Source organism: Zeus faber (assembly GCF_960531495.2).
Source record: "Zeus faber genome assembly, chromosome: 12".
NCBI classification, from domain to species: domain Eukaryota; kingdom Metazoa; phylum Chordata; class Actinopteri; order Zeiformes; family Zeidae; genus Zeus; species Zeus faber.
In genome coordinates, this window is record NC_137196.1 from 32852143 (window position 1) to 32918731 (window position 66589).

The 66589-nt window shown below is 44.6% G+C and overlaps 6 protein-coding genes and 1 pseudogene across 12 annotated transcripts; 3 read left to right on the forward strand and 4 right to left on the reverse strand.

The window, feature by feature from the left end:
* Window positions 1-350: 350 nt before the first annotated feature.
* On the reverse strand, window positions 351-10400 carry dnajc1 (DnaJ (Hsp40) homolog, subfamily C, member 1). Its single transcript, XM_080011633.1, has 12 exons — window positions 10215-10400; window positions 7459-7560; window positions 7339-7385; window positions 5011-5176; window positions 4836-4906; window positions 3969-4062; window positions 3387-3462; window positions 3132-3286; window positions 2827-2946; window positions 2654-2702; window positions 2177-2556; window positions 351-1678 (listed from the first exon to the last, which is right to left on the reverse strand). The coding sequence occupies exons 1-12, from the start codon at window positions 10371-10373 to the stop codon at window positions 1613-1615; spliced, it is 1485 nt and encodes a 494-aa protein (XP_079867759.1). The 5' UTR covers window positions 10374-10400; the 3' UTR covers window positions 351-1612.
* Window positions 10401-10704: 304 nt separating this feature from the next.
* On the forward strand, window positions 10705-25757 carry LOC307238237 (tumor susceptibility gene 101 protein-like). Its single transcript, XM_080011154.1, has 7 exons — window positions 10705-10791; window positions 12203-12293; window positions 19572-19637; window positions 20706-20872; window positions 24869-24969; window positions 25144-25178; window positions 25528-25757. The coding sequence occupies exons 1-7, from the start codon at window positions 10747-10749 to the stop codon at window positions 25749-25751; spliced, it is 729 nt and encodes a 242-aa protein (XP_079867280.1). The 5' UTR covers window positions 10705-10746; the 3' UTR covers window positions 25752-25757.
* A 21-nt stretch (window positions 25758-25778) lies between these two features.
* On the forward strand, window positions 25779-33885 carry LOC307238235 (E3 ubiquitin-protein ligase RNF31-like). 3 transcript variants are annotated; one of them, XM_080011149.1, is made up of 13 exons: window positions 25779-27300; window positions 27414-27475; window positions 27547-27735; window positions 27928-27997; window positions 28304-28402; window positions 28698-28787; window positions 29680-29785; window positions 30379-30497; window positions 30624-30737; window positions 30931-30964; window positions 31164-31278; window positions 32330-32498; window positions 33755-33885. In XM_080011149.1, exons 2-13 carry the CDS (start codon window positions 27426-27428, stop codon window positions 33812-33814), a joined length of 1215 nt encoding a protein of 404 aa, XP_079867275.1. In that variant the 5' UTR covers window positions 25779-27300; window positions 27414-27425; the 3' UTR covers window positions 33815-33885. The 3 variants fall into 3 exon arrangements, with proteins under 3 accessions (XP_079867275.1, XP_079867273.1, XP_079867274.1); XM_080011147.1 differs by having other exon boundaries at window positions 25781-27300; window positions 27815-27997; XM_080011148.1 differs by having other exon boundaries at window positions 25781-27300; window positions 27815-27997; window positions 31182-31278.
* Window positions 33886-35804: 1919 nt separating this feature from the next.
* LOC307238236 (inositol monophosphatase 1-like) lies at window positions 35805-46899 on the reverse strand. 4 transcript variants are annotated; one of them, XM_080011150.1, is made up of 9 exons: window positions 46848-46899; window positions 44269-44353; window positions 40215-40348; window positions 39664-39768; window positions 39242-39287; window positions 39024-39132; window positions 37476-37584; window positions 37179-37330; window positions 35805-36086 (listed from the first exon to the last, which is right to left on the reverse strand). In XM_080011150.1, the coding sequence occupies exons 2-9, from the start codon at window positions 44329-44331 to the stop codon at window positions 35935-35937; spliced, it is 870 nt and encodes a 289-aa protein (XP_079867276.1). In that variant the 5' UTR covers window positions 44332-44353; window positions 46848-46899; the 3' UTR covers window positions 35805-35934. The 4 variants fall into 4 exon arrangements, with proteins under 4 accessions (XP_079867276.1, XP_079867277.1, XP_079867279.1 ...); XM_080011151.1 differs by having other exon boundaries at window positions 46839-46898; XM_080011153.1 differs by having other exon boundaries at window positions 46823-46885.
* A 170-nt stretch (window positions 46900-47069) lies between these two features.
* Window positions 47070-50362, forward strand: cUnh7orf25 (chromosome Un C7orf25 homolog). The gene is given in 3 exon segments (XM_080010687.1): window positions 47070-47133; window positions 48893-49583; window positions 49585-50362. Coding segments are annotated over 2 exon segments (1329 nt in total). The 5' UTR covers window positions 47070-47133; window positions 48893-48903; the 3' UTR covers window positions 50234-50362.
* Window positions 50363-51093: 731 nt separating this feature from the next.
* Window positions 51094-52279, reverse strand: mplkip (M-phase specific PLK1 interacting protein). Its single transcript, XM_080010744.1, has 2 exons — window positions 51886-52279; window positions 51094-51505 (listed from the first exon to the last, which is right to left on the reverse strand). The coding sequence occupies exons 1-2, from the start codon at window positions 52201-52203 to the stop codon at window positions 51356-51358; spliced, it is 468 nt and encodes a 155-aa protein (XP_079866870.1). The 5' UTR covers window positions 52204-52279; the 3' UTR covers window positions 51094-51355.
* A 12672-nt stretch (window positions 52280-64951) lies between these two features.
* On the reverse strand, window positions 64952-65916 carry LOC307237787 (eukaryotic translation initiation factor 2 subunit 1-like; annotated as a pseudogene). Its single transcript has one exon. The product of its transcript is annotated as a eukaryotic translation initiation factor 2 subunit 1-like (transcript).
* Between the last annotated feature and the right edge of the window lie 673 nt (window positions 65917-66589).

A 66589-nucleotide genomic window follows, 5' to 3' on the forward strand; every position in this document is an offset into this window, starting at 1 on the left:
TGCTCTGTTGGTGTGAGGTCTAGTAGAACCTGTAGCACCTCTCCCTCCAGTGGCAGGGCCAGGTGGACGGCAGCCCCTTTGTCTCCCCATCAGCTGTACCTAGCTGCCAGCCCTACCTGGGTGAGAAAGGACTCCCATGGGGCCCCCCCACTGTACCTTTGCAGCTTAGCAGGGGTTCGAGGCCATGATTGACGGAACCCCAGGCATAGGTATCGCTGGTGGATTCATTAATTCATTCCATATCCCACTTCTGACACCAATGTGGCGAGCTTGCGAATTAATTCTGTCAAGACAGAGCATTCTTTAAGAAGCCACCGCCTGCGTCCCATACACCACACGTCCAACAGGGGCAGCTTCCATTTATTTTCACAAACAATAACACATAAAACCCCTGAGGTCACAACCGGCTACGTCAGCCAACGTCACGGTCCTGTCCCAGTCAGTAACAACGGTCAACGCTGTCTGGGTCACACCCCAACACCAACAACACAGCCCAACACCAACAGAATATCCCCAACAATTCAAAACCCATAATAAAACACAATGGAGACATAACATCTCCAGACCCATAATCGTTTGCACCCACATAACCAAAAGGTCTGGGGCCCACCGCCTTGGGTCGCTACAATATATATACATATTTATAACGATCAACATTAAACCGCTGACATACATATACACACACACATACACACACATACATATATATACATATATATAACGTATGTATGTATACACACTGTATATACACACACACATACTGTACATACACACAGCGCTTCTCCCTGGAGTGCTTTATCTCCTCTACGTCACGTTCAAGTTGGTGTTGGATGTCAGGTGGGCGGGGCTGTATGTGGGCAAGGCTAAATGCATTTGAAAGATGAGTCCAGTCTAAACGATAAGCCAAAGAAAATAATTTCTAAATGGAATTATTAAAACTATCACTTCCCCATCAAGTCACCGCTGAGGACGACCTGCACATTGCTCTTTGACGCCTTTACAACGAACCTCTTTTACTACAACTTAATGGAGTTACTGTTATTATTCCACTTGCAGATTCATTCTTTATCCTCTGCTCATTTTAAAGACGTGTTCACTACCATGGCATCGTTTGGAGTCATTACTGCGCTGGTTCCAGTTCCGCTTCATTTTAAATAGTTGTGTAGACAGTTTAATACATTTGTTTTGATATTGTGTTCAACTTCACCAAATATTTAGAAAATATAAAGAGTGCATTTGAATACAGTGATGGTTTAATGGAGGATGAACCTCAACTTGATTTCAAGACTTTAATATAAAATAAACTGAGAAGATGGAGCCATGTTGAATAATTTCCCTGCGACTAAAATAAAAGTGTTTATTCAGGATCCCCCTCAGATGTAAAAGAGATAAAAGTATCCCAGCATGCACTGGGGGAGGCCAAGGCACATGAGGACAGCTGTCGCTGTCCATCGGAGCCAAACCCAGAGATGCATGCTGGGATATCCACCCCTGACCCAACATCCTGGTCCTTTAGCAGAACTAGCTCCATGATGGAGGAGGCCAACCGGGTCCTGCTGATCGTCACGGTAACTGATGATGAGGGTGGGGCTTCACGGTAGGAAACAGGAAGTCAGCTCTTCTGCTTCCGCTTCTGGATCAGTTCCGCTAACAGTTTGTATCGGATCATACAGTCCTCCTGCCAAACAGCACATCATCATCATCAACAACATTAGTATTATTATTAAAATTATCATTATCATAATCAATAATATTATTCTGATTATTATTAGTAGTAATAACATAATTATTATTATTATCATCAACATCATTATTATTACCATTGTTATTATTATTGCTATTATTATTATCATCATTATTATAATTATTATTATTATTATCATCATCACCATCATCAATATCATCATTATTATTATTATTATTAATAATATTCTTAATATTATTAATAATATCAAATCTCTTACCACCCGTGGCTCCCAGACTGACAACAACCTTCTATCTAAAATATACTTTGAAATCTTTTGTTTTTTGACATTGTATTAATGTGGATGTGAGATAAAAAACAGATATTAAAGTTGCATTATTCAGAAGAACGGAAGATGTTTCAATAAAGTGTTTTTCTGATTTGATATCTATCTAAATATAAATGAAAAGGGTGTTGATTATTGATCAGCACCTTGCTCTTCCCTGGAACCATCTTGGCGATGCGGTCCCAGCGCTCTGCCGTGCCACGGGGGTTCTGTTGTAGCGCCGTCTCCAACAGCTTCTGCTGGTTCTGTGTCCACACACTGTCCCTGTGCTGCGGCTCCTCCACCTCCTCCACCTCCTCCTCCGCCTCCTGGTCCTCCGCCTCCTCCTCCTCCACAAAGTCTCTCTGTCTCCTGCTCTTCACCCGGACCTCCCCCCCTGCACCTCCGGCGGTCTTCCTGCACCTCCTCCTGGGATGCTGCACCACCTCCTCCCCTCCACCGTTAGGAGCGCCCGCTAGACCGTCAGCGCCTGGAGGAGGTTTGGACGGAGGTGGTCCTCCTGTCAGCTCGGCCAGTTTGACCATACCTGCAGACAGAGGGACAGCATGTTAGCATGGCTGCTTCCACCAGCCCTGAACCAATGAGGCGTTGCCATAGTAACAGCGCGGTGGGGGATATCTCACCTGCTGCGCCGCTTACGCTGTCTTTGACCTGCTTCACTTTAGTCGTCACCTGAAAACAGAGGTCATTGAGCTCTTCAGTTCCACCTGTTCTACTGCAGGTGGAGCTGTCTCCAAACCCAGTAACTAGGGGGGGGAGGGTGTAGTCTACTTCTTCTACTGTTTCCTCCACTCACATCAGCCACTGCTCTTCCCAGCTCATGGGCGATCTTCTCCCAGCGTCCTGGGGTTCCTCCTGGGAATCGAACCATGCTCCTGCTGAGCATGCTCAGATCCTCCTCCGTCCACTCTGGGCTCTTCATTCATAGCAGTACAAGTACAAGTACAAATTACACACTTCAACAGGAAAACAGTGTGAGGCTGCACTGATAAACAGAAACCATCATTAGAGCCACCATCACAGTGGTTAAAATTTAGATGAAGGTCCACCAAGCGCCCCCTGCCCCAAAGAGGCAGCATCACGCTCCACCTCAAGCCCTACCTGCTTCCTGGAGCTCCGCCCATGGAGCAGCCACTCCTCCAGCTGCTGCTCCACCTCCTGGATGGAGCTGGTCTCGTAGCTCTGAGAAACACCCTCAGCCACCTCATAGATCGGAAACTCCACCTTCGGCTTCTTCACCTTCACCCTCTTCTCTCCTACAGGTCCATAGCAAACAGGAAGTGACATACAGGAAGCAGAGATGTGATTTCCTGTCGTAGGTTACAAAGCCTTGTGACAGGGTGAACAGGGTCTTACTGGGAGCCGCCTCCTGCTCCTCTTCTCGTTCTTTCACCTTCATCTCTGCATAGTCTTCATAGTACTGCTTCACCTCCTGACACACACACACACACACACACACACACACACACACACACACACACACACACACACACACACACACACACACACACACACACACACACACACACACACACACACACACACACACACACACACATTAGAGCCTAGACTGACAGAGCGACAGACAGGGGAGCAGGTAAACAGGGGGACAGACAGACAAAAGAACAGGTGAAGGACTGACCGAGAGGGATGAACAGACAGGCAGAGTGAGACAAAGAGGGACAGACAGGGGAACAGGTAAAGAGAAGGAGAGACAAACAGAGGGACAGGCAAACAGAGGGACAGACAGGGGGACAGGCAGACAGGGGGACACGCAAACCAGGGGGACAGGCAGAGAGGGGGACAGACAAACAGAGGGAAAGAAAGGGCAGGCAAACAGTGGGACAGACAGATGGACAGGCAAACAGGGACAGACAGGGCGACAGACAAACAGAGGGACAGACAGAGGAACAGGTGAACAGAGGGACAGACAGGTACCTGGATGGTGTGCGGCAGGGACTGGATAGACAGGTAGATCCAGATGCTGAGCTTCAAAGGCAGAATGTCTTGCCAGTGAGGTCGGTCCTGAGCCCTGAGGAACCAGAACCGAGTAAAACCAGAACCAGGTAGAACTAACCAGGACTGAAACTAGGTAGAACTAACCAGTACTGTGACTAGGTAGAACCAGAACTAGATAGAACTAACCATTACTGGAATTAGGTAGAACCAGAACTAGATAGAACTAACCAGTACTGTAACAGGGTAGAAACAGAACTAGATACTTTCACTGTCAGGTCTATTAACTTTTGGAGATGAGCTTATTGCTTAACAATCTTTGTTGGCGTGTACAAGCACTTCCTTGTGTTCCCTGCTTCCTTGTGCTTTAATTTCCTGAAGCCAGAAGGTTTGTCTGCTGTGCTTTGCTTTTTTTTTTTTTTTTCTCATGTCCAATCACAGTCTTCCAGACCAGAGGCTTGTGCTATTCTGTTGTAAACACGCCCACATCGACACATTTTAATCAACTTGGCTCAGACAACAGGAAGCTTGTTATAGAACCTAGAAGCACGATTGTGGCGCTGCCCCTTGCGGCCGCCTGCGCGAGCACTGTGTGTTGATTACGCACATTTTAGTATTTTTCAAGCTTATAGAGCTTGTGCGTAATCACCGGGCGTCATGACATTTCACTGCATATATGTACGACTGTATGTGTGTGTATGTGACAAATAATTTCTTGAACTTGAGATAGAACTAACCAGTACTGGCACTAAGTAGAACCAGGAGAACTAAACAGGACTGGAACTAGGTAGAACCAGAACTAGACAGAACTAACCAGTACTGGAACCAGGTAGAACCGGGCACACACACCTGAGTTCCTCCAGAGGCTTGGAGGTCATCTTCTTCTTCTTCTCCTTCTTCTTCTTACTCAGCATCTCATCCTAGACAGAGTCAGCTCATTTAGAGAACATGTTGACTTAGCCATCACCACCAATACCCAGTAGTGTGGTCCCAGTAGTGGAGCAGTACTAGTGGCGGAGCTCACCAGCTGTTTCTCAAGATAGATGGACCAGATGACGGCGTAGTGGCCCACAGTGAGGATGAGGAAGAGGAGGAAGGCCAGCTCGCTGTTACTCAGCTTCCTCACTCGCCGGTAGTAGAACACGGGCTGCTTCCAGTCAGGGAGGCCGTTGAGCAGGATGTCATCATACCTGCAAACCAGTACGGCATGTTAATACAAGTTACTACGCGTTACTGCAGGTCAGCAAAGTTACTGCAGGTTACTACAAGTTACTGCAGGTTACTAAAGTTACTGCAGGTTACTACAAGTCAATACGTGTTACTGCACGTGATGACAAGTTATCGCAGATTACTACAAGTTACCGCAGATTACAACAAGTTACTGCAGTTACTGCAAATTACTGCAGTTACTGCAAATTACTGCAGTTACTGCAAATTACTGCAGATTACTACCAGTTACTACGTGTTACGGCAGGTTACTAGAAGTTACTGCAGATAACTACAAGTTGCTACATGTAACAGCAGATTTCTATAAATGAATAAGTGTTACTGCAGGTCTACATGCTACTGCAGGTTGCTACAAGTTACTGCAGATTACTACAAGTTACTGCAGATTACTACAAATTACGACGTGTTACTACGTGCTACTGCAGATTACTACAAGTTACTGCAGGTTACTCCAAATTACTATGTGTTACGACAAGTTACTACGACAAGTAAGTGCAGATAACTACAAGTTACTATGCGTTACTGCAGGTTACGACAAGATACTGCAGATTACTACATGTTACTGTGTGTTACTACAAATTACTGTAGATGACGCCAAGTTACTATGTGTTACTGCAGGTTACGACAAGTTACTGCAGATCACTACAAGTTACTGCAGATTACTACGAGCTACTATGTGTTACTGCAGGTTACTACAAGTTACTGCAGGTTACTAATGTTACTGCAGGTACTAATGTTACTGCAGGTTACTAATGTTACTGCAGGTTACTAATGTTACTGCAGGTTACTAATGTTACTGCAGGTTACAACAAGTTACTAAGTGTTACTGCAGGTTATTAAAGTTACTGGGGGGATACTCAAGTTGCGGCGGGTTACTCAAGTTGCGGCGGGTTACTCAAGTTGCGGCGGGTTACTCAAGTTGCGGCGGGTTACTCAAGTTGCGGCGGGTTACTCAAGTTGCGGCGGGTTACTCAAGTTGCGGCGGGTTACTCAAGTTGCGGCGGGTTACTCAAGTTGCGGCGGGTTACTCAAGTTGCGGCGGGTTACTCAAGTTGCGGCGGGTTACTCAAGTTGCGGCGGGTTACTCAAGTTGCGGCGGGTTACTCAAGTTGCGGCGGGTTACTCAAGTTGCGGCGGGTTACTCAAGTTGCGGCGGGTTACTCAAGTTGCGGCGGGTTACTCAAGTTGCGGCGGGTTACTCAAGTTGCGGCGGGTTACTCCAGTTGCGGCGGGTTACTCCAGTTGCGGCGGGTTACTCCAGTTGCGGCGGGTTACTCCAGTTGCGGCGGGTTACTCCAGTTACGGCGGGTTACTCCAGTTACGGCGGGTTACTCCAGTTACGGCGGGTTACTCCAGTTACGGCGGGTTACTCCAGTTACGGCGGGTTACTCCAGTTACGGCGGGTTACTCCAGTTACGGCGGGTTACTCCAGTTACGGCGGGTTACTCCAGTTACGGCGGGTTACTCCAGTTACGGCGGGTTACTCCAGTTACGGCGGGTTACTCCAGTTACGGCGGGTTACTCCAGTTACGGCGGGTTACTCCAGTTACGGCGGGTTACTCCAGTTACGGCGGGTTACTCCAGTTACGGCGGGTTACTCCAGTTACGGCGGGTTACTCCAGTTACCGCGTGTTACTCCAGTTACCGCGTGTTACTCCAGTTACCGCGTGTTACTCCAGTTACCGCGTGTTACTCCAGTTACCGCGTGTTACTCCAGTTACCGCGTGTTACTCCAGTTACCGCGTGTTACTCCAGTTACCGCGTGTTACTCAAGTTACCGCGTGTTACTCAAGTTACCGCGTGTTACTCAAGTTACCGCGTGTTACTCAAGTTACCGCGTGTTACTCAAGTTACCGCGTGTTACTCAAGTTACCGCGTGTTACTCAAGTTACCGCGTGTTACTCAAGTTACCGCGTGTTACTCAAGTTACTGCGGCTTACTACGGCTTACTACAAGTTACCGTAGATTAATACAAGTTACCGTAGATTAATACAAGTTACTGCAACCTACTTCAAACGTGGTTCTCAGGTCTCCCTGCTTAAGAACCTGATCTCAACTTCAGAATACATGAATATACAGATTACAGAATACATAAATGTAAGCATATGCTCTGTGTGTAACTAGCCTGTGTCTTCTCTCTTCATCCTTGAGTACTTCATAGATTGACACCAGCTGAAAAACACAACAGTACTATAAGTACACATAGTACTCTGTCAGTACACACAGCACTTGGTCAGTACACTACCTGTCTGAACTGAGTTTCAGCGTTGGGGTCCTTGTTCTTGTCCGGGTGCAGGACTAGAGACAGTCTGCGGTATGCCTTCTTTATCTCTGCTGGGGGGGCATCCTGAGAGACAGACAGGTGGACAGATATCAGCCAGAGCGTCCTGAGACACGTGGAGAGACATCACCTAGAGCACCCTGAGAGACGGACAGGTGGACCCAGGGGTTATTTAGTTCACAATTCACTAGTTATTAGTGCAGCCGCACTGCGCGCTGTAGCATGAAGCTGTTACTATGTTTGGTTAGTTTTCTTAGTGAATCGGTTGGCAAGTTTTGTTAGTTAGTTAGTGTTAATGGGGATGGTAGCTCAGGCGGTAGAGCTGGTGGTCTAGTAATGTAAAGGTTGCTGGTTCGATCCCAGGCTCCTCCTGCTAGCATGCTGTAGTGTCCTTGAGCAAGACACTTAACCCCTAATTGCTCCCGATGGCTGCGTCCGTCGGTGATTGAACAATTGTAAGTTGCTTTGGATAAAAGCGTCTGCGAAATGTAATGTAATGTAATAGTTGGTCAGTTTGGTTGGTTGGGTTAGTTTTGCTAGTTGTATCACTGCTAATTCAGAATTTATTTTCTGACCGATAGCCAGCCCTTGTTTACTGATCCTTTACCTTTATCTGACAACATTAAAAAAAATTATAAATAAAATATACATCCAATTGCACAGCCAAAGAGCTGTGGAGCCCGGTTAGGGTTATTGACTGTTTTTAGTGGTTTTAATATGAGGAACATGGGCGGGGCACGTGCGCTCCCTCCTCGTGGAATATTCACATTGAACAACTGTTGGAGAATTCTCACTGCATGGTTGGTGAGGTTAATCTGCCCGCTACATGAAAACAAACAGAGAGTATTAAAGATATTTATTTGGCAGAATAAAGAAGAGGATACAGAGTACTTTAAAACAGTGGTCTGATCAATCTGCCCATGCTTCTGAGAAAGAGGGCTTTATACCGATAAAAGTTTGTGTGCAATTGGTCAGGTGTCATTTACAAGATTATGGCCCTCAGTCATATCCCCCCGGGTGTTACACTGATTTAACAGTCAAACTCCGGCGAAGGATAGAATCTTAATACGCTATAAAACAAACCACAATGCTGTGTCAAGCCCCCTGAGGGTTATCCTTATCTTCAAACAAGGCTGAGTGAAGATAGAATGTGATCTGGTCTTTACAATACGGTGTAGCATCATATAAAAGAACTCTTCATATAACCTCAGAGAGACTCAATAAAGCCCAAGGCACTGCTATTGTCCTATATAGAACATGTGAAACATCATTCAAAGAATTGAATCCCAATCTGATTCCAATGACATCCTTCTGAGTCGGGTACACAGCCCTAGAATTAAATAACGGGACACACAAGAAAGAGATTTGCGGTAATGAGCTCAACCCTGCGGTGACATCACATGACCAGTGGTATAATGGTAATGGTCACAGCCCTAGTTAAACAAATAGATTACTTAACCCATTTTTATTCTAACATGCAAAAACATCTTTTTTATTTTTTTATTTTTACACTTTCTTTAACTGATAGTATTAAACGGTCAAAATGGTTGTTGGTTAATTATTAACGTCCATAGTTAGTTGGTAAGTAAGTTTGGTTAGTTGGCAAGTCTGGTTAGTTGGTATGTTTGGTGAATTATTAAAATCCCTAGTTATATGGTAAGTTTGGTTAGTTAGTAAGTTTGGTTAACTGGTTACTTTGGTTGGTTGGTTGGTTGGATAGTGGGTTGGTTGGCAAGTTTTGTTGGTTGGAATTTTTTTAGTTGGTTAGATGGCAAGTTTGGTTGGTTCTGTTAGTAGCTTGCGTTAGTTAGTTGGTAAGTCTGGTAAGTTGGTAAGTTTGGTCAGTTGGTTACTTTGGTCAGTTGGTTCCTCTGGTAAGTTGGTTCCTCTGGTAAGTTTGGTCAGTTTTGTGAGTTGGTTGGCAATTTTTGTTAGTAGGTTAGATGGTAAGTTTGGTAAGGTTAGAAAGTTGGCTTAGGTTAGTTGGTAGGTCTGGTTAGTTGGTTACTTTGCTTAGTTGGTTACTTTGATTACTTGCTTGCTTTGTGCCTCTGGTTAGTTGGTAAGTGGGTTGGTTGGCAAGTTTTGTTAGTTGGTCAGTTTTGTTAGTTGGTCAGATGGTAATTTTGGTTGATTGGGTTAGTATGTCGCTTTGGTTAGTTGGTTCCTCTGGTTAGTCGGTAACTTTGGTTAATTATTAACAACCCTCGTTAGTTGGCAAGTCTGGTTAGTTGATAAGTTTGGTAAATTATTAATAATCCTAGTTAGTTGGTTAATCTGGTTAGTTGACACGTTTGGTTGATTATTACATCCCTAGTTAGTTGGTAAGTTTGGTTAGTTAGTTCCTCTGGTTAATTGGTAAGTTCGGTTAACTATTAACATCCCTTGTTAGTTGGTAAATCCGGTTAGTTTTGTAAGTTCGGTTAATAATTAACATCCCTAGTTAGTTGGTAAGTTTGGTTAGTTAGTTCCTCCGGTTAATTGGTAAATTCTATTTATATTAACATCCCTAGTTAGTTGGTTTACCGGTTAGTTGGAAAGTTCGAGTAATTATTAACATAACTAGTTAGTTGGTAGGTTCGGTAAATTATCAACATCCCTAGTTAGTTGGTAGGTCTGGTTATTTGGGTACTTGGTAAGTTTGGTTAGTTGCAGCTAGCGCATTGAACAGTCTGTATCAACGTCGCAGAGAGCCGCGTCAGCCACGGCCACACCGGTACCTGCTGCACCGAGAGGAAGCTGTAGAAGGTCTGCGGAACTTCCTCCACCAGGTCGAAGAGCTCCAAGTCGGAATCCCAGCTGGCGGCGGGGCCCAGCATCCCCAACAGGCAGCACACTACGGCCAGGCGGCCGGAGAGAGACCAACGGGTGGGGAGCATCTTCTCTGCGGCGCCAGTGCATCCAGCTAGCACGGCTAGCCTAGCCTAGCAAGGCAATGACGTCACAGGGGGCGGGGTCCCAGAAACACGGCTACCTATCAAAGTAAAAGCCAAAGCTGCTCCATTCCGGACGTTATATTACGGATGTTATTTCTTCAAACACAACGATGTTTATGGGAATCTGAGTCAAATGAGTTACAGTTACGTCTCTAACTGTTAAAATGTTCAATACAATCATATTCTAAGATTTTTTTCTTTACTGTCAGACAATTACGCCAGACGTAATCGACTTTTACTTTGAAAATTCCGTGTCAGAAGTCATGTCGTCGCTAGCCGCTAGCCGTTAGCCGCTAGCCGTTCTACAAAGTGGAAAATGTCAAAGATTCCTGAAGAACTTGAGCATCAAACACTGACGGAGGTGAAAATACACTTTAAAGTGACTGTCCAACCGCATTTCTATTATAATTGTAATAATAACTTTATGTTCATGTGGACATTAAATGTGTAGTATGTGCTTTTATATATGAACTAGTCTAAAAATCTTACAAGTTCAAGTTCAGGAGATTATTTGTCACATACATACACATACGGTCATACAATAGTTAATCACTGAAGTTCATTTCAAATCGTAGTAACTTGAGTATTTATTTCGTTCATTTATCTACCTGCTAAATAATCCGAGTTTAATTAAAAAAAACTACTTATATAGTTAAGTTCTTTATATACAGTGTACACATCCGTGTATATATCTATACACGGATCAGCCACATTAAACCACCACTAATAACCAGTAATATTGTGTAGCTCCCCCTCGTGTCCCCAAAACAGCTGTGACGTGGAGGCATGGACTCCACCAGACTCTGACCTGGAAGTTGGAGGTGGGGCCCCCATGGATCTTGCTTGATGTTCCAGCACATCCCACAGATGCTCCATCGGCTCGGACCCTAACCCTGCCCATCCTCATGATGTAGAAGAAAAGGTGATTCATCTGATCGCCACCTTCCATTGCTCCATGGTCCAGTTGTGATGCTCACGTGTCCATTGAAGGTGCTTTCAGGGGCTGACGGGGGTCAGCATGGACACTGTGAGCGCTCCCATACGCAGCAAGCTGCCAGGCACTGTGTGTTCTACACCTTTCTATCATAGCACCATTCACTTTTTCAACACTTTTTGCTACAGTAGTTCTGCTGTGGGATCCAACCAGACAGGCTAGACTTCATTTCCCACATGCATCAATGAGCCTTGGGCCCCATGACCCTCTCACCAGTTCACCGGTCGTCCTTCCTTGGACACTTTTGGTCGGTACTAATCACTGCATAGCGGGAACAGCCCATAAGACCTGTGCTTGTGGAGATGCTCTGACCCAGTCGTCCAGCATCACAATGTGCTCCTTGTCAAAGTGGCTCAGATCCTTACGCCGCTTCAACACATCAACTTCAACAACTGACTGCTCACTTGCTGCCTCATATAATAAGAATATGTAACACTATATATATGATAATAATATATAACAGTATGTATATAATAATAATAATAATAATAATAATAATAATAATTATATATAACATTATATATGTATAATACGTATATATAACAGTATATATATATAAAAATAATATATAACAGTATATGTATACTGTGTGTGTGTGTGTGTGTATATATATATATATATATATATATATATATATATATATATATATATATATATATATATATATATATATATATATATATATATGTGTATGTATGTGTGTATGTATCTATATGTGTGTATGTATGTGTGTCAGTGGTTTTAATTTTGTGGCTGGTTGGTGTGTATTTCTCATTAGTGTGGATACAGTTTTCCAGTAGAAACACTAAACGACACCAGAGGAGTAAGAGCAGCCTACCGTGACCTGCGGCTCTACCTGGACTTCTACTGTAAGTACTGTAAAATGGTTCTACTGTTTCTATAGAAGGTTTCTACTGTAAGTAAAATGTTTCTACTCTAAATTTGCAATGTTGCTAAGTACAAGGTTTCTACTGTAAGTACAAAGTTTTGACTGTAAAAAGGTTTCTACTCTAAGCACAAGGTTTCTACTGTAAATAGGTTTCTATTGTAAATAGAACATTTCTATTTTAAGAACAAGTTTTTTACTGTAAATAAAGGTTTCTAAGTACAAGGTTTTTACTCTAAATTGGTTTCTACTGCAAGTACAGCATTTCTACTGTAAATAGGTTTCTAAGTACAAGGTTTCTACTGTAAATAGAAATGTTCTAAGTAAACGGTTTCTGCTGTAAATAGATTTCCACTGTAAGTACAATGTTTCTACTGTTAATATAAAGATTCTAAGTACAAGGTTTCTGCTGTAAATAGGCTTCTAAGTACACAGTTTATACTGTAAATGTGTTTCTAAGGAAGAGGTTTATACTGTAAATAGAAGGGTTCTAAGTTCAAGTTCAAGAGATTAAGCTCTATAAGCTCTAAAAATTCAAAAAAATACTAAAATGTGCGTAATCGACAAGAGTACAAGGTTTCTGCTGTAAACAGATTTCCACTGTAGTACAATGTTTCTACTGTTAATATAACAATTCTAAGTAAGTAAAGGTAAGCTGTAAATAGGTTTCTACTGTAAGTACAGGGTTTTGACTCTAAATAGCAAGTTTCTACTGTAAATAGGTTTCTAAGTACACAGTTTATACTGTAAATACAATGTCGCTACTGTAAATAGAATGTTTTTAATTATGAGGTTTCGACTGTAAATAGGTTTCTACTTTAGGTACACAGTTTCTACTGTAAATAGAAGGTTTCTCAGTTCAAGTTCAAGAGATTAAGCTCTATAAGCTCTAAAATACAAAAAATACTAAAATGAGTGTAATCAACACAAGTACAAGGTTTCTAATGTAAATAGGTTTTCACTGTAAGTACAACATTTGTACTGTAAATAGAAAGATTCTAAGTACAAGGTTTCAGCTGTAAATAGGTTTCTACTGTTAGTACAAGGTTTCTACTCTAAATAGAAAGTTTCTACTGTAAATAGGTTTCTAAGTACACCGTTTATACTGTAAATAGGTTTCTAAGTAAAAGGTTTATACTGGGAATAGAAGGTTTCTAAGTTCAAGTTTAAGAGATTAAGCTCTATGAGTACAAAAAATACAAAAATGTGCGTAATTGACACGATTACAAGGTTTCTGCTGTAAATAGGCTCCTAAGTACAGTGGTACTTTGACTTACGAGTTTAATTCATTCTGTGATAGAGCTCGTAATTCAATCTGCTCTTGTAGCAAATCAATTTTCCCTATTGAAATGAATTGAAATGCCATTAATCCGTTCCAGCGCCCCAAAAACCGCCCCAATTTTTTTTGTTACGTGTTTTTAAGAAAAATTTATTTATAAATAACAAATATTGTATAAAAACATAATAAAAGAGAATGTAAAGAAATAAACTAGTTTTATAAAGTGTTTTTACCTTGGACATCAGGCGACGGTAGATGCTGGCGGAGGTGGAGGGTGGAGGAGATAGGCAGAGGAGGTTGGAGGAGTTGTTTTGTGCTTTTTCGGTCATTTTCGTTTGTTGCTACACTTTATTGCTGAACATAATTGCTATCATTTATTTATTTATTTTTTCACTGCACTTTCGCTTAACTTAAAAAAATTCGCCAATTCCATCACACGCACACCTCGCTCATGTTTTTCTATGATTTCATGCTTTAATTCAATTGACATTATCCGCTTCTTCTTCTCAGCACTTACTTTCTTAGGACCCATGGTTAGAAATTTTATTTTTGGCAAAATAACTGCACAAAATGCACAAAATGCGAGCACAAAGCACAAAAGAGATCCTTCCATGGTCAGGTAATGATGTGAACGAGTGAGACGCGGGATGCTGTCCAAATTCGTTCGCCACGCCAACTAGCGACGGCGTACCTGAAGCTCGCTCCTCGTAACTCACATTTTTGCTCGCAAATCAATACAAAAAATTGACGGAACGACGGCCTGTAACTCGGAAAACTCGAATGTCAAGCTGATGGAGCTAGGATTGAATGGTCCGCTGTGCACCTGGATCCTGGACTTCCTCACAGGCCGCCCCCAGGTGGTCAAGGTGGGGAAGTACATGTCAAGCTCCCTCACCCTGAATACAGGATCCCCCCAGGGCTGCGTCCTCAGCCCCCTACTGTACTCCCTGTACACACATGACTGTGTGGCCAGGTCCAGCTCCAACACCATCATCAAGTTTGCTGACGACACCGTGGTCGTGGGCCTGATCACCGACTGCGATGAGAAGGCCTACCGCGAGGAGGTGGCTGACCTGTCACTCTGGTGCCAGGACAACAGCCTCCACCTGAACGTCAGCAAAACCAAGGAGCTGATTGTGGACTTTAGGCGTGGATCACAATCGAGGACGCACGCGCCCTTGTGGATTAATGGGACTTCTGTCGATAGGGTGAGCAGCTTCAGATATCTGGGAGTCCACATCACAGATGACTTAACATGGACTGTTCACACAGACACTCTGGTGAGAAATGCGAGGCAGCGTCTCTACCACCTCAGGCAGCTGAGGAAATTCCGGGTCTCGGTGAGGATCCTCAAGTCCTTCTACTCTGGAGCAGTGGAGAGCATCCTGACAGGCAACATCACTGCCTGGTTTGGGAACTGTACTGCCCAGGACAGGCGGGCCCTGCAGAGGGTGGTGCGTTCAGCTGAACGTACCACTGGAACTACCCTCCCCCCCTTGCAGGAGTTATACACCAGGAGGTGTAGTAGCAGAGCCCGTAGGATCATGAAGGATCCTCACCACCCCAACAACGGACTGTTTCAGCTGCTGCGGTCAGGCAAGCGCCTCCGCAGTCACGCAGCGAGAACAGAGAGACTGAGACGGAGTTTCTTCCCTCAAGCCATTAGAACTGTCAATGCTGACCTCACCAGGGGTCCTAACTGAGCCATGCACTAGGCTCCACTACCTACTGTACTGTATGTAGCATACTGTACCGCATACTGTATCACTGTTCAGGGTTGTTCGTGATGCCGTATTGCTGCGCCGTACTGTTGTATACTGTGCTGTATTATCCCAAACACTACCTCACACTATTCACATTCACATGCCACTTTAATTCACATGCCACTTTAAATGCACATATCTGTATATACATAGGCATATTCCTTCAACCTATTCCATTTTATTTCAATTTATTTTTATTGTATTTTATTCTATATATTTTTTATCTTATTCTATAAGTATTCCACTTACTGTATTACGTTTTAGGAGTCAGTTAGTCGGTCTATTAGAAAGGAATTTTCTACTTTTTATTTTATTTTATTTTTTTATTTTTTCCTAGGACTTATTGTGTGCTATCACCGGGTGCGTTGCATTACATTTCACTGCATATATGTATGGAAGTATGTATATGTATGTGACAAATAAAAATCTTGAATCTTGAATCTTGAATGTTAGAGCACTCGTAAATCAAGGTACCACTGTACAAGGTTTCTACTGTAAATAGGTTTCTACTGTAAGTACAAAGTTTCTACTCTAAATCGAAGGTTTCTACTCTAAGCACAGGGTTTCTGCTGTAAAAAGGTTTCTACTGTAAATAGGTTTCTATTCTAAGCACAAGGTTTTTACTGTAAACAAAAGGTTTCTAAGTACAAGGTTTCTACTGTAAGTACAAGGTTTCTCCTGTAGATAGGTTTCTGGTCTAAGCACAAGGTTTCTACTGTTACCTATTTACAGTAGAAACCTTGTGCTTAGACCAGAAACCTTTCTATTCCAAGCACAAGGTTTCTACTGTAAATAGGTTTTTACTGTAAATAGAAGGTTTCTAAGTAAAAGGTTTCTACTGTAAGCACAACATTTCTACTGTAAATCGGTTTCTAAGTCCAAGATTTTTTACTCTAAATAGGTGGCTACTGTAAGTACAACATTTTGACTGTAAAAAGAAGGTTTCTAAGTACACGGTTTCTACTCTAAATAGGATTCTAAGTACAATGTTTCTACTGTAAATAGGTTTCTAAGTACAGGGTTTCTACTTTAAAAAGGTTACTACTGCAAGTCCAAAGTTTCTACTGTAAATAAGTTTCTAAGTGCAAGGTTTCTACTGTAAATAGAAACTTTTTTAAGTACAAGGATTCTGCTGTAAATAGGTTTCCACTGTAAGTACAACGTTTCTTCTGGGAATACAAAGTTTCTACTATAAATTGGTTTCTAAGTACAAGGTCTATACTGCAAATAGAATGTTTCTAAGTACAAGGTTTCTGCCGTAAATAGGTGTCTAAGTACAAGGTTTTTACTGTAAGTATGTGACCCACCGCAGCAAAAGCCGCCATCTCGCGCATTTCTAAAATTGCCAGGAGCAGCCAGATAAGTTGAAAGAACCTTTCTTGAGGAAAGAGAGATTTTTCCAGATTTGTTTCCTTTGTGTTTTTTTTATCTCTCAACATATTTTCAAAAAATTACGCGCCCCATTAATTATAAATTATTTTATTTATACATAGTGAAAAATGTTAAACCGTGGAGTTAAATATTCCCGTTAGATTAAATGGGGAAACGCAGTTCACTTACCGAGACGCTGAACAGCGCTGAACAATGCTGATCGATCGTTTCCTTTAAAACGAGCGTCCAGGTGAAGATCATTCCTCCATATTCCATGTGATGTGAAGTCACAATATGAAACCGTTTTGATAGAGTTCAACCTTGAAATCATACTACTTTTACAAACACACAGAGACAATGTTGTGGAGGGGGCATGTACCAACGTGTATCATCAAGTAAGAATTGCTGGCGTTACTGACATCACTTCCGTAAACAAGACGAGGATCCAGTTTCACCTGTCTGTGAAAGCTTTCAGTTCCCTGTATTGTTATGGATTAAGGGAAGCGGGTGGAGGAAGATCTAAATCATATCATGGACCTTAATCTGACCAGTGCAATAGATCTAAGTCAGTGTTAGCGCCGCGTACTGGACTTAATTTTCCGCGATGATAGTCAGTTCTCCGACACAGACGCTGAATCTGATAGTACTCCGGACTTGGAGAACATTTCAAAAAGCGGATTTCAAGTCCATGAAGTCTGTTGAGGTTTGTGATTGGCAGATTTTCAGAGACTCATAATTGATAGACTCTACATTTTGTTGTGTTGTGTGTGTGTGTGTGTGTCCGTACTTTTAACCTCCACAACAATTCCACATTTATAAAACATGTATATTCTTACTGTTAAATAAAAGCTTTTATAAAAACAAAAATAGTTTTGTGTTGTTCACACTGTTCAACGCTGTTTGTGATTGGCCCATCCAGCATTATGTTAAGTAGCCATGAGGCTTTGTTTGTCTGGCAACCCCATTTGCATTGTGGGAGCTGGCTGAACGAAGTGTGGGTAAAACTCTGGAGGTGATTATGTCGGAAACACAGTTTGCCACACCCTTGTCATTCTCCACTTTCAAATGATCTAAAAAAAGTCGAAAGCCGCCACATGACCCTAAAGTCTGCGGTGGGTCACATATGTTTTTACTGTAAGTACAACATTAAAACTGTAGATAAAAGGTTTCTAATCTAAGCACAGGGTTTCTACTGTAAATATACGTTCTCTACTGTAAATAGGTTTCTATTCTAAGCACAAGGTTCTTTACTGTAAATAGAAGGTTTCTAAGTACAAGGTTTCTACTGTAAATAGGTTTCTAGCCACAAGGTTTATACTGTAAGTAGAACATTTCTTCTGTAAGTACAAGATTTCTACTGTTAATAGAAGGTTTCTAAGCACAAGGTTTCTACCGTAAAAAGATTTCTACTTCAAGTACAAGGTTCCCACTATAAATTGGAAGTTTCTACTGTAATTGCAAGGTTTTTTACTCTAAATTGAAATTTTCTACTTTTAAGTACAAGGTTCTAGTGTACATAGAAGGTTTCTAACCACAAGGTTTGTACTGTAAATAGGTTTCTACTCCAAGCACAAGGTTTCTACTGTAAATAGAAGGTTTCTAAGGAAACCCCATGTGAGCACGGGGAGAACATGCAAACTCCACACAGAAAGGCTCCTATTTGGGAGATAACCCACCGGAGCACGGTGCCAACAGCGCCCCAGGCGGGAATCAAGAGGTGGTTTCCAAGCACAAGGGTTCTACTGTAAATAGAAAGTTTATACTGTAAGAACAAGGTTTCTGCTGTAAATTGGTTTCTAAGAACAAAGTTTCTACTGCAAATAGATTTCTACTCCAAGTACAAGGTTTCTACTCAAAATAAAAAGTTTCTACTCCTAAGTACAAGGTTTCTGCTGTAAATAGGAAGTTTCTACTCCTAAGTACAAGGTTTCTGCTGTAAATAGGAAGTTTCTACTGTAAGTACAAGGTTTCTACTCTAAATAGAAAGTTTATACTCATAAGTACAAGGTTTCTGCTGTAAATAGTAAGTTTCTACTGTAAGTACAAGGTTTCTACTCTAAATAGAAAGTTTATACTCATAAGTGCAAGGTTTCTGCTGTAAATAGGTTTCTAAGCACACAGGTTCTACTGTAAATAGAAAGTTTCTACTGTAAGTACAATATTTCTACTGTCAATAGAAGATTTCTAAGCACAAGGTTTCTACCATAAATAGGTTTCTACTCCAATTACAAGGTTTCTACTATAAATTGGATGTTTCTAATGTACGTACAAGGTTTCTACTCTAAATTGAAAGTTTAAACTCTTAAGTACAAGGTTTTTACTGTTAATAGAAGGTGTCTCAGCACAAGGTTTCTACTGTAAAAAAGGTTTTACTCCAAGTAAAAGGTTTCTCCGTAAAAAGAAAGGTTCTACTGTAAATATAACGTTTCTTCTGTAAATATAAAGTTTCTACTCTAAATAGGTTTCTATTCCAAGCACAAGGTTTCTATTGTAAATAGGAAGTTTCTAAGTACAAGGTTCCTACTATTTCTACTGTAAGTACAAGGTTTCTACTCTAAATGTAAAGTTTCTACTCTTTAAGTACAAGGTTTCTACTGTAAATAGAAAAGTTCTACTGTAAATTTAAAGTTTCTACTGTAAGTACAAGGTTCTACTCTAAGTACAAGGTTTCTACTGTAAATATAACTGTTCTACTCAAAGTACAGTGTTTCTACTGTATTTATTCTGGGTGTTTCTGTGGAGTTCATTGTAGTTTTGGAACAATATATTTGTTAACAGTATATGTTTATTGTCTGGTCAAGTCCAGTTTAGAGTCTCAAAGATGTGTTGTGTTGTTCTGAACCTGCAGGTTCCAGGAAGCAGAACAGGAAGAAGCTGCTCTACCTGACTGGGACCATCCCTGTTCCCCTCCACGGTGAGAACCACTGCTGCTTACCTAGCAGGCTGCTTGCCTTGCGGCCTGCTTGCCTTGCGACCTGGTTAAACTAAGGGAGCAGACTACATGATTCTGGGCTGATTTTCTGCTCACCGACAGGATTTTGGAGATTGCCGACCAAAGCTTCAGATCAGAGGAAAATCATTTGCGTTCCCGTGAGCGAAGAGCGTGTGCTGTGAACTGCATGCAGTGCAGTCCGAGCACTCGCGGAACGATACCAGATATCAAGCATGTTTAATATCTAGTCGTGTCGGGATCGAGTGGGGATCGAGTCTGGAGTGACGCAACAAGCTATAGCTAATGAGGGGGGGAGGGGATGAGTCGAGAAGGAGACTGAGAGACGGGAGTGCCCGGAGCAGCAGCCAGAAACGCTTAACTTACCTTTTTAAACTTTTCTTCTCTAGGTTTTTAATGTAAATCTTAAAATTTGCTTTTATTCTTTTTTTTACAGTGATCAAGAATCAAATAAAAAAATGAGTTATCCTGTTCCGCACATGGTATCGTGTCATTCCCGGTGTCAATTCTCGCGTGTGTTTTCATGATAAAACGTAGCTTGACCCGACAGACTCGTTGGGGATTCCTCCTTGTGAAAGATCTTGTTATGTGTAACCCCCTTTCACTGATCAGTCATCCAGTGTGAAACCACAAGACTGCAAGATTCCCTATCACAACACAGAAAGTGGTGTAGTGTGAACAGTGCAGCGATCTGACGACTCTGAAAGTCGTGCAGTGTGCCCATGGCATTACTTAGCAACATGGCTACCTAGCAACCTGCTTACCTCGCAGCCTGGTTATCTAGCAACCTGCTTACCAAACAGCCCTCTTACCTAGCACCCTGCTTACCAAGCAACCTGCTTACCTAGCAGCCTCTTTACCTTGCAACCTGCTTATCCAACCTGCTTACCTAGTCCCCTGGTTACCTACCTAGTAATCTGCTTATTACATTTGGTTGCCAGGTAACATAGTTAGTGCACCTTGTTGACAATTAATATGTAATATTTATTGATGAACTCCATTGAATTGGTTGTGTCTGGATTGGCTCCCAAGGAAACGTCTACAACATCCCAGTGTGCATCTGGCTCCATGAGACACATCCAGTCAGCCGTCCCAGGTGTTCCGTGTGTCCATCTTTTTCCATGGTGATTAACCCCGCATGTCCCTACGTGGATCTCCATGGCAACATCACTCTCTCCTACCTGAGCAACTGGACAACAGTAGGTTGCTTGTACTTCTAGCTACAATAGATTAACTAGCAAGACTCGCATTACGCAGAATTCACAGCATACATTTCCTGTAATTGTTCCGGACAATGTGTCCAAAAGATCAGAACTTCTGAAAAGGGTGATGGTTACGGTTTTGGGTGCAGGGTTATGGTTATGGTTTGGGATACAGACTTATTATTATGGTTTTGGGTGCAGGGTTATGTTTATGCTTTGGAGTGCAGAGTTATGGTTTTGGTTTGTAGTGCAGGGATATGGTTATGGTTTGGGGTGTAGGGTAATGGTTTGGGGTGCAGGGTAATGGTTTGTAGTGCAGGGATATGGTTATGGTTTAGGGTAATGGGTAATGGTTTGTAGTGCAGGGATATGGTTATGGTTTGGAGTGCAGGATTATGGTTACGGTTTTGGGTGCAGGGTAATGGTTTGGGGTGCAGGATTATGGATATAGTTTGGGTTGCAGGGTTATGTTTATGCTTTGGGGTGCAGAGTTATTGTTTGGGGTGTAGGGTTATGGATATAGTGTGGGTTGCAGGGTTATGTTTATGCTTTGGGGTGCAGGGTTATGGTTTGGGGTGCAGGGTTATTACATTTAGTCATTTAGCAGACGCTTTTATCCAAAGCGACTTACAATTATTCAAACAGCGACGGACGCAGCCATCAGGAGCAATAAGGGGTTAAGTGTCTTGCTCAAGGACACTACAGCATGCTAGCAGGAGGAGCCTGGGATCGAACCGGGAACCTTTAGATCACTAGATCACCAGCTCTACCTCCTGAGCTACCGCCCCCCTGGTTTTGGGTGCAGGGTAATAGTTTGGGGTGCAGGGTTATGGATATAGTGTGGGTTGCAGGGTTATGTTTTTGCTTTGGGGTGCAGGGTTATGGTTTGGGGTGCAGGATTATGGATATAGTTTGGGTTGCAGGGTTATGGATATAGTTTGGGTTGCAGGGTTATGTTTATGCTTTGGGGTGCAGGGTTATGTTTTGGGTTGCAGGGTTATGGTTTGGGGTGCAGGGTTATGGTTATGCTTTGGAGTCAGGGTTATGGTTTTGGTTTGTTGTGCAGGGATATGGTGAGGGTTTGGGGTGCAGGGTAATGGTTTGAGGTGAAGGGTAATGGTTTGGGGTTGGGTTGCAGGGTTATGTTTATGCTTTGGAGGCAGGGTTATGGTTTTGGTTTGTAGTGCAGGGATATGGTTATGGTTTGGAGTGCAGGGTTATGGTTACGTTTTGTGGTGCAGGTTACGGTTTGGGGTTCAAAGTTATGGTTAAGGTTTGGGGTGCAGGGTTATGGTTTGGGGTGCAGGGTTATGGTTATGGTTTGGGGTGCATGGTTATGGTTTGGGGTACAGGGTTATAGTTTGGGGTGCAGAGTTATGGTTATGGTTTGGGGTGCAGGGTTATGGTTTTGGTTTGTAGTGCAGGGATATGGTTATGGTTTTGGTTCCAGGATAATGGTTTGGGGTGAAGGGTTATGGTCATAGTTAGGTTGCAGGGTTATCTTTATGCTTTGGAGTGCAGGGTTATGGTTTTGGTTTGTAGTGCAGGGATATGGTTATGGTTTTGGGTCCAGGATAATGGTTTGGGGTGCCGGGTTTTGGTTTGTAGTGCAGGGATATGGTTATGGTTTGGAGTGCAGGGTTGTAGTTACGGTTTTGGGTGCAGGGTAATGTTTGGGGTACAGGGTTATGGATATAGTTTGGGTTGCAAGGTTATGGATATAGTTTGGGTTGCAGGGTTATGTTTATGCTTTGGGGTGCAGGGTTATGGTTTGGGGTACAGGGTTATGGATATAGTGTGGGTTGCAGGGTTATGTTTATGCTTTGGGGTGCAGGGTTATGGTTTGGGGTGCAGGGTTATGGATATAGTGTGGGTTGCAGGGTTATGTTTTTGCTTTGGGGTGCAGGGTTATGGAATGGGGTGCAGGGTTATGGTTTGGGGTGCAGGGTTATGGTTTGGGGTGCAGGGTTATGGTTATGCTTTGGAGGCAGGGTTATGGTTTTGGTTTGTAGTGCAGGGATATAGTTTAGGGTGCAGGGTAATGGTTTGAGGTAAAGGGTAATGGTTTGGGGTGCAGGGTTTTGGTTTGTAGTGCAGGGATATGGTTTGGGGTGCAGGGTAATAGTTTGGGGTGCAGGGTTTTGGTTATAGTTGGGTTGCAGGGTTATGTTTATGCTTTGGAGGCAGGGTTATAGTTTTGGTTTGTAGTGCAGGGATATGGTTACGGTGGGGGTGCAGGGTAATGGTTTGAGGTGAAGGGTAATGGTTTGGGGTGCAGGGTTTTGGTTTGTGGTGCAGGGATATGGTTTGGGTGTAGGGTAATGGTTTGGGGTGCAGGGTTATGGTTATAGTTGGGTTGCAGGGTTATGTTTATGCTTTGGAGGCAGGGTTATGGTTTTGGTTTGTAGTGCAGTGATATGGTTATGGTTTGGAGTGCAGGGTTATGGTTATGTTTTGTGGTGCAGGTTATGGCTTGGGGTTCAAAGTTATGGTTAAAGTTTGGGGTGTCTGGTTTGGGGTGCAGGGTTATGTTTGGGGTGCAGGGTTATGGTTATGGTTTGGGGTGCAGGGTTATGGTCATAGTTGGGTTGCAGGGTAATGTTTATGCTTTGGAGTGCAGGGTTATGGTTTTGGTTTGTAGTGCAGGGATGTGGTTATGGTTTTGGTTCCAGGATAATGGTTTGGGGTGAAGGGTTATGGTCATAGTTGGGTTGCAGGGTTATGTTTATGCTTTGGAGTGCAGGGTTATGGTTTTGGTTTGTAGTGCAGGGATGTGGTTATGGTTTTGGTTCCAGGATAATGGTTTGGGGTGAAGGGTTATGGTCATAGTTGGGTTGCAGGATTATGTTTATGCTTTGGAGTGCAGGGTTATGGTTTTGGTTTTTAGTGCAGGGATATGGTTATGGTTTTGGGTCCAGGATAATGGTTTGGGGTGCAGGGTTTTGGTTTGTAGTGCAGGGATTTGGTTATGGTTTGGAGTGCAGGGTTGTGGTTACGGTTTTGGGTGCAGGGTAATGTTTGGGGGGATGGTAGCTCAGGAGGTAGAGCTGGTGGTCTAGTGATCTAAAGGTTGCTGGTTCGATCCCAGGCTCCTCCTGCTAGCATGCTGTAGTGTCCTTGAGCAAGACACTTAACCCCTAATTGCTCCTGATGGCTGCGTCCGTCGGTGTTTGAACAGTTGTAAGTCGCTTTGGATAAAAGCGTCTGCTAAATGACTAAATGTAAATGTAAATGTAAATGTTTGGGGTGCAGGGTTATGGATATAGTTTGGGTTGCAAGGTTATGGATATAGTTTGGGTTGCAGGGTTATGGTTTGGGGTGCAGGGTTATGGATATAGTGTGGGTTGCAGGGTTATGTTTTTGCTTTGGGGTGCAGGGTTATGGAATGGGGTGCAAGGTTATGGTTTGGGGTGCAGGGTAATGGTTTGGGGTGCAGGGTTATGGTTACAGTTGGGTTGCAGGGTTATGTTTATGCTTTGGAGGCAGGGTTATGGTTTTGGTTTGTATTGCAGGGATATGGTTTGGGGTGCAGGGTAATGGTTTGAGGTGAAGGGTAATGGTTTGGGGTGCAGGGTTTCGGTTTGTAGTGCAGGGATATGGTTTGGGGTGCAGGGTATTGGTTTGGGGTGCAGGGTTTGGGTTATATTGGGTTGCAGGGTTATTTTTATTCTTTTGAGGCAGGGTTATGGTTTTGGTTTGTTGTGCAGGGATATGGTTATGGTTTGGAGTGCAGGGTTATGGTTACGGTTTGTGGTGCAGGTTATGGTTTGGGGTTCAAAGTTATGGTTAAGGTTTGGGGTGTCTGGTTTGAGGTGCAGGGTTATGGTTATGGTTTGGGGTGCACGGTTATGGTTTGGGGTGCAGGGTTATGGTTTGGGGTGCAGAGTTATGGTTATGGTTATGGTCATGGTTTGGGTTACAGGGTTAGGGTTTGACTAAAAAAGGTTTAAAGCTGCCTTCGTTTTATGTTAACCCCCCCCCCCCCACCCCAAGGATGTGTCCAGCCTATCAGGACTTGTTGCTGAGATGAGGCGGGCCTTCCAGCAGGCCACGCCCCTGTATGCCACGCTCCCTGTCCCGCTTGGAGTGTCATGGTAAATAGCCTTTACTGTTTCGTCACAATAATATCAATATCTTTCACAACATCTGCTTCTAAATCCATGTCAGAAGCTAAATGCTACCAGAAGCTAAATGCTACCAGAAGCTAAATGTTACTAGAAGCTAAATGCTAGTCCAGATGTTTCAACATCAGCTCTGTGTCCTTTCAGCTCCAGACGTCCGTCTCTTATTTCCAACTTACCAGGTAAGTGGTTAGTGCTACTGGTTAGTGGTACTGGCACAATACTGATTACTGGGACTATAGTGGTTAGTAATACTAGTACTGGTTAATGGTACTGGAACAGTACTGCTTAGTTGTATTGGTTAGTGGTACCAGTAACGGTTGGTGGTACTGGTTTGTTGTACTAATTTGTAGTGTTTACGTGCGTCTTCTACTGTGTTTCACCTTGATGTTTATTTCTCGTTCCTCCTGATAGTCTTCGTTTTAAACAGTTATTTATACAGTAACTAAAGTTATGAAAAATAATTGTAAAATTAATATTCATGTGTTTGTGACATTTAATCACCTAAACCCACTTGACCCTCCCCTGCAGCAGCTGATCGCCAATCAGAGAGAAGTGGCCAGGGCATGCAGAGGTCGTACACTGAGGAGCTGCTGGGGATAGACTTCAGTGCTCCTCCCCCCTCCTCCTCCCCCAGGCCACTGTTCCCCCCTCCATCACCAGGTGAGGTGGAGTCAGCACTCCTCCCAGGCTCCTCCTCCTGTCTCGAAGGAAGAGCCTTAGAGACCAGAGGAAGACCAGGGGAGGAGCCTTAGAGAGAACATTTACATTTTACATTTAGTCATTTAGCAGACGCTTTTATCGAAAGCGACTTACAATTGTTCAAACACCGACGGACGCAGCCATCAGGAGCAATTAGGGGTTAAGTGTCTTGCTCAAGGACACTACAGCATGCTAGCAGGAGGAGCCTGGGATCCAACCAGCAACCTTTGGATCACTAGACCACCAGCTCTACCTCCTGAGTTACCATCCCCAGCATGTAGATGGAGCGATATGAGGAACCAGGACGAGAAGTGGTTGCCGTGGCTACAGTCTTACAAACACAGCAGTCATTATTCAGAAATAACTGACAGCTGGTTGCTGCTACTGACAAACAAGAACGCAGGATTCACAGAGTCGTGGGATAACACAATTTAAAATATTATTGATTATATTTTAGTTTTCTCTCTTTTTTACTTGCACTAACACTTGAATTTTCCCTGAGACCTGTAAGCCTTATCTTAATTCCAGGTAGTGATGCAAGTGAAATGATTCATTTGTAGTGATTCAATCTTTTACCCCTTTCTCACTGCACAAAACACCCGGTTACACCCACTAACATCTGGCATTAGTCATCTGTGGGAACCCTGCAATAGACACAGGTTTTTATCGGTTCCGGCTCTGATAGGCTCTGATGGAAACATGACACCGACCCGCTAATTTTGGCCACTGCGACGCATGGCAATGTGACGCATGTTGAAGTGGGTCCGGACGTTGGCGAGTAAATAGACATGAATATCTGTGTATCATTCCATCATTTCATATCCCATTTAGAACCCAAAATCAGAATTTAATGACTTTTTTCCCATGGGACCATGAAATGTTTTGAGTGAGAGAATCGCTCCGTGGGGACCACATCGGAGAACCCCCACGCTCCCCGCTGGGCTCCGAAGGACTGCAGCACTGCCCCAAGTCGGTCTCCGCACTGGCGGAGCCTCTCCGCTCCCTGCAGATGAAGGACCGGTGCACCGGCATGGATACTCCATGCTGCTTCCATTGTAGTGTTGTAAAGTTTTACAGTTTTATGTTGTTTGATAAGTTGCTGTCTCCTTTACTGTTTTATTTCCCAATCACACTTGAACCATGACACGCCCCTTTTCCAGCGTGTTTGTGACGTCAAATGTGACACCCCAGAAAAAAAAAAGAACGGCATATCTCCTGGCAATGGGAAAGGCGCCAGCCGCCTATTTTTAGCGGGTTTACCCACTGATTTCGGTGTAAAATTGGTATTTGATTCTGGAGTCACTCCAACAGAAGAGTCGTTTGCTGGGGATTCAGTAAATGCAGCGACTCAGAGTCTAAACTGTTCTGTTCTGATCTGTTCACAACTCAGAGCTGAACAGACTCCTCTGACTCGTTAAACTGAATCAAATACACCAAGAGACTGAAAATTAGATCTATTTACTGAGTCACTTGTCAAGAAACCAATCCCTTAAAATAGGCCAACTTCTCATCACTAATTGCCAGAGAGTGTGAGCCCGCTATTGAGGAACATGCAGCTCAGCCAGATGACTGCCACCAGAGGTCAGACCACCCCCACTAGAGGTCAGAAGAAATTAAATATCCAAATGATTTATTTTGTCAAAAACAGTCTTTGGTGGTTTTTTTTCCTGTTTTGGTATGACTGACCGATTCTGTCTGGTTCTGGTTGTGGACAGACCAAGCACTCCATGACCCTGACAAGACCCAGAACCAGCCTAAGAGACCAGAGCATGACCAGGTGAGGAACAGGGTGGAAGCTTCTAAGCTTACTTCCTTCCTGTTTCTCTCATATCTACCTTCCTTTCTCAGCTCCTGCTCCAGGCTAGCCTTCCCCCAGACAAAGCTGCCACGTTTGGCAGCTTATTGGCCATGGAAGGTCAATGTTTCAACCCGGACGACGTTCTGGAGGCGGTCCAGTCCAACAGAGACCTGTCCTCCGCTCTCCGATACCTGTCTCACAGCTGTCCAATCTGTGCCGAGCAGCTGTCCTTCAGTAAGGTAATGATCCCTGTCTGGACGGGAGCACCAAGGGTCAGTTGAACAAATGAGATGTTTGTGAATTGACGTTCTTCTTCAGATGGTCACCATGACCCACTGCTCCTGCTCCTTCTGTGAGACCTGTTTCAAGACCTACTTCTCAGCCGCCATCAGGGAGAAGAGCATTGACAAGCTGGTTTGTCCACTCTGCAGCCAGCCTGAGATCAGAGGCTGTGGAGGCTGGGAGCAAAGCATGGACTACTTCAACCTGCTGGACACCCAGGTGGGAGACAGGGACAACCAGGTGGGAGACAGGACAACCAGGTGGGAGACAGGACAACCATGTGGGAGACAGGGATAAGACATTCAGACAGGATACCCAGGGTCAGGACACCCTGGTGGGAGACAGGACAACATGGTGGGAGACAGGACAACATGGTGGGAGACAGGACAACCAGAGACAGGACACCCAGGTGGGAGACAGGAAACCCAGGTGGGAGACAGGACACCATCTGGACTCCATGCTTTGAGGCTGCTGTTTGATGCTAACCCATCCTCTGGTTCTGACCCGGCTGGGTGTCTCCTGCAGATCAGACACCATCTCGGTCCTCAGAGCCACCAGCTGTTTCAGGAGAAGCTGAGAGACCGAGCGCTGCAGGAAATGCCAAACTTCTGCTGGTGTGCTCATGTAAGCAAGCTGCAGAGTTGGGGGGACTAGTAATCCGTGGGAAAGCTCTAGAAATGTACCACCCGACCCATATAGCGGTAGGCTGATAATATCCGAGATTTGGGTTCCGAAAAAAGTAACGTCATAGGTTGAAATTTCCCCAATAAAGTGCAGATAAAGGTTATTCCCTACCAATGTCATACCACACAAGAATTCCACAGAACACAGATGAAAAACTAAATATATGATATTTTAGTGTGTGTGTGTGTGTGTGTGTGTGTGTGTGTGTGTGTGTGTGTGTGTGTGGTGTGTGCAGTGCTCATTCGGCGTGCTGCATGAAGCTGAGCAGCTGATGATGAAATGTCCAAACTGTAAGAAAACAACTTGCTCTAAATGTCGATCTGCAGTAAGTGTAACACACCAAGCAGCACCTGAACTAACCTCATATCTCTAATCTCATTATAACTCTAACCTCATATCTCTAATCTCATCATAACTCTAACCTCATATCTAACCTAATATCTCTAACCTCATCATATCTCTAACCTCATATCTCTTACCATCATATCTCTAATCTCATTATAACTCTAACCTCATATCTCTAATCTCATAACTCTAACCTCATATCTAACCTCATACCTCTAACCTCATCATATCTCTAACCTCATCGAATCTCATCATATCTCTAATCTCATTTTATCTCTTACCTCATATCTCAAATCTCATCATAACTAACCTCATATCTCTAACCTCATCATATCTATAATCTCATCATATCTATAATCTAATCACAATTCATCTCATCTGCTGTAATCTCATATCCCTAATCTCATATCTCTGACCCTAAATCATATAGGTTATTTAATTACATTATAATATTATTTGGTCTAATCTCATATCTCTAATTAGGGATTGAGACCCGTAGGGGTGAAACCCTATTGTTTTTGTAAAATTCCCTTTTCCGGTTCTTGAGAAATGCGCAATTTCCAGTGAGATGGTAAATGATGGTGATATGAAATTTGGCACATGCATAGATATTCTGTTGCAAATGGTTCACAAACAAATATTATCCAGATTGGCCAGATGGTGGCGCTTAAGTTAAAAGTTAAAATTTTAACGTTAAAAAGGCCATTACTCTTGGTCCGTGTATCCATGCAAAAGTGCTCCGCAACAGAGTCAAAGAATCCACTGAGCTCCACCTAGCTCATGTCTCTGTAAAGCTTGCACCAAATGATCTTGAATCCTGTTAATGGCCACTTGCGACCATATTTACAACTATGATTTCAATCTCTGTGCAGTGGGCCCCCCAGCACCAGGGAGTTTCCTGTGAGGAGTTTAAACGGTGGCAGCTCCGCAATGAGCCGGAGCGCCGGACGCTGCAGCTGCCGAGCCGGAGCCACATCGGTAGGATCTGAGAGAACCTCGAACATGCTAACTAAAGTGAAGCCAGTGAGGCTGAGGGGTGTTGCTCTGGGCAGAGACGACAAAATGTGAAAAATATTCATCCATACCTTTGAAGCATATTCAAATAAATAGATAAAATATTGTTAACAGACACCAGCTCATCAGGAAGTGTTCTTCAAATGCCTAATCTGAGGAGAAGCTGTAAAAATCACTTTCTCAGCTCCACCACCAGTACCCTACAGTCCTCCCAGTGACTACCTACCACTACCAGTACTGTACAGGCCTCCCAGTGACTAACTACCACCACTTCTACCCTACAGGCCACCCAGTGACTAACTACCACTACCAGTACTGTACAGGCCTCCCAGTGACTAACTACCACCACCAGTATAGGACAGGCCTCCCAGTGACTAACTACCACCACCAGTACCATACAGGCCTCCTATTGACTAACTCCCACCAACAGTACAGGAAAGGCCTTCCAGTGACTAACTACCACAACCAGCACAGGACAGGCCTCCCAGTGACTAACTACCACCACCACCAGTACTCTACAGACCTCCCAGCTAAGCGCTGTGTTAACTCTGTTGCAGAGTGTCCAAACTGCCGACTGCTCTTCCACCTGTCCAGGGGGGGGTGTCTCCACTTCAGGTGCTCCCAGTGTCAGCATCACTTCTGTGGGAGCTGCAGCCAGACCTTCAGCCTGGGAGCCGTGAGCGCTGCAGCCAACACTATTCTAAATGCACAAGCAGATGTTATGAGATAAAACTCCTGATGGTAGATGGTGCTCACTGGACCATCTTGATCGTCTACAAGGTTCCATGTTGTGTCCCAACAGAGCTGCAGCTTCTCCGCCTCCTGCAGCGCTAAGGGCCTCCATGCACATCATCCCAGGAACTGTCTGTACCACCTCAGGGATTGGAGCAGCAGCCGGCTCCTCCAGCTGCTGCAGGTAGCGGTGCTGCTTCTTGGTGTGAATCAGTCCTTCAAGCCGGATAAGGTGTATTGAATTGATAACTGCTACAGTAGGGTTAGGGTTGGCGTTGATAATGTGTGTTAATACATGCTATAGTCTTGGCAGTTTCATTGTGTAATAAACTGCGGTAACCATGGTGACCTGACAAGTGAACGTGGTTTTGTTTCAGTTTTACAGAGTTTCCCCCTCGTGGCCGAGTGCAGGTACTGTAGGTTCTTCCTATTTCTACTATACACATCTGACCCCTTACAGTTAGATTCAAGGTGACATGTTAATCATAACATTAAAAAAGTAATTGAATTTATTTAATTTTTGTTGTTATTCAGATACAACCCCTTCAAATCTGGGCACCATGTTCCATTTTACCTTGAGGTGTAATTGGGGTTATTGATTATTGATCAGATTTCCCTGAAGCTGCAGGAGGTGCATGTCCAGTTCTGCAGCTTGCAGAGGAAAACAGCCCCATGGAGGAGGCCTGTTCCCGCCCCAGCGCCCGCAACCAGGGGGGGCTCTGCCAGTAAGAACCAGTAGGACACCAGTACCACACCAGTAGGGCTCTAATACCACACCAGAAGGACACCAATATCATACCAGTAGGGCTCTAATACCACACTAGTAGGACACCAGTATCACACCAGTAGGGCTCTAATACCACACCAGTAGGACACCAGTATCACACCAGTAGGACACGAGTACCACACCAGCACCACACCAGTAGAACGCTAATACCACACCAGTAGGACACCAGTACCACACCAGTACCACACCAGTAGGACATCAATACCACACCAGTAGGGCTCTAATACCACACCAGTAGGACACCAATATCACACCAGTAGGACTCTAATACCACACCAGTAGGACACCAGTATCACACCAGTAGGGCTCTAATACCACACTAGTAGGACACCAGTACCACACTAGTAGGACACCAGTATCACACCCGTAGGGCTCTAATACCACACCAGTAGGACACCAGTATCACACCAGTAGGACACGAGTACCACACCAGCACCACACCAGTAGAACTCTAATACCACACCAGTAGGACACCAGTAGGACACCAGTACCACACCAGTACCACACCAGTAGAATATCAATACCACATCAGCCGCATGGAGGAGGCCTGTTCCCGCCCCGCCACCTGCAACCAGGGGGGGCTCTGCCAGTAAGGACCAAAGGACACTAGTACCACACCAGTAGGACACCAGTACCACACCAGTAGGACACCAGTACCACATCAGTACCACACCAGTAGGACACCAGTACGACACCAGTAAGACACCAGTACAACACCAGTACCACATCAGTAAGACACCAGTAGGACACCAGTACCAAACCAGTAGAACACCAGTGCCACACCAGTACCACACCAGTAAGACACCAGTAGGACACCAGTAGGGCACCAGTACCACACCAGTAGGACACCAGTACCACACCAGTACCACACCAGTAAGACACCAGTACCACACCAGTACCACACCAGTAGGACACCAGTACCACACCAGTATACTCACTATAAACCACTATTTCCAGTATTCCTAGTATGACCCAGGGCTGGTTTCCAGGTTGCACTACAAGGAGCACCTGGTGGATCAGGTCCAGCAGAACCTTCTGGACCCGGTGGTTCTGTTCAGCCGCAGCGAGCTGGAGGCGGAGTTTCAGCGTTGGTGCATCGCTGCCCCCAAACAGGAAGCGCAAGAGGAGGAGCCTCTGTACATGCAGCGCCTCCTACTGGTCAGTGGTGCAGTGACCCTTAACTGGACCAACAGGTTGATCAGGTGAACCCGGTTAGGGTCTGGTCAGGGTTCAGCCCTGGTTATACCTCTGTGCCAGGCAGAGAGTGCAGGGCGTCTGTCTGGCACATTCTCCATTGCGGTATTGTCAGAAAGCAGGTGGCAGTAGAGTGAACGTACCTGGTGAAGCAGGAAGTTGTACATGAAGAAGACGCTGAACAGAAAACATGGCTGCACGCACAGCATCCGAGCTTGAGCCGAGGAAGAGGTGTTGTTCACGGCGGTTAAAGCGATGAGACCACGGAAAAGGAGTTGGTTTGTCGGCTGGGTGCATGGAGCCAGGAGAGGGGGTTCGAACCCCTGCCCTGCTCAGCTCTTCATGACAGAGGAACTGACTGAACCGTTCCATTCTACAACTGAGTCACAATGTGTAATTATTCTGCCTCATTGCAAGACTCTCCATAAAGAAACTGCACATAAACATCAATTAAAACATCTCCTTTTACCTGTAAACAGAACTTTACAACGACCCTGTTCATTTACAATAAAATCACCCAACCTGAGTTGAGCTGTTTGCGTTTACCATTTAGTCTCTGCGTCAAGCAGTTATCTGTAGAATTGGAATTTCACATCTGACTTCTGTGGTTCAATGTTGTCCAACAAATAAACCAACACGACACTGATCTCCCATCACGTCCAATGCGTTTCCAGGGAATGCTCCTCGCGCCAAGTTCACAACATCGCGTAGGTCCCCACGCACCACGGCACCACCACCTGCTGATGTCATGTACATCACGCACTCCCCTCGCACCCTCACGCTGGGGCAGGTATAAACTTTAGAGTGAGCCAAAAGGAAAGGCATGGCATGAAATCGTTCCAGATGTGCATCCACCTGACGCTACGGCAAGGGCTGTGATTTAGGGCTCCAATGTTACGTTGGAATCTAGTATCCAGAACTGTTTGTTGATCATGCTTCTAGCCCTGTTCTGTTTTTATGAGCGTTCATTAAACATGTTGCCCACAGGATGGGACGGTGCACGCTCCCGCTGGGCTCAGAGGGTTCATACGGTGTTAACCTAGGGTTTAAAAAGGTTCAACTCTTACCGGGTTAAGCTCAAGCCTTTCAATAAGTAAACTGAACTGTTTTTAAGCTTCAGAGTTTAGTCTGGGTTAGTCTCAAAAAACTCAAAACATGAACATGCAGATAAATGGTTAAATAGTTCAACTAACCTGAAGTTAAACTGTTTCTTCTTCCAGGCTCTTCTACAAAGCGTTCCTCTGAAGAAACCCCTGAGCAGCCACAATGACCTCCTGTAACGCCCCCTGCTGCATGCTACCAGGCATCGTGGACCAGTTTAACTACCTTAACTACCATAACCAGCTTAACCAGCTTAACCAGCTGAAACTGGGAGTTGAAACACTACAGGGAGGGAGGAGGAATGAAAGTAATGTTCAAGTTTATATTAAAGACTGTGGCAGTTTCACTACCACACACCACCCCAGTGGCGTTTCAGGGCCCTCCAGCACAGAGACACAGAAGACGATGGGTTGTAGACACCAGTTTATTGTAGAGAGGAGTCTAGGTGGAACAAGCCAGGAGCAATTTATTGTAGTGAGGAGGCTAGGTGGAACAAGCCAGGAGCAATTTATTGTAGTGAGGAGGCTAGGTGGAACAAGCCAGGAGCAATTTATTGTAGTGAGGAGGCTAGCTGGAACAAGCTAGGAGCAGATGGAACATGTGATGACAGGACTCCTCTCCTGGGTGAGTGTGGGGACGCGGTTTTAACCTGCTGCTCGTTAGCCCAACCAACGAGCATCAGGTGTGGCTGCTCAAACCATCCCATCCACCACAGAGACTAATGAATGGACGTGTTCAGCCAATTAGACAGCAGCATTCTGTTCAAACGGAGGGATTCGGGGCCCGGTGACACTCCAGATCGGATCAAACACCGAGCATCCTGATTGGACACTGGAATGTGAGCACTGTGGCCGGATCTGGCATGGGATCTCATGTTCACTGCAAATATTAAAATTACTTTGTGGTGAAATGGCGCTGGCTTCATGGGAATCAGTTTTGTTATTTATGTCTTATTATATTTAGCGGTCGGCCATTTTAAAGACTGTAGTGTGGATGCTGTGGTGGGTTTATGTTGGAGCGAGACCTTCACCAACTGGAACTCAACTTCAGAACGCCAAAACATTCCTCCGGGCAACATAGAAGCTCCAGCGCCAGCACACCCACCTCCAGCACCCGGTCTGTGCTCAGGGTGGCAGGGGCGTTGTGGTACATCACCACTGGCTTGTGGTAGCGAGCGGTGCCCCTTATGTTTGGACTAAAAACCTCTGTTGGACCAACTGTTCACGAGGTGGCTGATGCACGCCCCTCTGGTCGTTACATCTGATCTCTGAAAGGTGAACGGCTTCATGAGGTCATGGAAGGGTTTGAGGAAGGTTCCCCCAGTGCACAGGAGCAGTCGATGGCTCACACATCCAAATTGATGCTGAATATTATAATCCAAAGGGATGACATTCTTGGGTGCTCCAGGCCATGGTTTACTCTCGGTAGGCATTAATAGCTTTGATGTAAGAGTTCTATGATTAATACACATACATTGTGTCTATATGTAGCCTGTAGGCTACACCAGGTCTGATGATTTATGGCGTTATCTTGATCAGTAGTTTTATCAAAATAATGTGTTTCATTACCATCAGTATCTGTTGGCCAGGCAGCGTCCACCAAAAAGCTGTTCAATCGTCTACTACTGATAGACTTTCATGTTTTTACAAAGTCATGGTGACCATAACAAAGTTAACAAGATGTATGTCGAAATAATGGGAGATGGCTAATGGCCTTTTTAATATTGTATTGATGGGTTCATTGTATTCATATTCATATTTATATCAAGGCAAATTTGACTCATTTATAATGGATGTGAATAATCTCAGTTTTAGGCCAAAGACAAAGCGATGCTACTTATCACACCCTTTGTTTTGTGTTACCAGGACACCAGAATTATTAATGGGACCCCTGGGTACCCTATGCTTAGCCCTGGGCTCGGGCAGTGTGGCCTTTTGGAGGTGCTCGATCGAACGGATCTCAGATGAGGTCAGAGGTCACATCTGGGACCATCCAGTCGCATTGAAACGACAAGCGAAAGAACGTTTCAGATGACTCCAGTCCAGATATCCCCTACCACCTTCAGATGACTCCTCCCATACCTAAATAACTCCTCCCACCCCCATACCCGAATGTGTCCTAATTTATAATATATTCAAATGTATTAAAACTTTGATAAATTAATTAAGACCAAACAACTTGAACTTGGTTTTCTTGTTTATTGGAAAATAAGTGACGCAGCATATTTATAAATACTTTCAGTGTAAACTTACTGCGTAGGTCATATAAATATAATTACTGAGATTAAATTATTAAAAGTCTAATGAAATTTAAGGTCACGAGCTGCTCCTGATTCAGTGTCGGCATCGTCTCTCTCAGGACTGAAAATCTGGATCTGCTGCACCAGCTGTTCTGCAATGCTCCGGCAGTTTGCAGCCAACACCCTCCTGGACATCAGGTCCAGAGGGCCGCCTGTAACAGGTAATAACACACAGCCAGAAGGTCATTACGTGAGGAATAACGTACAGCCAAAGGTTCATTACGTGGGAATAACATACAGCCAGAGGGTCATTACGTGAGGAATAACATACAGCCAAAGGGTCATTACGTGAGGAATAACATACAGCCAAAGGGTCATTACGTGAGGAATATCGTACAACCAGAGGGTCATTACGTGAGGAATAACGTACAGCCAGAGGGTCATTACGTGAGGAATAACGTACAGCCAAAGGGTCATTACGTGAGGAATAACGTAGCGCCAAAGGGTCATTACGTGAGGAATAACATACAGCCAGAGGGTCATTACGTGAGGAAAAACATACAGCCAAAGGGTCATTACGTGAGGAATAACATACAGCCAGAGGGTCATTACGTGAGGAAAAACATACAGCCAAAAGGTCATTATGTGAGGAATATCGTACAACCAGAGGGTCATTACGTGAGGAATAACGTACAGCCAGAGGGTCATTACGTGAGGAATAACGTACAGCCAGAGGGTCATTACGTGAGGAATAACGTGAGGAATAACATACAGCCAGAGGGTCATTATGTGAGGAATAACGTGAGGAATAACATACAGCCAGAGGGTCATTATGTGAGGAATAACGTGAGGAATAACGTACAGCCAGAGGGTCATTATGTGAGGAATAACATACAGCCAGAGGGTCATTACGTGAGGAATAACGTACAGCCAAAGGGTCATTACGTGAGGAATAACGTACAGCCAAAGGGTCATTACGTGAGGAATAACGTACAGCCAAAGGGTCATTACGTGAGGAATAACATACAGCCAGAGGGTCATTACGTGAGGAATAACGTGAGGAATAACATACAGCCAGAGGGTCATTATGTGAGGAATAACATACAGCCAGAGGGTCATTATGTGAGGAATAACATACAGCCAGAGGGTCATTATGTGAGGAATAACATACAGCCAGAGGGTCATTACATGAGGAATAACGTACAGCCAGAGGGTCATTATGTGAGGAATAACATACAGCCAGAGGGTCATTACATGAGGAATAACGTACAGCCAGAGGGTCATTATGTCTAATTAATCTGTACCATCCACATCCATGAGGACCCCTCCAGCTTCCTCCACGATCAGTGCTCCGGCTGCATAGTCCCAGCAGTGGACCCCGATCTCATAGTAGGCCTCCACGCTGCCTGACGCCACCAGGCACAGGTTGAGGGCGGCCGTGCCCACGCCCCGGATGCTACGGACACAACACTGAGTTCATATCTAATGTTTTGTCCTAGTTAATTATATTTTAATATCTAGGTCATATCTACTTGATAGGGTTTCGGTGATATTTTCTGAATAACTAGTTATGATATCTAATAACTAGTTATGATATCTACCCATGCACAGGGAGGCTCAGGATCCTCTTCATGCTGCTGAAGATCTTGTCCACAACGTCTGGGTCTCGGCAGGATCCGAACTCTGTGGCCACGATAGACTGGTGGATGTCTGGGAAGAGCAAGTTCAACACATTATTTGTCACATACATATACAGAACCCCCAACCTGCAATTGTTAGTGCCTTGCTCCAGGGAACATTTCAAGATTCAAGATTCAAGATTTTTATTTGTCACATACATATACATACTTCCATACATATATGCAGTGAAATGTAATGCAACGCACCCGGTGATAGCACACAATAAGTCCTAGGAAAAAGTACTAAAATAAAATAAAATAAAAAGTAGAAAATTACTTTCTAATAGACCGACTAACTGACTCCTAAAACGTAATACAGTAAGTGGAATACTTATAGAATAAGATAAAAAATATATAGAATAAAATACAATAAAAAATAAATTGAAATAAAATGGAATAGATAGAGGGAATATGCCTATGTATATACAGATATGTGCATTTAAAGTGGCATGTGAATTAAAGTGGCATGTGAATGTGAATAGTGTGAGGTAGTGTTTGGGATAATACAGCACAGTATACAACAGTACGGCGCAGCAATACGGCATCACGAACAACCCTGAACAGTGATACAGTATGCGGTACAGTATGCTACATACAGTACAGTAGGTAGTGGAGCCTAGTGCATGGCTCAGTTAGGACCCCTGGTGAGGTCAGCGTTGACAGTTCTAATGGCTTGAGGGAAGAAACTCCGTCTCAGTCTCTCTGTTCTCGCTGCGTGACTGCGGAGGCGCTTGCCTGACCGCAGCAGCTGAAACAGTCCGTTGTTGGGGTGATGAGGATCCTTCATGATCCTACGGGCTCTGCTACTACACCTCCTGGTGTATAACTCCTGCAGGGAGGGAGGGTAGTTCCAGTGGTACGTTCAGCTGAACGCACCACCCTCTGCAGGGCCCGCCTGTCCTGGGCAGTACAGTTCCCAAACCAGGCAGTGATGTTGCCTGTCAGGATGCTCTCCACTGCTCCAGAGTAGAAGGACTTGAGGATCCTCACCGAGACCCGGAATTTCCTCAGCTGCCTGAGGTGGTAGAGACGCTGCCTCGCCTTTCTCACCAGAGTGTCTGTATGAACAGTCCATGTTAAGTCCTCTGTGATGTGGACTCCCAGATATCTGAAGCTGCTCACCCTATCGACAGAAGTCCCATTAATCCACAACGGCGCGTGCGTCCTCGATTGTGATCCACGCCTAAAGTCCACAATCAGCTCCTTGGTTTTGCTGACGTTCAGGTGGAGGCTGTTGTCCTGGCACCAGAGTGACAGGTCAGCCACCTCCTCGCGGTAGGCCTTCTCATCGCAGTCGGTGATCAGGCCCACGACATAACCCCCAACCTGCAATTGTTAGTGCCTTGCTCCAGGGAACACAACCCCAACCCCGCAGCCCTGCTCTAAGGAACAGACCCCCCCAACACTTAGTGCTGCTGCCTTGTTCTAAGGAATAGAACCCCTAACCCCTGCTGTTGCTGCCTTGCTCACCGGTCTGGTCAGACACCCTGAGTGGCTGGTGGTCGCAGAAGGCTCCTCCCCCTCTCAGAGCAGAGAACATCCTGTCATCCATGCAGCTGTAGACCACCCCGAAGAGCAGCTGGAACCAGTCAGCAAAACAAGCAGGAGTGAAACAGTAAGAAACTGGTTTATCTAGCTATGATATTTGTTTGTATAAATATAATAATTATATAAAACACCTTTCTGACCTGTTTGTTCACAGCAAAGCCGATGGAAACGGCAACAAAAGGGAATCTGCCAAGACATGTTTCACCAGTTAGCATCAGGAATAAAACCGAGTAGGTAAAAGCTGGTTTAATAAACAGTAAGAAACAGGCAAGGAAGTGATACTGCTGCACAGGAAGTGAGGTACTGATTTCATTTAGATTTGGCTGTTGGACACTTTCAGGAATCAGGAAGTAGAATCCACAGAAGACCATTTCTCAAATGGCAGCAGCAGTGGAATTTCTTTTAATTACATGTTGTGCTTTTGCTTCATGTTACAGTTCCAATAGAAATGTCTTGTTTTAAATTTGTCCAGGCCAGACTACAGTGAGTATTATGGGCTATACATGCTTCAGGCCAGACTACAATGAGTATTATGGGCTGTACATGTATTGTTATGACTGACCCGTGAACGAAGTTGGTGGTCCCGTCCACTGGGTCCACGATCCAGGTGGGGGCGTCGCTCAGGACGCAGGGCTCTCCTGCCGCCACCGACTCCTCCCCTATGAAGCTGCAGAGCACAGACTCATCAGTAAACCAATAAACTGTATGATAATAGCTAATACATCAATTACATATACATATATACATCAAATATATATTAAATACATATCAAATATGTTCGGCCCAGCCTCTGTGGTCCACCACTTGCACATTGATGCTATGTTTCTCTACATTTGGGTGTAAAGCTACTTGACGTTTGGGTCAGTAGATTTGAGTCAGTAGGTTTGGTCAGATTTGGGTCAGTAGGTCTGGGTCAATGGGTTTGATCAGTAGATTGGGGTTAGTAGGTTTTGGTCAGTAGGTTTGGGTCAGTAGATTTGATCAGTAGATTGGGGTCAGTAGATTTGATCAGTAAGTTTTATCAGTAGGTTTGGGTCAGTAGCTTTGGTTAGTAGGGTAAGGGTAAGTACTACTACAGTAGTACTATGTACTCTGCTGAGGACTACGTAGTACCTGTGTGTGGGGAACTTTTCCTTCACTGACTTGACTATCAGCTGCTCCACCTTCTGGTCGGTCTGCGTCACCAGGTCCACGCTGCAGCTCTTCATCATCACCTTCATGTCCCTCTGCACTGCCTCCCGCACCAGCTGCCATGGGACACAACACCACCTCCTGAAGAATCATACCACTTCTGTAGCACCAGACCACTTCCTGTACCACAACACCATCTCCTGTAGCACCAGACCACCTCCTGTAGCACCAGACCACTTCCTGTAGCACCAGACCACTTCCTGTATCATCAGACCACTTTCTTATAGCACTAGACCCCTTCCTGTAGCACCAGACCAGCTCCTGTACCACCAGACCACTTCCTTCAGCACCAGACCACCTCCTGTACTAACTGCTCCTGGCTGCCCCCCCGGAGGAAGGACAAGCCAGGATGAGTTAAATGCAGAGAAACCATTTCAGCAGCAGCATCCGACGTGTGTGTGTGTTGGTTACTGTCACTGCATGAATGCATGTGTTGTGTTGTGCTGTGTGACAATTGAAGATTCTTCTCCACATTGTCAGACTGCCCTCTGCTGGACGGAAACAACACATTAGTGACATTCGTGAATCCTGATAAATATAGGTTCATAAAGCAGAATATACTTAAACAATATTAAATATACACTCACTAAGCACTTTAGGAACACTACAGTACATGGGCGGGGCCTCCCTTTGGAAACATTCCTTTAACATTCTGCACTGCTCTGCTGTACACATGACTCCATCGCACAGCTCCTGCACATTGATGCTGCGAATCTCCGTCTATCACATCCCGAAGGTTCTGTTGGATCATATGCAGAAACACAGCTCACTGTTTGATTTTGTTTTTCGCACTTCTGAGTAAAATCTAGAGACTGTTGAGCGTGAAAATCAAGGATCAGCAGTTAGAGAAACACTCAAACCAGCTCAAACCAGTCTGTCACCAACAGTCACACCATTTCCTGTTCTGATGGTTGATGTGAACATTACCTGAAGCTGCTGACCCCTATCTGCAGGATGTGACAACTACATCGACATATAGACCTACCCCTGTATCTGCAGGATGTGACCCCTACATCTACATCTCATAAAATTAGAATATCATGAAAAAGTTCTATATTTTTTGTCACTCATTTCAGAAAGTGAAACCCATATGTTATATAGACTGATTACACAGAGTGAAATATTTCAAGCCTTTATTTCTTGAAATTTTGATGATTGTGGCTATAGATAATGAAAACCTAAAATTCAGTGTCTCAGAAAATTAGAATATTATGTAAGATCAATAAAAAAAAGGATATTTTAAACAGAAATGTCAGGCTTCTGAAAAGTATCTTCATTTCTATGCACTCAATACTTGCTTGGGCCTCCTTTTGCATGAATTACTGCATCAATGCGACGTGGCATGGAGGCCATCGGCCTGTGGCACTGCTCAGGTGTAATGGAAGCCCAGGTTGCTTTGATAGCAGCCTTCAGGTCATCTGCATTGTTGGGTCTGGTGTCTCTCATCTTCCTCTTGACAATACTCCATAGATTCTCTATGGGCTTCAGATCGGGCCAGTTTGCTGGCCAGTCAAACACAGTAACACCATGGTCATTGAACCAGCTTTTGGTACCTTTGGCAGTGTGGGTGCCAAGTCCTGCTGGAAAATGAAATCAGCATCTCCATAAGGCTTGTCAACAGAAGGAAGCATGAAGTGCTCTTAAATGTCCTGCTAGATGGCTGTGTTGACTGTGGACTTCAGAAAACACAGTGGACCAACACCAGCAGATTACATGGCAGCCCAAATCATCACTGACTGGAAACTTCACACTGGACTTCAAGCCATGTGGAATCTGTGCCTCTCCACTTTTCCTCCAGACTCTGGGACCCTGATTTCCAAATGACTTGCAAAATTTACTTTCATCTGAAAAGAGGACTTTGGACCACTGAGCAACAGTCCAGTTATTTTTCTCCACAGCCCAGGTAAGACGCTTCTGATGTCTCTGGTTCAGGAGTGTCTTGACACAAGGAATGCGACATTAGCCCGTGCCTAGGGTTGGTCTGTGCGTAGTGGCTCTTGATGCGCTGACTCCAGCCTCAGTCCACTCCTTGTGAAGCTCCCCCAAATTCTTGAATGGATTTTGCTTGACAATCCTCTCAAGGCTGCGGTTATCCCTTTTGCTGGTGCACCTTTTCCTACCACACTTTCCTTCCACTCAACTTCTATGAATATGCTTGGATACAGCACTCTCTGAACAAGCAGCTTCTTTAGCAATGACCTTTTGTGGCTCAGCCTCCTTGTGGAGAGTGTCAATGACTGTCTTCTGGACATAAGTCAAGTCAGCAGTCTTTCCCATGATTATGTAGACTGAAGGCCTTTCTCAATCTGTGTTCTTGTCTGTACTTGTGTTCTTGTGGACTTGTGAAACGTCATCAGTCGCAGCCCAAGTACTGTTCCAATTCAAAGTCTGCATCAAGCCAAGTCCAGTCCAAATGCCCGGATGTGGACTTGCTCCGCCCATTTTATCGAGGATGCATCGGTGGTGACTTGTGTGGACTTGGGACAGCCAAGTATCCCAGAATGCATTTCGCACCAATCGGTAGTAAAGCAAAGTGAAGTAAAGTGGTCATGGTCCCCGGGGGTCTGTACTCCCGAGTCAACTTGCCAAGTCTGAACTATCAAGTCCACAAGTCCGGACTTTGCGTACTTCGTATTGAGACCACTTCAAGGCTCAGGAAACCTTTGCAGATGTTTGGAGTTAAGTAGCTGATTAAGGTGTGACACCATGACTTTCCAATATTGTACTTTTTCACAATATTCTAATTTTCTGAGACACTGAATTTTGGGTTTTCATTATCTGTAGCCCCAATCATCAAAATTTCAAAAAATAAAAGGCATGAAATATTTCACTCTATGTGTAATGAATCTAGATAATATATGGGTTTCACTTTCTGAAATGAGTGACAAAAAATATTGAACTTTTTCATGAAATTCTAATTTACGAGATGTACCTGTATATACACCTACCCCTGTATCTGCAGGATGTGACCCCTACATCTACATATACACCTACCCCTGTATCTGCAGGATGTGACCCCTACATCTACATATACACCTACCCCTGTATCTGCAGGATGTGACACATTGTACTGCTGCCAAATGATTGGCTGATGAGATAACTGCATGAATAAGTAGGTGTCCAGGATGTTCCTCATAAAGTGCTCACTAAGTTTATATAATATTCTCTAATCCATTTATTTTCCAAGCCATGTGAAAATGTATTTTCACACTTTCTCCTCAAACCAAAATAGAAAAGCAATTAAGAGAAATCTCTAAAACATAAAAGTCTTTCATTGGACGCATGGATCCAGCTCCATGTTTTACTGCAGGATCGTTGGAAACTTCCTTTTTATATCATTGACAAGATAAGACAAGATAACCAAACATAAATATGTTTTCTGACTTTGTCCCACCGCATGGAAATGTGGTATAAACTGCCAGCCAAATGTGAATTATTAAAGAAGTTTCCAAGTGTCGAAAATTAGGTTTCAAAATCATTAAAAAAAAGAAAAAGAAAAAAGGCAGTTTCCTCTCGGACGCTGGGGGCGTGTCCGCTGAAGACGCTGGAACAACACCCATCGGCATCAATCCTGTTCAACATTACCATTGTAGTAAATGTTGTGCTGAACCCAGTCCGTGTCTCGAGTGGCTTACTGTCTGGCTGGGTACGCCCCATTCTCCACGGCCTGCTAGCATGTAGCTAATGCTAACGTCACTGAACCAAAAGGACGCTGCTTTGTGCTTGTGGCGTCCGTGGTGTAGCAACTTAAAGATTATATATATATATATATATATATATATATATATATATATAAAAGAGAGGTTTACCCAGGATAAGATAGAATAAGAAAAGCATATTCTGATAATTTGTATTATTATTGTTAAATATTCTAATATTTGATCAGAAAGTCTTCCTGAATGTGTGTGTGTGTATATATATATATATATATATATATATATAACTACAGAGCAGATATATTTAATATGAAACTCACCGTTCCTGCTGTTCGAGCTAAACTCACTGCGTGCTCCATGGCTTCCAGCCAGACGGCGGCCATGTTGTCTGCAACGCCACACGACCTTAAAAGGAGGAAGAACCCTGGTCAGTGAGACGGTTCTGAGATCAGATTGAATCTGCTCTGGGTGTGGTTCTCAATTCTGGATGTCCCAGAACCACTGCTGCACTACATCCCAGAACCACTGCTACTTTGCTCTCCGCTCTCTGCTTTGAAACAGAAAGTCTTTATTCGTCACGCAACACACCACACTACAACACATGCACATGCTTTGATGGTGCCGGTGAAATGGCTCCTCTGCTTTTGACCCATCCTGGCTTGTCCTTCCTCCGGGGGCACAGCCAGGAGCAGTGGGCAGCATACGTGGACGCGCCCGGGGACCAGGTGATAAGTATAATATCTATACCTAATGCACTACCTAATATCTATAGGTAGTGCATTACAAAGCTTTGCGGCATAAGTTTCGAAGGCTGCACTCCCGATTCTCTTCTGTGTATTACTTGGTGCTTCTAACAGGCCAGCGGTAGATGATCGTAGCTCTCTAGGGGGCACATAGTTAGTAAGGAAGTAGGTGATGTATTCTGGTCCTTGCCCATTTAGAGCTTTATATATGAGGAGAAGGACCTTAAAGTCGACTCTAGATGTAACTGGAAGCCAGTGTAAGGCAGCCAGGACTGGGGTGATGTGTTCTCTCTTCTTAGTTCTAGTTAGTAGTCGGGCAGCCGAGTTTTGGATGAGCTGAAGCCTTTCAGTAGTTACTTTGGGAAGGCCGGTGAGAAGTGCATTACAGTAGTCAAGCCAGCTTGATACAAAGGCGTGAATCAGCTTTTTAGCATCCTTTTGGTTTATGAAAGGTCTTACTCTTGCTATATTTCTAAGGTGAAAAAATGAATCTTTCGTCACCTTGTTAATATGGGACTTGAAGCTTAGGTCGGAGTCTAGAATGACACCCAAACTTGTAACCTCAGGTTTGACCCAGGGTGCCAGTTTCCCTAGGTTTTTTAGTAGCATGCCCCTTTTTTTTTGGGGGGGGGGCAATCAGAATTGCTCAAATCTATTTTCTAGGCTCATCAGTGGTAAAATTGGTGGTTTGACAGCGGTAACCTTTTTTCTAAATTTTTGTTTCATGGCGGTCCCCGGCAGCTGTCCATTACTATCAGTTTGTAGTGTTGCTTGCTGTCTTGTGTTGCCACGTCGCTTATCTTGGGCTGTTTCATGGCTGCTAGTCAGCGAAGGCCATCCAGTCGCTGAGCTAATCTCAGGTTGCGAGGGACCCTTGCATGTGTTAGCTTCATGAATTTCAGGAATTTTAATTGTCATCAGAGGCTTTCTCTGGTAAGCAGCCTTGTTATCTTGCTTGTAAGTTGTTTTGCTTGGCAGAACACCTGGCAGAGTGAGCCCAGCTGTGTTGTGGGACGGGCAAGGCCTGGTAGCATTGTCTAGCTTAGCAGTACTCACGTTAGCTCGGTTGACTGAATCCTTCAGATTTAATACTGTTGTTTCAAGTACAGCAACCTTCTGTAGGAGTCCACAGCATTCTTTGCAAGGTGGCATAATTCTTCAAAGTTTCGCCGAGACTTGGCTTCCTCAGTGACAGTAAGTCCTCTCAGTAAGTCGTCTCTCTGTGTGTGTAGCAGGGATAGCAGTGTGGGGTAGCAGTGTCCATAGACCACAATGTAGCTGGTGCTGGTAATAATCCCTTATAAAAAAAGTGTCCAGCTGTAAGATAGAGCCACTGTGCTGAGACTGGTGAAAATAGAAGCAAAGCACAGAGAAAAGCACGGTGGTACGGTGGCGCAGTGCATTGCACTGCTGCCTCACAGCAAGAAGGTCCTGGGTTCGATTCCCGCCTGGGGCGCTGTTGGCACCGTGCTCCGGTGGGTTATCTCCCAAACAGGAGCCTTTCTGTGTGGAGTTTGCATGTTCTCCCCGTGTTCACATGGGGTTTCCTCCACCTCACGTCAGTAAGGACCCCCCTCAAAAACATGCACCATCATCGTCTGACCAGCGATGGACATATCGAACCGGGTCCCGGGCATCGTTGAATGCTGCCCACTGCTCCTGGCTGCCCCCCCCCTGGAGGAAGGACAAGCCGGGATGGGTCAGAGGCCACATTTCACCGGCCACCAACCAAAGCATGTGCGTGTGTGCACATGTGTTGTAGTGTGGCATGGGTTGTGATGATTATAGATTCTTATAGGTCAATACTATTGACCGTTGCACGGACAAACACGTCCCTCGCCACTCCGCCCACATGCTAATGTTAGCTAGGTTAGCTTTTTGTTCTTTCAAATCTCATTTTACTTTGATTTTAATCTGAAATGGAAACAAAACTGAAAGATTCTGGTTTTACCTGAAGCTCCTGCGAAGATTAAATACACACTTAGCTCAGTAAATACTTTATATATGTAAGCAACGAAATACTTTCCTCGGTAAATACTTTATATATCTAAGTAATGAAATACTTTCCTCAGTAAATACTTTGTCGTACGTTAGTAATGAAATACTTTCCTCAGTAAATACTTTGTCGTACGTTAGTAATGAAATACTTTTAATACTTGATCACTCCAGTGACTGTCACGGTGTCCTCGCGCCGCTTCCGGCTTCTGTTCTTCTTCGGCGACAGAAATAAAAGTGAAACGGTGTCAGCTTGCTGCCCCCTGCAGGAACTCCACCCACTGCGACCTGCATAAATGTTCATGTTGTTTCCTCCAGGGGCGCAGGTTTCCTTCCTCGTGGATTGAAGCCGTAGAAGAAGAGCAGATGCTACATGTAGCCCACCTAGCTGTTTGGATGCAGAGTGGACGGAACTGAATCCTATCGGAGGGAGGTGGATCTAACCTGGTTAGTATAACGTGGTTGGTGTAACCTGGTTAGTATGACATAGTTGGTGTAACATGTGTACGTCCAGCTGCTGAAGGCTTCAACTAGTTGGCGCTGAGGTTAACTACAACTAGTTATTACTCAATGATTCTTCTCTGCTGTTGGTGGTGAGATAAGAAATACTTTAAGATGTTTACAGCACCACAATGGTAACTTCGCTAGAAATAGTACACTACAAGTACTTATACTAGTACCTACTTATACTTGTACTAGTGATATGCTGCTGTATTAAATGTGTATAGCTGCAGTCCATAAATATAGTAACAGCAAGTCCTAATGAATCTTAGTAGGATAATAGTACCAGTGGTAATGGACTCCACCCAAACAGCTGTGACATGGAGGCATGGACGCCACCAGGCCTCCACCCAAACAGATGTGAGGTGGAGGCATGGACTCCACCAGACTCTGTAGGTGTCCTGTGGTATCTGGCACCAAGACTTAGCAGCAGATCCTTTAAGTCCTGGAAGTTGGAGGTGGGGCCCCTATAGATTGTGCTTGTTGTTCCAGCACATCCCACAGATGCTCCATCGGACCCTAACCCCACCCATCCCCATGATGTAGAAGAAAAGGTCATTCATCAGACCTCCACCTTCTTCCATTGCTCCATCAAACATCCGTCTCATCTGATGTTTGAGTCTCAAACATCTGACTGTAGCAGCCATTTTCTTGAGCCCATTCCACACCTCCATGGTGTTGGTCCTGTCCTCGCTTCCCTCACTTCCTGTTGGGTTCCCTCTCCTTCCTGCTGAGCTCCTTCCTTCCCTCCTGATCATCCCATCCCAACTCATATAAATCATTTAATAATGTTATTATAATATCTCACATTGAGACTACAATCTGATGTCATAATCAGTGGAGACGCAACGTCGTGTTCATGCTGAACAGATGTTTACACAAAGAAGATTATTATTGAAGATGAAAAACCCCTCGGAGGTTGTTTCCTCCACCTTAACCCCTCGGAGGCTGGTTCCTCCACCGTGCATCCCTGTTTGTTGATGGGACTTCAACATTTATGGTGTAAATTTTCTTTACTTGTTGTACACTTCTCTCTGGGGTGGGGGTGGTGTCCTGCTTCAGGTGTTTGCATGCCACCATTAATCGAGTGATGGAGGAGAGATCCAGGTGTGTTCATGGGTGGTGCTCGCACCCGTTTGGACTAAAGCTCAATGAAGATGATCGGGGGTGGTGTTGACAGTGTTGCCTTGACCACAACGTGAGTGGCTTATTCATGTGGAGCTGGACAACCTCTCTTGTTCTTACCACTCCACCCGCTAGCTCCACCCAACAGTCCTGTGTGTTCACATTCAGCCACGTGACCGTAAAGTGGAACGAGCTGCATGCTGGGTAAAAGTTTTGGAGAGTCACTCAATCGTGTCGACAATCAGTAGATGGAGGCAACATGTGAATCTCCTGTTCTATGGTTGTCGTCGGCTCTGGTAGTTTTGTACTTTATCATTTAAAACTAAACTGAACTTGAAAGAAAACTGAAATGATTTAAAATAAAGATTCAAAATGTGTTGGTCACATATTGTGACTGTGCAGTATGTAGTAGGCGTGGGCTGATATTACATATCACAATATTTGCCACCATATGCAATATTTCCACAGTATCGAAATATATATGTATGAACATCTCTACAGTAATAAAAGGTGGTGTAAAGTGGAGCGCTGCTGCTGCACAACGGGCTGACGGTAAATCTCCTGTTGTCATGTGTTGCAGGATGTGCCAACATGGCGCTGCAGGTGAAGCTGCAGGAGCGGATTAGCTGTGCGGAGCAGCTGCTGCAGCGGGCGCAGAAACTGAGCGCCCAGTGCCACATCGAAGGTGACGCCAAGCTCTGCAGCAAACTGCGAGCGGAGCTCCGGTTCCTCCTGAAGGTGCAGCACGGGGAGGTGGCGCTCAAGGAGTCGCACCTTCACAGCACCAACCTCACCCACCTGGACGCCGTGGTGCAGTCGGCGGAGAGCGTGCACGGCGTCGTCGGCCTGCTGCATGTGTTCGCCTACGAGGCGGCGTGCGGTGCCAAGTGCACGCTAGTGGTGGACGTGGTGGCGGACGGAGGCCACACGTGGGTGAAGGCAATCGGCAGGAAGGCGGAGGCTCTGCACAGCATCTGGCAGGGGCGGGGCCAATACGGAGACCGCAGCGTGGTCAGCCAGGCAGAGCAGTTTGTCCTGGCGAGCCGCCAGCAGCCGCTGCAGTACTGCCACCCACGTGTTGTTTTTGCCTTCTACAACGGCGTGTCGCGCCCAGTGGCCGAGCGCCTGAGGGCCCTGGGCGTTGCTGTGCGCGGGGACATCGTAGCCGTCAACACTGTGCCCACGGAGGATGAGGAGCTGAGCGACAAAGAGGCTGAACCGGGAGCCCAGATGGAGGAGGAGGAGGAGGAGGAGGAGGAGGAGGAGGAGGGGGGGGGGGGAGGGAGAGCTGCTAATTCATAATGAGGCCGAACAGGAGGGAGCCGAGGAGGCGGAGGAGGAGCTGAGTCCCAGCAGAGTGGACCGGGACACGGTGGTAGAGCGGGTGGCGTTCCCTACGCAGCTGCAGGTGGAGGCATGTCAACGCGTCAACCTGGACGTCACCACACTGATTGCGCTGGTGTCGTCCCTGAGCCACGGCCGCTGCTGGCTGCGCTTCCGGGAGGTGGTGCTGACAGAGCAGGCGGCGCAGGAGCGCCAGTGCAGGGTGCTCCCGCTGCTGGAGGCCTTCATGCAGGACAAGGAGCTGTACGCCTGCAGCGCCGCCGTCAGCGACTTCCAGCAGATTGTGGACACGCTGGGCGGGGCGGCGGAGAAGTCCCGCGCCCGGCAGCTCCTGGCCCGGGTCCAGGTGGTAGCGGACCACCCCTCGGAGCGCACCCAGCGGCTGCGTGGCAGCGCCAAGGTCAACGCCCGCTCGCTCATGATCTTCGGCACCGGAGACTCTCTGCAGGCCGTTACCATGACGGCCAACAGCGGCTTTGTCAGGGCCGCGGCCAATCAGGGTGTCCGATACAGCGTGTTCATCCACCAACCCAGAGCACTGACAGAGGGAAAGGAGTGGAGGGCCACGCCCATCTAGAGGCTCTGTCTGACAGACCGGTGGAGGACGTGATGTGTGCAAACATGATTTACTTTGAGCTTCTGCATTAACTAAATACTTTATTCTAATATTATATCAATGTATATTATATCCATGTATATTTCTCCATTTTTGGGCAAAAATGTATAATTTAGTCTTGAATGAACAATATAAAATAAAGCATTTAACATGGATGCGTTTCACATATTGTTTATCCTTCCAGGATTAATAAAGGTATGTCAGCGAGAATATCAGCTGAAGTATTTTTAAATCTCAAAGGTTTATTTTTACCTGGTAAATCATGTACAAATACACAGTATTTGAGGCAGGTCAAATCTAAAATATTACTTTTTTTTTGTCTAATTTCTGTTCATTTTGTTTCCTGCTCATAAATATGGGGCTGTGTGGCTTTGCTGTCAGCTTACATTTGCTCTGCTCTGATTGGCCGTGGCTGGGACGAGCCTCAGAAGGCCACCGCTCTGATTGGCCGTGGCTGGGACGAGCCTCAGAAGGCCACCGCTCTGATTGGCTGTGGCTGGGACGAGCCTCAGATGGGCTCCATATGGACTTTTAATGTGTTTTATAGTTAAATGTCAGTGAACAGACCTGGGGCTGAGTTAAGTATTTAATGGAGGGTTCTAACTCTTTCATACCATCTTAATACATTTTATAAAATGGTCGAATCAAAGTTTCCTGTGATGATGCAGAGCGTAATGTTACGCGTGTGTGTATAAATATATACACACACACACAGTATATACGTACATTCTACCCAGTATACTAGTACTAACTTGTAGCACTGTCTCGGTAGGGGAAGGGTGTAAAACATCCCATGATAACCTAGATTAAATCACAACTGATACCGTTGAAAACAAACATTTTTATTTGTTGAATCAAAAAACGTAGAATTCACAAACAAGTCAAATGTAAAACAGGAACATGTCATTGAAATGCTGGTTTGTCACGCTCCCTGCTGCTCCTCCTCCATCAGCACCGCCTCTGAAGGAGGAGGAGGAGCAGCGGACCTCCTGAAGGAGGAGCCACTCCCTGCTGCTCCGCCCCCATCAGCACCTCCTCTGAAGGAGGAGGAGGAGCGGGTCGACGCTCCCTGCTGCTCCTCCTTCAGAAGTATCTCCTCTGGGAGGCGCTGTGCCCGGCGCCCCGCGGGCCCTCGGGCACGGTGACGGGCACCATGCGGGCCCAGGGGTCCTGCAGCATGGACGGACTGAAGTACTTCTCCACCCCAGCATCGGTGCTCCTCTGCCCCGAGCCCTGAGGAACCAAGGAGGAGCTGTGGACTGTATCTAGGTGTGTACACGCATCACTTCAATACTACTACAGCAGTATAACAACACTACTACAGTTAGTACTACAGCAGTATTACAACACTACTACAATTAGTACTACAGCAGTATTACAACACTACTTCAGTAAGTACTGTGGCAGTATTACAACACTACTTCAGTAAGTACTGTGGCAGTATTACAACACTACTTCAGTTAGTACTATAGCAGTATTACAACACTACTTCAGTTAGTACTACAGCAGTATTACAATAATACTACAGTTAGTACTATAGCAGTACTACAACAGTTAGCACTACAACACTAGGTATTCCAGGTAGTTTTATTGGTATTTTTCACGTAGTTTACCTGGAAGCCGTGCTGGTAGGGAGCAGGCCGCCTGGAGCCCGGGGACCCGCGGCCTCCGCCGCTGTGTCTGTGCACCGGGGAGTCGTGGTGCTGATGCAGGGAATATCTCTCGTCATTCGGACCGGAATTCCGGCTCCCGTGGCGGAATCCTCCCGGGGAGCTGGGGGAACCGCAGTAGCCGAACCTAGGCCCCATGGAGGGAGAAGCTCCAAAGCCCCATCCGGGCGAGGAGAGCCGTCCCCCGGGGAGGCAGCGCGGACCTCCGGGGCTCTGCCCCATTCCTCCGGGGCTCTGCGACCTCATGCCCGCTCTGTGCATCCTGAACAGGTCCCTTCAGCCTCCCTTCGCGGTCTGATCTTGGTTCAGTGTTGTTGGGGTTACTTTACCACGTGATTATGGCGTAACTGAGGTACCGGAACCGGAAGGGACTTCCCGTGATTTTGTATTTTTTGCAAACTTTATTTTTACATTTCATGAATTTCACATGAATGTTGTATATTCATATCTTTGTTCTGCTGCTCATTCGAATATGTTCTTTATTTTGTCATGTTTACTGCCTGGTTGTGAACGTAAAAAAGAAAAACAAAACCCTCCTTTCGTCACCTCCGGTTTCGATACGGTGTTTTGAAGCTTGCAGTTACGTCACCGGGAAAGGCTTCTAAAATGGCTACAAACGCGTCATTCCGTTACAATTTTCTAAAAGATTCATGAGTAGAATCTTAGAATTAAATGTTCCTTCATATAAATCTTTGTGAATTGAAGCGTTTTATTTTGCTAGGGAATTTGTGTTGCGTACAAATGAATATACGTGTGTGTTGAGGGGCGGGGTGTCTTTAAAATCTCATTGTTTTAGAATGTTTTTGTTTAATCACTGTTGATGTTTTTGTTCTTATTTCTTTTTGGCTTATTTGAAATGTTTCTATTTTTGTTTTTTATTTATTTGTTTTTATCTGCATAGTGTGATCTCAGCATCATTGATAATGAGGGTTCATCTCAATGTATCCCCGAGAACTTCATAGAGGTGAAATGAAAATGAGTTGGGTTCAGTAAGTATTTGTATTAGTTGGTATGAGTTAGTATTGGTTAGGATCAGTTAGTATTTGTTCGTATAAGTTGGGTTCAGTAAGTATTTGTATTAGTTAGTACTGGTTAGGATCAGTTAGTATTGTGTTAGTATTGGTTAGGATCAGTTAGTATTGTGTTAGTTAGTATTTTGTATTGTTAGGATCAGTTGGTACTAGTTAGGGTCAGTTAGTATTAGTTCTGATAAGTTAGAATTAGTTAGGATCAGTTGGTACTAGTTAGGGTCAGTTAGGATTAGTCTAGATCAGTTAGTATTAGTTCTGATAAGTTAGTATTAGATAGGATCAGTTAGTGTTAGGTATGATAAGTTAGAATTAGTCAGGATCAGTTAGTATTAGTTAGGATCACTTTGTATCAGAATCAGAAATACTTTAATAATCCCAGGGGGGAATTACTTAAATTAAATTAGTTAGTACTACTTAATATTAGTTAGGATCACTTAGTACTAGTTAGTATTAGTTTATGTCAGTTATTATTAGTTAGGATCAGTTATGATCAGTTAGTATTAGTTTGTTTTAGTTAGTATTGGTTAGCATCAGTTAGTATTAGTTCGGATCAGTTAGTATTAGTTGGTTTTAGTTTGTATTAGTTAGGATAAGTTAGTATTTGTTAGTATTAGTTCAGATCAATTAGTATTAGTTAGGATCAGTTGGAATCAGTTAATATTAGTTTGGATCAGTTAGTATTAGTTACGATCTGTTAAGATCAGTTATTATTAGTTAGGATCAGTTAGTATCAGGTAAGATCAATTAGTATAGAGTTTGATTTTGTTAGTATTAGTTGGTATTGGTTAGGATAAGTTAATATTAGTTAGGATCAGTTGGTATTAGTAAGGATCAGTTATTATTAGTTAGGATAATTTAGGATCAGTTGGAATTCGTTAGTATCCGTTAGGATCAGTTGCTATTAGTTCGTATTTGTTAGGATCAGTTAGTATTGGTTGGAATCATTGAGGACCACTTAGTATTAGTTAGGATCAGTTGCTATTAGTTAGGATCAGTTAGTATTAGTTAGTATTCGTTAGGATCAGTTAGTATTAGTTAGTATTAGTTCATATTCATTAGGATCAGTTAGTATTAGTTAGGATAATTTAGGATCAGTTAGTAGTAGTTAGGATCATTTAGGATCAGTTACAACAACACCCACTACGAACATGGTGCCGAGAATACGAACACAGCCCTCACTTTGGTTGTACAAGGCCCGGATGGCTCGCACCAGCGCCCCTGGTATACAATACTCCCTCAGTACCCCCTACAGGATCCCCCAAGGGACACGGTCGAAAGCCTTCTCCAGGTCCACAAAACACATGTAGACTGGATGGGCAAACTCCCATTACCCCCCCAGCAACCCTGCAAGGGTAAAGAGCTGGTCAGATGCACTGTTCCACATCCAGGACGGAATCCGCATTGCTCCTCCTGAATCTGAGGTTCGACAATCGGCCGGAGCCTCCTTTCCAGCACCCTGGAGTAAACTTTCCTGGGGAGGCTGAGTAGTGTGATACCCCTATAATTGGAGCACACCCTCTGGTCCCCTTTTTAAAAAATTGGAACCACCATCCCGGTCTGCCACTCCACAGGTACTGTACCGACATCCACACGACACTGAAGAGGCGTATCAACCAAGACAGCCCAACAATATCCAGAGCCTCTCAAATCTCATCCCTTCCCGGCACCTTGCCTCCGAGGAGCTTTTTAACTGCCTCAGAGACCTCTGCCAGGCATATGGACGAGACTTCCCCCGAGTCCTCAAACTCTGCCTCTTCCCCTGAGGACGTATTGGTCCGGTTCAGGAGTTCTTCAAAGTGCTCTTTCCACCGCCCGACAATATCCCCAGTCCGGGTCAGCACTTCTCCTCCCCGGCTGAACACAGCCTGAGCCAAGCCCTGCTTTCCCTTTCTGAGTCGCCGAACAGTTTGCCAGAACTTCCTTGAGGCCAACCGAAAGTCCTTCTCCATAGCCTCCCAAACTCCTCCCACACTGGGTTTTTGCTTAAAGCCGCAGCCCTTATAGCCTGCCTGCTGCCTCGGGAGACCCCTGGGCCAGCCAAGCCCGAAAGGCCTCCTTCTTCAGCTTGACTGCTGGTGTCCACCAACGGGTTCTTGGGTTACCGCCATGACAGGCACCAACTGCCTTCTGACTGCAGCCGCCTCTGCAATGGAGGTTTTGAACATGACCCACTCTGATTCCAGGTCCCCAACCTCCCTGGGGATGCGCGAAAAATTATTTGGGAGGTGGGAGTTGAAGACATCGCAGACAGGGGCATCCACCAGACCTTCACAGTTCACCCTCACTACACGTTTGAGTTTACCAGGCCTGTCTGGCAGCCTCCCCCGCCATCTGATCCAACTCACCATCAGGTGGTGATCACTTAACAGCTCTGCTCCTCTCTTCACCCGAGTGTCCAAGACATACGGCCGCAGATCTGATGACACGACTACAAAGTCGATCATCTGTCTTTGACCTAAGGTGGTCTGGTACCACATACTTATGAGCTACCCTATGCTCGAAAATGGTGTTCGTTATGGCCAATCCATGACTAGCACAGAAGTCCAATAACAAAGCACCACTCGGATTCAGATCAGGCAGGCCGTTCCTCCCAATGATCCACTTCCAGGTTTCTCCATCATTGCCCACGTGAGCGTTGAAGTCTCCCAGTAGAACTATAGAGTCCCTAGGCGGAGCCCCTTCCAGGACGCCACTCAGAGACTCCAAGAAGGCCAAATACTCGGTGTTCAGTGCATAAGCACACACAACAGTCAGAGCTTTCCCATAAGCAACTGGTAGTCGCATAGAGGCAACCCTCTCGTTCACTGGGGAGAACTCCAACACAGCGGCACTCAGCCGGTGACTTGTGAGTATCGCCACACCCGCCTGGTGCCTCTCACCCTGGGCAACTCCTGAAAAGGAGAGAGTCCAGCCCCTCTCCAGGAGTTTGGTTCCAGAGCAAGTGCTGTGCGTAGAGGTGAGCCCAACTATCTAGTTGGTACCGTTCCACCTCCCGCACCAGCTCCAGCTCCTTCCCCGCCAGAGAGGTGACATTCCACGTCCCTAGAACTCGTCTGTGATGCCGAGGATCAGCAGGCCCAGGCTCCCACCTTTGCCCGCCGCCCGGCTGGCATTGCACCCAACCCCAACGCCTATTTCTGCAGGTGATGGGCCCACAGGGTGGTTACTATTTAGTAATTAGTTGGCATTATTTAGGATAATTTAGGATCAGTTAGTATTCCTTAGCACAGAAGGATAATTTAATATCAGTTAGTATTAGTTAGGATCATTTGGGATAAGTTAGTATTCATTAAGATCAGTTAGTATTCATTAGGATCAGTTAGTATTAGTTAGTATTAGTTAGTATTATTTCGGATAATTTAGGTTCAGTTAGTATTCGTTACTATTAATTTGGATCAGTTAGTATTAGTTAGGATCATTGAGGACCAGTTAGTATTAGTTAGGATCAGTTGCTATTAGTTAGGATAAGTTAGTATTAGTTAGGATCTGTTAGTATTATTTAGGATCAATTAGTATTAGTAAGTATTAGTTAGGATCAGTAAGTATTAGTTAAGATAATTTAGGATCAGTTAGTATTGGTTAGGATCAGTATAAGCTCAGCTTTGTGCTGGAGCGCTGGTGGCTCCATGCTCCAATAATCCCTGGACTCATCAGGCTTCACGCTCCACTGAAGCAGAAGCAACAACAGCTTGTTTTCTCCTCTTTCTCTGATTGGGATGCTCCCTCTAGTTTCCATCTCTCTCTAGTTTCCATCCATGATTAGTTTCCATCTCTCTCTAGTTTCCATCATGACTAGTTTTCCATCTCTAGTTTCCATTCATGACTAGTTTTCAATCTCTCTAATGTTCTTTTTTTTTTAACCTGTGCTGTCAGCATGCTGGACATACAACACAGAGTATTTGTTCCATTGCATCTAGGACAGAGTTAGTCTGCAAGTGGAGTTCAAGTTCACAACCTGCAATGCAACTCTTTATTCATTCTTAAATCATCAACAATTGCTGCAATAACTCTGTGTACGACCTGTAGAATGACAAGAGCACGGTTTTTGGTTATAAAGAACCAAGCCCCCCTCTTTGGAGAACTATTAATCATGTTTGGGTCTATAAACAACTGAGCACTACTCCAAGAGGGAGAATCACCATGGGGGAGACAAATAAACATAGAACCAAACGACATTTACACAAAAATAAACATTGCAAGACAACATGTATTAAAAAACAATTAATTCAGTCCAGGAATAATGGAACAACAACTGGTCACGTGTCCTCTTCCTGTCATAGTTATGGCAGTAAATAAGGGAGGAAAAGAGAGGAATGCAACCAGGAGGCTGCTGGGGTGTGTTTTAAAGCAGGTGTGGTATTGCGTGTGTGTGTGTGTGTGTGTGTGTGTGTGTGTGTGTAAAAGATGTCCACTGGTGAGTGTACTTGACTAATCCCCATTGGTACTGGTGTAGAAGGTCGGTATTATCGGTATTATGTCGTGGCGCCTTCAAGCAGCAGAAAAGGCCTCAAAGCCCCCCGAACTCCGCAGCCCTGTAGACACCCTACGGCTGCAGGAAAGCCCCGAGCACCCTGCCCTGCAGCCACAGAAGACCCCCAGGCCCCCAGAGAAGCCAGAGGGCTGTGGAGCAACCCCCACACCCAGCCCCGAGGAGCAACCCCACGCCCAGCCCCGAGGAGCATTACTCAGTCCCAGGGAGCACGAGGAGATCCTGTACCCCAGGGGCGCACACATACAACCAACCCCCAGGTGCAGGCACAAGACGCAGCCGTAGGCACAGAACCCGGGTCGCATGCGCCAGGCAGCAACCGCTGGCCCGGATCCCCGCCCCATGGCGACAGACCGACACCCCGCCCGAACCGCCCGCCCTGCGGGCAAGCCCCCGGGTCTCCCGTGCCCATCCATGCTCCGCGCAAAGGGGAGCCCGGTGCTCAATGTTTGCTGTTGGTAATTGCGGTTAAAAATGATCGGGTTGCGGGTGTCCTTCAGGCAAGTCAAACCCGAATCACTCACACCCCCCCTGCCCCACAGATCCCTTGCATCGCTCTAGTTTCCATCCATGACTAGTTTTCCATCTCTCTAGTTTTTTATCTTTCTACCTTGTGTGAAGCTTTATTCTACGTTGAGTTTCTACTCTGGTTTGTTTTCTACCGTCAGTCCTTAGGGGTTAAAGGTCAGATTGCAGATCATAACCTGAATAATCCACATCAACCTGCAGAGCTTTGGTCAAGCTAAAGGTCGAATGGAGAGATGAAAATTAACTTTCACTCCATGGATTTAGAATGAAATTTTTCTTAAATGACATGTGGAAAGGTGTGCATTTTAAGTCATAGCTGTGTCACATCAATAAATATCCACTCGAGGGCAGCAGATCACAGAAGAAGGACTTCTGCAATGAATATCTAATAAATGAGAATATAATAAATACCAGTGAAAAGCAGGATGTGCTTGGATAAAGTAAAAGACGTGATCTTATGTTTGAAAGAAAAGATAAAAATCGATTCTTTAATCCAACTTTGTATTAAAACAGCAGCTCTACTGGGGGAACAATCCAACATTGTTCCTGCAAGGACAGGGTCACCTCATTGTACTGGTTCTGGGAGGTTCTTCATATTCTCTAGGGGGTTTTACATGTTTTCTAGGAGGTTCTACATGTTCTCTGGGAGGTTCTACATGTTCTCTGGGAGGCTCTTCGTGTTCTTTGGGAGGTTCTACTTGTTCTCTGGGAGATACTTCATGTTCTCTGGGAGGTTCACATGTACTCTGGGAGGTTGTACATGTATTCTAGGAGGTTCATCATGTTCTCTGGGTGGTTCTTCATGTTCTTTATGAGGTTCTACATGTCCTCTGGGAGGTTATTGATGTTCTCTAGGAGGTTCTACATGTTATCTGGGAGGTTCTACATGTTCTCTGGGAGGTTATTGATGTTCTCTAGGGGGTTCTACATGTTCTCTGGGAGGTTTGTCATGTTCTCTGGGAGGTTCTACATATTCTCTAGGAGGTTCTACATGTTCTCTGGGAGGTTCTACATGTTCACTGGGAGGTTATTGGTGTTCTCTATGAGGTTCTACACGTTCTCTTGGAGGTTCTACATGTTCTCTGGGAGGTTTGTCATGTCCTCTCTGAGGTTCTACATGTTCTTTGGGAGGTTCTACTTGTTCTCTGGGAGATTCTTCATGTTCTCTGGGAGGTTCTGCATGTTCTCTCTGAGGTTCTTCATGTTCTCTAGGATATTCTACATGTTCTCTGGGAGGTTCTACATGTTCTTTAAGAGGTTCTTCATGTTTTCTGGGAGGTTCTACATGTTCTCTAGGAGGTTCTACATATTCTCTGGGAGGCTATTGATGCTCTCTAGGAGGCTCTAGATGTTCTCTCGGAGGTTTTATATGTTCTCTAGGAGGTTCTACATGTTCTCTGGGAGGTTCTACAAGTTCTCTGGGAGGTTTGCCATATTCTCTGGGAGGTTCTACATGTTCTCTGGGAGGTTTGACATGTTTTCTGGGAAGTTCCAAATGTTCTCTGGAAGTTTATTTGTGTTCTCTCGGACGTTCTACATGTTCTTTGGGAGGTTCTACATGTTCTCTGGGAGGTTTGTCATGTTCTCTGGGAGGCTCTTCATGTACTCTCGGAGGCTCTACATGTTCTCTGGGAGGTTCTACATGTTCTCTGGGAGGTTCTACATGTTCTTTAGGAGGTTTATCATCTTCTCTGCGAGGTTCTTCATGTTCTTTAGGAGGTTCTTCATGTTCTCTGGGAGGTTCAACATGTTCACTGGGAGGTTCTACATGTTCACTGGGAGGTTATTGGTGTTCTCTATGAGGTTCTACACGTTCTCTTGGAGGTTCTACATGTTCTCTGGGAGGTTTGTCATGTTCTCTCTGAGGTTCTACATGTTCTTTGGGAGGTTCTACTTGTTCTCTGGGAGATTCTTCATGTTCTCTGGGAGGTTCCACATGTTCTCTGGGAGGTTGTCCATGTATTCTAGTAGGTTCGTCATGTTCTCTGGGTGGTTCTTCATGTTCTTTACAAGGTTCTACATGTTCTCTTGGAGGTTCCTCATGCTCTCTGGGAGGTTCTACATGTTCTCTAGGAGGTTCTACATCTTCTCTGGGAGGTTCTTTATGTTCTTTAGGAGGGTCTACATGTTCTATAGGAGCTTATTCATGTTCTCTGGGAGGTTTGACATGTTTTCTGGGAAGTTCCAAATGTTCTCTGGAAGGTTATTTGTGTTCTCTCGGACATTCTACATGTTCTTTGGGAGGTTCTACATGTTCTCTGGGAGGTTTGTCATGTTCTCTGGGAGGCTCTTCATGTACTCTCGGAGGCTCTACATGTTCTCTGGGGGGTTCTACATGTTCTCTGGGAGGTTCTACATGTTCTTTAGCAGGTTTGTCATCTTCTCTGCGAGGTTCTTCATGTTCTTTAGGAGGTTCTTCATGTTCTCTGGGAGGTTATTGATGTTCTCTGGGGGGTTCTACATGTTCTCTGGGAGGTTTGTCATGTTCTCTGGGAGGTTCTACATATTCTCTAGGGGGTTCTACATGTTCTCTGGGAGGTTCTACATGTTCACTGGGAGGTTATTGGTGTTCTCTATGAGGTTCTACACGTTCTCTTGGAGGTTCTACATGTTCTCTGGGAGGTTTGTCATGTTCCCTCTGAGGTTCTACATGTTCTTTGGGAGGTTCTACTTGTTCTCTGGGAGATTCTTCATGTTCTCTGGGAGGTTCCACATGTTCTCTGGGAGGTTGTCCATGTATTCCAGGAGGTTCATCATGTTCTCTGGGTGGTTCTTCATGTTCTTTACAAGGTTCTTCTCTTGGAGGCTCCTCATGCTCTCTGGGAGGTTCTACATATTCTCTAGGAGGTTCTACATCTTCTCTGGGAGGTTCTTAATGTTCTTTAGGAGGGTCTACATGTTCTATAGGAGCTTATTCATGTTCTCTGGGAGGTTCTACATTTTCTCTAGGAGGTTCGTCATGTTCATTAGGAGGATCTACGTGTTTCCTGGGAGGTTCTACACGTTCTCTGGGAGGTTCTACACGCTCTCTGGGAAGTTCTTGATGTTCTGTGGGAGGTTCTACATTTTCACTATGAGGTTCTTCATGTTCTCTGGGAGGTTCTACATGATCTCTGGGAAGTTCTTGATGTTCTGTAGGAGGTTCTACATTTTCATTAGGAGGTTCTTCATGTTCTCTGGGAGGGTCTACATGTTCTCTAGGAGGTTCTACATGTTCTTTGAGAGGTTCTTCATGTTCTCTGGGAGGCTCTACATGTTCACTGGGAGGTTATTGATGTTCTACATATTCTCTGGGAGGGTCTACATGTTCTCTAGGAGGTTCTTCATGTTCTCTTGGAGGTTATTGATGTTCTCTAGGAGGTTCTACATGTTCTCTGGGAGGTTCTACATTTTCTCTAGGAGGTTCTTCATGTTCTTTAGGAGGTTCTACATTTTCCCTGGGAGGTTCTACACATTCTCTGGGGGGTTCTTCATATTCTCTAGGAGGTTCTTCATTTTGTGTAGGAGGTTTTACATGTTCTCTGGGAGGTGCTACATGTTCTCTCGGAGGCTCTACATGTTCTCTGGGAGGTTATTGATTTTCTCTGGGAGGTTCTACATGTTCTCTGGGAGGTTCTTAATGTTCTCTGGGAGGTTCCATTGAGCTTCCACTTCGTCTTCCATGGGAAATGGAGGACGAACCTACCCTAACTCACCCCGACCCTATTCCCTCTATCCCGCTCCAACCCCCCTGTAGCGGACAATGGCTGTGGTCAATGTTCCCCTTTCCTGCGTCCACCAAGCCTCCAATCTGCCCTTATTGGTCTGACTCAAGCAGGGAGTTTTCTTTATGTTTGTCTGTCTTACGGAGGGGATCGACGCAAGGGGAGGGGAGCGAGTGTCCCGAACTCGGCAAATCCCGCACAGGTCCTGGGGACGGATGTAACGTCCCCACTGACATTGTTCTCCGGGGCACCGTAACAGGCTGGGGACCCGGCGAATCCCGCATGGGTCTTGGGGACCTATGCGGGTCTCTGCCTCTGGCCGGCTCCCGGTCGGCGACAGCGGCGGGTCACGGCGTACTCCAGGGAGCTCACGCTGGCGAGCACATGCCCCGGCTAGCAACAGAGGTAGTCCCGCTCCTCCTCCAGGTGTTTTTGCAGCCAGTGGCTCAGCTCCGCGGCACCTTCCACTTGACGCCCTGCCCCTCCCGGGTCCTTGTTCAGGTGCCACTTGTGGGAGTTACTGCCACAGGAAATGGTTTGGGGAGGGAGACAGAAGGCCTTTCTCAATCTACGTTCTTGTCTGTACTTGTGTTCTTGTGGACTTGTGAAACGTCATCAGTCGCAGCCCAAGTACTGTTCCAATTCAAAGTAGGCATCAAGCCAAGTCCAGTCCAAATGCCCGGATGTGGACTTGCTCCGCCCATTTTATGGAGGATGCATCGGTGGTGACTTGTGTGGACTTGGGACAGCCAAGTATCCCAGAATGCACTTGCCACAATGACCGTCCTGCGTCCTCCCGTCCCCGGGAGTCTGTACTCCCGAGTCGAACTTGCCAAGTCTGAAACCAAGTCCGCAAGTCCGGACTTTGCGTACTTGGTATTGAGAAACTACCTGTCTTTCTGACCTGTCTTTCTGGCCGTGGTGTGCCAACATGGCGAGTGTTTTTATCGTCCACTTCACAAAAGGTACACTGGCCACAATTATTTACAACAAATGAGGATTATTATTATAATTATACGGATGATCATGATCCTCTCGGGCTCTGGGGGAATGGTGTTCCGCTGCTGGGCTGCTCACGAGCCTGTGCGCCAATCCCCTCTGTAAGACACCCATCCATTTTCCTCCGCTCTATTAGACATCCATCCATCCTCCTCCCCTCTGGAAGATATCCATCCATCCATCCGGTGTGATTGTAACAAACTTCTTGAGAAACTATTTCTTACTTTTCTAAAAATCTTTCAGCCTCTGATGTTTTTCATCCATGCGCTGGCCATGCTCCTCTGCCAGGGGGCGATCTCCTCCTCACAGTGGAATCCCCCTTTAAGGTCCCTGGGTTCAGGTTATGGAAATGCAAACGATGGCTTGTGCCATTTCCCAGAATTCTAGTGTCACATTATATTATGACAATATCAGAATATTAGATGATTGGAATATTAGAATATGAGATTATTAGAATATAAATGTATTATAATATTAGATTATGGCAATATTAAAATATTAAATAATTGGATATGACATTGGAATATTAGAATATTCTATTATTAAAATATACGTATATACGTATATAATTATAATATATGTTTATTATAATATTACATTATGACAAAATTAGAACATTAGAATCTATGTCTAATCATCTAATGATTAGATGATTGGAATACGAGAATATTAGATTATTATAATCTAAGTTTATTATAATATTAAATTATGGCAATGTTAAAATATTAAATGATTGGATACAACATTATTGGAATATTAGAATATTATATTATTATAATAGTCCTTATAAGGATTAGTCTTCGACTATGTGTTTTGGTGTGTTCTGCTAGTGGGTCACAGGTGTTCCTTGTTGTGGGAATAACGCGTCCTTGCCTAGAGTGCCTGCTGTTCAGACAGTGTTTTGCAAATATGTTATTGTAGAAGCGGAAAAGGAGGTTTTTGCATGTACAGTATATACGTATATATTTATAATATATGTTTATTATAATATTAGATTATGACAAAATTAGAACATTAGATGATTTGAATATAAGAATAGTAGATGATTGGAATATTAGATGATTGGAATATTAGATGATTGTAATATTAGATGATTGTAATATTAGGTGATTGGAATATTAGATGATTGTAATATGAGATGATTGGAATATTAGAATATTCGAGTATTGGAATATTAGATGATTGTTATATTAGATGATTGAAATATTAGAATATGAGATGATTGTAATATTAGATGATGGGAATATTAGGTGATTGTAATATTAGAATATTAGATGATTGGAATATTAGATGATTGGAATATAAAGTGATTGAAATATTAGAATAATAGATGATTATAATATTAGATGATTGGAATATTAGAATATTAGATGATTATAATATTACATGGTTGGAATATTAAAATATTAGATGATTAGAATATTAGATGATTGGAATATTAGAATATTAGATGATTGGAATATTAGATGATTGGAATATTAGAATATTAGATGATTAGAATATTAGATGATTGGAAAATTAGATGATTGTAATATTAGAATATTAGATGATTGCAATATTAGAATATTAGATGATTAGAATATTAGATGATTGGAATATTAGAATATTAGACGATTGGAATATTAGATGATTGGAATATTAGAATATTCGAGTATTGTAATATTAGATGATTGTAATAATAGATGATTGTAATATTAGAATATTAGATGATTGGAATATTAGATGATTGGAATATTAGAATATTAGATGATTGCAATATAAAATGATAGGAATATTAGTATAATAAATGATTCGAATATTAGGTGATTGGAATATTAGAATATTAGATGATTCGAATATTAGAATATCAGAGGATTGGAATATTAGATGATTCGAATATTAGGTGATTGGAATATTAGAATATTAGATGATTCGAATATTAGAAAATCTGATGATTGGAATATTAGATGATTGATTGGAATATTATTATATTATTATTATTATTATTATTATTATTATTATTATTATTTATTTATTTATTTTTTCAAATTTTCCTGAACTTTATTGTGAACTAAACAAGAGAGATCCTGCCAGTAAAAATCCTCGAATTGGAAGGGGAACAGTACATGGTGTTGAGAGAAATGAACATTTGGATAAGACACTCTGCTCTTGAGCAAAAGATTCAATGAAGGCCACTGTTTGTAAACAGCTTCTGCTTTTGTCTGGAATAGCATTATGCTAATTAAAAATAAACTACTTGGCCACCTTTTGTTTTCTTGTCAGCCTCCCACTGGGTGGAGGAGGGGCTTGCCCCACCAGTCTTCTGCCTTGGCCTCCATCTCTTTGGCGTCATCATCTCCATCCACCTCAGCGTTCTCCCGCTCTAACCTCTCCAGCTACCGGGCCAGCTCTGTTGCATCCGTCACCACCTTGGGCTCCATTTGAATGTTGAAAACGCCACTTTTCTCCTCAATCCTCTCTTTGATGGCAGTCATGGCCTGGGTGAGGATGAACAGGCCCTCTGTGCGCTCCAGAGTGGTCGTGGTCATCACGTAGCGTGGAGGGGCGATCAGGTTTATCTTGATGGGCATGGCCTCTGTGGAGCAGCCCAGTCCCGCCCTCAGAGCCTCCTTCACGGCGTCGATGCCCTCGTACCCTTAGCACGCCACCTCAATGTCCGCTCTGATCTTGATGGCCTGTGGAGTGAGTCGCCTGTTGATGTTGTCGATCAACACGTTCCTCTCTTCCTCCGTCAGGTCCAAGCCGTGCAGGATGGCGGGATCTGAGACGGCCTGTTTGAAGACGTCGTACGCTCCGTATCCCAGTCGCTTGTACTTCTTGTCAACCACCCAGGCCACGCCCTGGAACAGGCTCTCCAGCTGCTCGTCCTTGCTGTACTCCAGCACCTCGGCCACGTGCCAGAGGATGCTGTACACAGTTTTAGATTTGGTAAATTTATCTTCATACTTGATGGCCTCCTCTGGTGAAACTCTTCTTTTTGATAGATCAATATATCCCTTCTCTTTGTCGACTCGGATGACCACCACACACTTGTTGCGGCTAATGCAAATGAGCTGATGCGCTGACGGGACAGTTCGCTCAGGAGGATCATGCCCTCGATTTTGTTGTACTCCAGCAGGCTGACGTAGACACCCATCTCAGCGATGGACCGGACGTTCACCATCACCACGTCCTCCACCTCCGGGAAGCGGTGCTGGTAGAATCGACAACTGAGCCCAGGCATCGCTGTGTCATATGGTCACAACCTAACGCACGGTGATACTATTTATTACAAATCTTCCGAAGTCAGAGAGGCTCCCTCGCAGCTTATTTTAAAGACTTCGGCTCGTTAGCTCGAATTCATTGGGTGTGCTAATTTGTTTTTTTCCTGACCCTGGAATATTAGAATATTAGATGATTGTAATATTAGATGATTGTAATATTAGAATATTCGATGATTAGAATATTAGAATATTAGATGATTGGAATATTAGAATATGAGATGATTGGAATATTAAAAAATAAGATGATTCGAATATTTGATCATTGGAATATGAGATCATTGAATATTATAATATTCGATGATTGTATTATTAGATGATTACAACATGAGCATGTTTCGCATTTTTGAAGCTGCTTCTTTTTATTCCTCTTCAACTTCTTAAACTCTAACACATGGAATCCCCTCCGTCCCTCCTCCGCCCTTCTCTCGTCAGCTCGCCCCCCTGCAGCCGGGCACATGACGAAGTGATGGAGTGATAGAGCTGCTGTGTGGGCGTCTGGACGTGTGTGTGAAGCCCAAAATAATCTCTGATCTCAATGTGATCTGAAGACGTCTTTAAAGAGGAAATGAACAGAATGTGTCATTGTGACAATTCTATAACATCAAATAAGATCAAATGAGATGAAATATGATG

Coding starts and splice junctions, on each gene's coding strand:
- dnajc1 (XM_080011633.1), bottom strand. CDS start 10,373: ATGCTCCCCACCCGTTGGTCTCTCTCCGGCCGCCTGGCCGTAGTGTGC. Junction 7,561..10,214: donor GCTTCCTCTCGGTGCAGCAG/GTACCGGTGTGG, acceptor TCTGTCTCTCAG/GATGCCCCCCCAGCAGAGAT. Junction 2,703..2,826: donor TGGGAAGAGCAGTGGCTGAT/GTGAGTGGAGGA, acceptor CTCTGTTTTCAG/GTGACGACTAAAGTGAAGCA.
- LOC307238237 (XM_080011154.1), top strand. CDS start 10,747: ATGTCAAAGATTCCTGAAGAACTTGAGCATCAAACACTGACGGAG. Junction 10,792..12,202: donor AGCATCAAACACTGACGGAG/GTGAAAATACAC, acceptor ATTTCTCATTAG/TGTGGATACAGTTTTCCAGT. Junction 12,294..19,571: donor GCTCTACCTGGACTTCTACT/GTAAGTACTGTA, acceptor CTGAACCTGCAG/GTTCCAGGAAGCAGAACAGG.
- mplkip (XM_080010744.1), bottom strand. CDS start 52,203: ATGCACAGAGCGGGCATGAGGTCGCAGAGCCCCGGAGGAATGGGGCAG. Junction 51,506..51,885: donor CCTACCAGCACGGCTTCCAG/GTAAACTACGTG, acceptor TTGGTTCCTCAG/GGCTCGGGGCAGAGGAGCAC.
- LOC307238235 (XM_080011147.1), top strand. CDS start 27,249: ATGCAGCTCAGCCAGATGACTGCCACCAGAGGTCAGACCACCCCCACT. Junction 27,301..27,413: donor TCAGACCACCCCCACTAGAG/GTCAGAAGAAAT, acceptor GGTTGTGGACAG/ACCAAGCACTCCATGACCCT. Junction 30,965..31,163: donor CCCCTCGTGGCCGAGTGCAG/GTACTGTAGGTT, acceptor ATTATTGATCAG/ATTTCCCTGAAGCTGCAGGA.
- LOC307238236 (XM_080011150.1), bottom strand. CDS start 44,331: ATGGCCGCCGTCTGGCTGGAAGCCATGGAGCACGCAGTGAGTTTAGCT. Junction 39,769..40,214: donor GAAAAGTTCCCCACACACAG/GTACTACGTAGT, acceptor TGTGCTCTGCAG/CTTCATAGGGGAGGAGTCGG. Junction 39,288..39,663: donor ACCACCAACTTCGTTCACGG/GTCAGTCATAAC, acceptor ATGTCTTGGCAG/ATTCCCTTTTGTTGCCGTTT.